The 72,089-nt window shown below is 43.6% G+C and overlaps 2 protein-coding genes and 1 long non-coding RNA gene across 7 annotated transcripts; 2 read left to right on the top strand and 1 right to left on the bottom strand.

The window, feature by feature from the left end:
- Positions 1–45,255: 45,255 nt before the first annotated feature.
- LOC139354042 (uncharacterized) lies at positions 45,256–46,321 on the top strand. Of its 2 annotated transcripts, none has more exons than XR_011605140.1 (2): positions 45,256–45,541; positions 45,605–46,321. It is a non-coding gene; the product is annotated as an uncharacterized lncRNA (long non-coding RNA). The 2 variants fall into 2 exon arrangements; XR_011605139.1 differs by having other exon boundaries at positions 45,602–46,321.
- Positions 46,322–46,721: 400 nt separating this feature from the next.
- CycK (cyclin K) lies at positions 46,722–48,121 on the bottom strand. Its single transcript, XM_070998282.1, has one exon. It carries the CDS (start codon positions 48,119–48,121, stop codon positions 46,943–46,945), a length of 1,179 nt encoding a protein of 392 aa, XP_070854383.1. The 3' UTR covers positions 46,722–46,942.
- An 8,021-nt stretch (positions 48,122–56,142) lies between these two features.
- Positions 56,143–61,032, top strand: LOC139354491 (uncharacterized). Of its 4 annotated transcripts, none has more exons than XR_011605451.1 (7): positions 56,143–56,464; positions 56,514–56,682; positions 56,754–57,576; positions 57,675–60,103; positions 60,158–60,383; positions 60,445–60,502; positions 60,565–61,032. XR_011605451.1 is itself a non-coding variant. In XM_070998729.1 (4 exons), exons 1-4 carry the CDS (start codon positions 60,101–60,103, stop codon positions 60,608–60,610), a joined length of 333 nt encoding a protein of 110 aa, XP_070854830.1. In that variant the 5' UTR covers positions 59,927–60,100; the 3' UTR covers positions 60,611–61,032. The 4 variants fall into 4 exon arrangements, 1 of the variants encoding a protein (XP_070854830.1); XR_011605452.1 differs by having other exon boundaries at positions 56,514–56,700; positions 56,758–57,576; XR_011605450.1 differs by having other exon boundaries at positions 56,514–56,700.
- Positions 61,033–72,089: the final 11,057 nt, after the last annotated feature.

Here is a 72,089-nt window from a genome sequence, read left to right as displayed (position 1 = left end):
CTGGATAGTCCGATCTAACGGAGAGTTAGAACAGCTTCCCGCAAACTCAACAGATATTTTTGAGCGAAATTTACTTGATCGATACGTGCAAAGACATGAACAACTAGAATCGTTATGTCTTGTGGAATTTGCGGCTTGGTTCAAATTCTCCAAGCTAAATGCACGGTCAGAACAGTCAAACGAAGAATATGACGAACCAATCGACTTTGATGCAGATGAAGAAAATAACGTTGCTGCACAAAGTTACCAAATGCTGGATGGGACTGGTAGGGTAAAAAGACGTAATCATGCCCCAATTCTTAGGTGGGTTCGCTTCAGTTTAAGCTCTTCTCCATCAGATTATTTTAGAGAGCACGTTATGCTCTTTTTCCCATGGAGAAGTGAAGAGACGGAACTCATTTCAAACGACAATGAAAGCACATTTAGAAATAATTTTGAAATTATTAAACGCAATAAAAGCAGTATGATGTGTTTGACGACATGGAGTTAGAGAGAGTTCTTCAAGATCTGCAAAATGTGGATGGAGAAGAAAACGGCCCCCTTCCCGGAGGGCTAGCCTCTCAATACCTTGAGGAAGAGTTCAGAGCTTTGGCAGTCCCCGACGTCGGCCAAAACGTAAATGTACTCCAAGATGAAAATGATTCAAATGGCGAACTTCCTCTTATAAGACTTCCTCCGATCGTATCTGACGATAACCTTTGCTCGCTTACCTGGTCTCTCAACTTTAAGCAACGCCAGTATTACGCCCACGTAATGTATAATGATGCAGCCAAAAAAACATTTTATGAATATGTTGGTGGAGGGGCCGGAGTGGGAAAAAGCAGATTGATTTCTACAATATTTCAGTCTATAACTTCCTGGGGCAACAGATTCCGCAAAGGTTTTACTTTGTGCTCCTACTGGAAAAGCAGCTTTTGGGATTGGGGGACTAACGCTTCATTCAGTTTTCTCCCTTCCTGTTAATCAAACATCTGGTCCTTTAAGACCCCTAAGCAATGACACTTTAAATACAATGATATTCGCAGAAAATACATCTAATTTCTATAATATTCTGGCAGGAGCTAACCTTTGGAATAACTTTAAGTTCTTCAAGCTAACGGAAATAATGCGGCAACGTGACGACCACGCTTTTGCTTTGGCTTTGAATAATATGTCTGAAGCCAACATGACAAATGCAGATATTGAGCTTTTCAGGACAAGAGTTCTTCCAGTAACCGATGTTCCTGACGATGCAATTCACTTATTCTGTTCTAATGCTGACGTAAACCATTACAACTCCCTAAAATTTGCCCAAATTAGAACTGAAGAATTTATGTCAACTGCAGTAGATACAGTTAAGTCAGCTAATATGTCTGAAAGAAGTCGAGAATCAACTCTTAGGCATGCCCAAAACATGAAGACCTCTGAAACTCAGGGTCTACTATATATTTTACACCTGAAGACTACTGCAAAATATATGGTTACCGTCAATATTAACACAAATGATGGACTTGTAAATGGGGCAACTGGTCAATTAATGCGACTTGACAACTGTATGGTTAACGGCTCATTATTAGTTACTGGACTGTGGATTAAGTTTATAGATGCCACTGTCGGTACTACAGCTAGGTCAAAAGTTCGAGGAAATGATCACACAGACTGGACTCCAATTTATAAAACAGCCCGAGTATTCCAATGCGGAAATTCGGGACATTCTTCTATTGATCGAAAACAATTTCCAGTTGTTCCTGCTGAGGCTATTACCATCCATAAGAGCCAAGGAGCAACCTACAGCAAAGTCGCAGTGCATCTTAAAAGAGGCATTAAGCGAGCTTCGTTGTACGTAGGTTGCAGCAGAGCAACTAGCGCATCGGGCCTTTTCCTTTTAGGAGACTTTGTCCCTCCAACTAGATTGGGAGCTACAAATGTCCAAGTAGAACTTGAACGTTTAAGAGGGGAAAATGCTTTGACTAAGCATTATGAATTTTTGGTCAATGAAAATGAGGATATCTCTTTATATTACCACAACGTGGAATCTCTTCGCGCTCATCGCGAAGATGTTGCCAACGAAAACATTATTTGTTCTGCCAACTTTTTATGTTTGTTGAAACCTGGACTCTTCCACAAGAAGAGTGCACTTTAAGGGATTTCGACATTATAAGAAGAATAGATTGCAATCGTTTGAATGGTATTGGGAAGAACGGAGTACTTATTTATGCTAAACAAAACATTTCGCAAAATGTATTATTTCTTTTTGAGACAAAGAAGTCCACAAACACAAGGGCAACGTATCAATCGATTGCATTTAAATATCTTGACACGTCATTTATAATTGTTTATAGGAGTCCCGGATTTCCAATTGCAAGATTTCGAAATGAAATTAAAGCTGATGTGGAAAAAGTGCGTAGAATGGATAATACTAAAGTAGTAATATTAGGAGATTTTAATATTTGCAGATCCACAGGGACTGATATTCTGGAGGAACACTTGAATGCCTATAACCTCTTTTCAATCAAATCAAATCAATCGCAAATTCGCTTTTACGACCGTCGTTGCGCAGTAGTGCCCAAAGTCCTTTATATGTACAAATTTTATGAAATGCAACGAATTCAAAGTTCTATTTCCATTGCCCTACGAAAAAAATCAGGTGCAGTAACTGCTGCAAATGTGAGGGATAATTCATTTGTTGACAGTCTTGTACAACATGACGATGGATTTCACATTCTAAAAGGCCTCCGTTCAGATCCAGCACACTTTATTGATCGTTTCATTACTACCAGCGGGGACGATCCTGAAATTCATGAAGTAATTCAATATCAGCGCCATAAGCACAGCGCTTCATGTTTAAGGGAACTGCGAGGACAACTATTCTGCCGTTTTAATATGCCATACCCACCAATGCCTGAAACTCTGGTTTTGTATCCATTTGAAGAAAACGAATCCAACGTTGAAGAATATAAAGAAATATTTAAAAAAGTTAAAGGGCTCTTAAAGTCTGTTTCCGAAGAAGAATCGGCCATGTTTAATAATTTTGAATATTTTCTCAGCCATTGTTGAGGCCAGCGCCACCCTGTCCTCGACTTTACGTAGCACGTCCCGGTTCTAATAAAACTCGCAGGTTAACATATATCCAATTTATTATTCAATATATAACTGCTGGCTGTATGGCGTTACATATAGCCGTGAGACAAAGAAGTAAGGAAACCGCTTTAAAATAATCGTAGCAGACGGTGGCTAGTGCTGTACTGAATAAGCGCGGGCGAAGTAAGTGCTCGCGTACCCCACAAGTGCGCTTAAAGCTTGTGTTGAACGGTACAATTCCAGCCACTCATCTGCTGATTGGAACATTACAGCGGGCTCATTATATCTGTCTATTGTAACAGATTTCGGCGGCGACATTCTCCCCCCGGCAAACTTGGCTCTCCTGCGTCTGGGTTACCCTCAATCTTGCCGACGTTCAATACAGTCAGCTTCGTTACGGGTCGTCGTAAGATGCCGTGGGCAGTCTTGATTGTAGCGCTTCTTACTTGCTGGTCCTTAGCTAAGACCACATCGGTGACTATTCCTTTCGGCCACGTGTTTCGTGGTAAGTTCTCGTCCACTATGAGGACGACGCTGCCAATCGTTAGAGGTGGCTGCTTGGCGTACCATTTTCCTCGGCGAGCTAAGTCGGTAACATATTCCCTGACCCATCGTTTCCAGAAATGGTCGGCGAATAGTTGAGTCGATGGCCACATGCATCGAACCGAGAGGTTGTTGTCGAAGATGGGCTTATATCCGCTTACTGACCCCAGTAGCAAATGATTGGGTGTGATGGCTTCGTCGTCGTTGGTGTCCAGCGATACGAATGTGAGCGGCCTTGAGTTTATTATAAATTCGATCTCCCAAAGTGCGCTTTGTAGACTCTCGCTAGTAAACTTCATCGCTGGGCAGATGGCGGACAGGACCCTTTTTATGGAGCCTATAAGGCGCTCCCATGCTTCCCCCATATGAGGCGCTGCTGGTGGGTTAAAGCTCCACTTAATTGTGTCGAACGATCTGTACACTTCGTCGAAGTCAACCCTTTGAAGCTCCTCGCAGATCACCTTCTCGGAAGCTTTAAAATTAGTGCCGTTGTCCGTGAATATTTCTCTAGGTGTCCCGCGGCGATTGAAGAAGTTGCGGATACACATAATGCATGACGAGGCGTCGAGGGAGTGAGCTATTTCTAGATGCACTGCCCTGACCGTGAGACAGGTAAAGATTACTCCCCATCGTTTCTCCTTCCTCCTGCCAACGGTCACGAGAATTGGTCCAAAGTAATCGATTCCAACGTAGGTAAATGGGCGTTGATAAGCGGCGACTCTAGCAATGGGAAGTTGGGCCATTAGCGGCGGTTTTGGGGAGGCATTATCGTTTCTGCAGCGCTGACATGCTCGTCGGGCTGACTTATATAAAACTCTTAAGCGTGGTATATAATAAATGCCACGAATCCTATTGATGCAGGCCTCGTGCATGGTGTGGTGCATCTGACGGTGATACCAGTTAACAATTAGGCGTGTTACGTAATGCCCGTAAGGGAGTACTATTTGCTGCTGGGGGCATAAGTTTTCAGCTCTCCCTCGGATCCGTAGCAACTGGTCATCGTCTAGAAACACATTTAGGGTATTCAATTGCGTTGCAATCGTTTGAAAAGTGTAAAAGTGTAAGTAGTTCCAACAACAATTTCCATACAAAATAGTTTTCAAGGCCTACAACACCCCAGCCTATGTATACAAATCTGTTGTACTTGTGTAGAAATAGGGGGTTAATAATGGGTAGGAATTTTATCTAAAATACTAAAAATATACTGAAAAGTTGGGTTTTAATGACAGAAAATATCATAGCCTTCTTTTCACAAAAATTAAAAAGTTGGCGTTATTTTGTACGTCAATTTCCTGCAACGATATTTTAAAATAGAGGGCGTTCACAATTCTCGTCTGGCAAACTTACAAAGTTTACACTTTTGCAACGCAATTGAATACCCTAATTAAGACAAATTAGTTTTGAATTTGCGTTTAGAGATTTACCTTTGGAGAGTAAACATATTTCTTTTCGGAACTCTGATACTTGCGCGTAGCGTATCAGTGTTGTTTGAGCGCGGCGTATCATCTCGGCGTTAATGCTCGTAATCGGAGGCGTTTTCCGCGCTGTTGCTTTCAGCTTTTCGATGTATAATATGAACGTTGCTACCGCTCGATATAGCCTCCGCCAGTCGGAAAAGTGTTCTACGTTCACGATGGGGTCCAGTGGCGTAGTAGCGACGAAAAACACCTGCTTCACTTCGATGTTGGTTGGGGCTCCTAGGTCGGTACAGGTGGGCCAACGAGAGCGTTCCTGGAGAAGATACTCCGGGCCATCAAACCACTTATGCATGGAAGTGAAACTCGAAGTCTTAGTGGCGATGTCAGCAGGGTTTAAGTCTGATGGCACCCAGTGCCATTGGTCGACATTGGTGAGCTCCAACACTTCTCCTACGCGATGCATTACGTACTGCTGGAACTTGCGTGGGTCCATTCGCAGCCATTTGAGGACTGTTTTGGAGTCCGTCCAGTAGTGATGGGAGTTAACTGATAGCCGAGAATTTGTTTGAATTGACTGGCTAAGCTTGGCGCCAGTGACTGCTGCCTGTAATTCCATACGGGGGATGGACAGCGGGCTTAGCGGGGCAACTTTAGTTTTGGCTGCTAGCAGGCTAAGATAAACGGAGTTGCCTTGTTGGATGCGAAGATACGAGACTGCTGCATATGCAAGTTCACTTGCGTCTACGAAGGTATGGAGCTGCACGTCATGGATGTCCTCGTTGGTTCTGAAGAAGCATCGCGGAATCTTAACCGTGGCGATTAGGGTTAATGCCTGCTTCCATCGATTCCATCTTGGGAGCAGGCTTTCTGGAATGCAGTCGTCCCAGTCGGTGGGGGTCCGCCACACTTCTTGTAATAATATTTTCAGCTCTATAGTGTAGCAGGCGATGAGGCCAAGGGGGTCGTACATTGACATAAGTACTTGGAGGAGTTCCCGCTTCGACGGTGCATCGTTTTCAGTCCATATGTCGCGTTTCAGACGGGAGAATTTGAAGATAAACGTTAGGTCGTCCGTTTCCGGGATCCAGTATAGGCCGAGGACTTTCTCGGCGGTGGTGATTTCGACCTCGGTTGACGATGATTCTCCGCCTAGTTTGCCAAGCACAGTCTTCGAGTTCGATGCCCAGTTGCGAATATAGAACCCTCCTGCGGCGTGAATATGGCGAACTTGTGTGGCGATTTCTATCACCTCCTTATTGTCGTTGCCGCTGTAGATAAAGTCGTCGACGTAGTGGTAATTTTTCACGGCTTGTGCGGCGGCGGGATATTGCTGTTGGAACCTGTCAGCGTTTCTGTCCCGTATGAAGTGTGCGATACATGGTGCGCAGTTTATGCCGAATGTGAGCGCTTCCATCGTGTAGACGCTTGGATGGTGTAGTTCGTCATCTTGGTCGTACCAAAGGAAGCGCTGAACATGGGCATCTTCCGGCTTGACTCGAATTTGGTGAAACATCTCCGCGATGTCACCGATGATCGCCACCTTTCCGGCGCGAAATGAGATCAGCAGATCCACCAATGGTTTCAAGAGGTCGGGACCGGCGTGTATGAAGTCGTTCAGGGATTGTCCCCCTGACTGCGCCGCTGCATCCCAAACTAGACGAACCCTATTAGGTTTGTTCGGGTTTGTAATTATAAAGGTTGGTAGATACCATACCCTCGCGTGTTCTTCCAATATCTCGGCTGCACTTAGCTTACGGGCATACTTCTTTTGCACGAGATTGTCGATCTCCTTTTGGGTTTGAATCGTTAGTGCTGGTTCCTTGATGAATTTCCGTTGTATGCACTTCAGTCGTCTAAGGGCGTTTGGGTAACTATCTGGTAGAGCTGCGTTCTCGCTCTTCCACAGCAGTCCAATTTCAAATCTGCCGTCCTCAAATTTGGCTGTCGAGTTCATGATGGCTAGGGCACGGGAGTCAGCTTCAGAATATAGGTGGGCACATCGAGGAGTCTCTACTGCGAAGGTTTGCTTAATGGCCTCGTGTAAGGCGGTGTCGGCTTCGTAGCATCTACACTCATGAATGTTAACGTGTCCCTCTGCGTTAGATCTTTTGCTCGGAGGGATTTGCAACGTCCATCCCAGTCGAGTTTTGGAAGCAATTGGCTGGCGCCACGCTCCCTCCCGGATTCTAAGAGGTACGGCTAGATTCCAGTTATCCGCTCCGACGATTATAGTTGGTCGCACGTTGGCATATGAGGTAATTGGTAGTCTTTTAAGGTACGGGAACTTCATGGCGAGCTCCTCCATGTTGGCGGACTGTATTGGTAAGTTTAGGCTTCTGACGCTGCGAACGTCTCTCAGTTTAAATTTGGCTCCGTTCTGCGTGTTGATGACACGTAAAGTCGCTGTTTTAGAAGTTTCTTCGACACGGGTTGTATTGTCGGTCCATTTCAGGCAGAGTGGGTGTGGTACGCCTGTCACCCCCAGCTGCTGGAAGATAGTTTCCTCGATCAGCGTTACTGATGATCCTTCGTCTAGAAAGGCAAAGGTGTTAATTTGTTGAGTCTTATAATCGATTTTAATTGGTACGATACGGAAATTAGTTTGATCCGCATGTCTATGGGCGAGAATGTGACCGCTCTCCAGCTCGGGTGCTGTTGGCTGGCGCGGGTGTTCGGAGCGGTAGAGTTGTTCTGCATGCAGTAGGGGATGGTGACGTTCGCGACAGTTGTTTATGTTGCATGTCTTCCTTGAAAGGCACTGGCTGCGGTGCTTGTTGAGGCAATTGAGGCACAAGTGATGGGTGCGGGACACGTCCCATCTTTCTGTCGTGTTCATAGCGGAGAAGTTAGGGCAGGTTTGGATCTTGTAGTCTCAGGCATCGCATATCACGCATTTTCCTCTAAAACGAAGTGGCTCCTCACTCGCCGAATAGTAATTAAGGCGTTCGCTGCGCCCGAAGTAAAGTGGGGATGATACTTGACTAGCTGCTTCGGCGATTGTGTACATCCATTCGCTGAATACTTTCACCACCGGCACAGCGGTTTCTTTTGGGTGCATGGCCCATTGCAATTTTAGCTGCGAAGGAAGCTTTTCCACTAGTTCCTGCACAAGGAGTGGGTTGCTCATGTGGGCGACTAGCTCGCAGGCTTCCATCGTTGAATATATGTTTCTTACGCAGAGTGCGTACTCGATCAGAGGTTCTAGTTTGTCCTTTGGAGGCGGCATTTTCCGTGCTTTATCAAGCATTGTCTGAAGTACATGCTCTGGCCGACCGAAACACATTTGAAGTGTCTGTATGATTTCGGGGACCATCGCTGGTAATAGTAACTTACTTTGCACTAGTTCTCGGGCCCTACCTCTTAGGCTTGACTGTAGGCGCATGAGGTTCTCCGCGTTGGTGTAGCCGGCGATCTCTGTGCTAGTTTGAAAACTGCTATAAAATAATGGCCAAGCTTGGGGGTTGCCATCGAATGCTGGCAACTCCCTTGGGATCGCTTGACGAGCGGCAATCTGCGAAGGTGTTGGTATGCCAGAGGTTAGTATTATTTTGTTGGCTGCGTCTGGTCCCACTAATAAGCTCCCTGCGGCTTCGGCTTCCTTTGGTCTGATCAGCTGTTGCTTAACCGGGGACGGACCATGTGAGGTTAGGTTCGATAAACCGCATGGCGTTTGAGCGGGCTTTTCGCCTAAAGCTGATATACCACCCACTGCCATGCTAGTGGTCGTGACCGTCGTCGACGCGGATTGTGTATTTTTGTTAATGTGTTCCAGAAAGGAAGCTTGATATGACGGGTTGTATGGAAGTTTAGCCAATCCGTTTCCTTGCGTCGGTGATGAGGAGGCCTGAGGTTTGTGGAATGACATCGGCATCGTTGGCACCACCTCTGTGACGACGTCGCGTATTATATTCTCGCAGTCACATTGCCAGCTGTGATCATCATCAACGCCCACGCACTCGCTGTGGTACCAGGAGTGGCATTTGCTGCACTGGACCATTCGATCACAATCCTCATGTGCACATCGCTTGCAATGGTACACTCCACTTGATAGGTTGTTGTTATCCATGTTGGGAATTGATGTAGGGCAGTTCCCCGAATACTGTTATTTTCACTTGGACGGGGCTAATGGACTATTAAGTCGGGCACCACGTGATCCGCGTGATTAGTTACGTAATTTATTACGATTATTTTAAAGATTGTTGAGGCCAGCGCCACCCTGTCCTCGACTTTACGTAGCACGTCCCGGTTCTAATAAAACTCGCAGGTTAACATATATCCAATTTATTATTCAATATATAACTGCTGGCTGTATGGCGTTACATATAGCCGTGAGACAAAGAAGTAAGGAAACCGCTTTAAAATAATCGTAGCAGACGGTGGCTAGTGCTGTACTGAATAAGCGCGGGCGAAGTAAGTGCTCGCGTACCCCACAAGTGCGCTTAAAGCTTGTGTTGAACGGTACAATTCCAGCCACTCATCTGCTGATTGGAACATTACAGCGGGCTCATTATATCTGTCTATTGTAACAGATTTCGGCGGCGACAGCCATCTTGAAATTTCATATGAGGAGTACAAGTTCGCCATTCGGTCTAGCTTAAAAAGCCCCAAGTATTTCTTCGTCGCCAATTTTCTGATAGGTTGCTAAATGCTTACAATAGAAATATTTTAGGCTTGCATAGAGCAAACATGGATATTCAATTCATTCAAGATGCTTACGCCTGTTGTGTTATATAATTAACTAAATAAATAAATCCAACCGTGGCGTGTCGCAACTGCTTCGAGAAGCAATGACAGAAATAAGCCATGGAAGTGTTTCCGTCAAAAGAAAATTGCAGCATTTAGGGAGCAAGTTTATTAACGCTACAGAAATATCTGCCCAAGAAGCTGCATACAACATTTTAGGTTAACACTTGTCTGAGCCTAGTGAAGGGAATATTTTATTAACACTTGCCATCCAGATAAAAGGGTCTGGATAGTCCGATCTAACGGAGAATTAGAACAGCTTCCCGCAAACTCAACAGATATTTTTGAGCGAAATTTACTCGATCGATACGTGCAAAGACATGAACAACTAGAATCGTTATGTCTTGTGGAATTTGCGGCTTGGTTCAAATTCTCCAAGCTAAATGCACGGTCAGAACAGTCAAACGAAGAATATGACGAACCAATCGACTTTGATGCAGATGAAGAAAATAACGTTGCTGCACAAAGTTACCAAATGCTGGATTGGACTGGTAGGGTAAAAAGACGTAATCATGCCCTAATTCTTAGGTGGGTTCGCTTCAGTTTAAGCTCTTCTCCATCAGATTTTAGAGAGCACGTTATGCTCTTTTTCCCATGGAGAAGTGAAGAGACGGAACTCATTTCAAACGACAATGAAAGCACATTTAGAAATAATTTTGATATTATTAAACGCAATAAAAGCAGTATGATGTGTTTGACGACATGGAGTTAGAGAGAGTTCTTCAAGATCTGCAAAATGTGGATAGAGAAGAAAACGGCCCCCTTCCCGGAGGGCTAGCCTCTCAATACCTTGAGGAAGAGTTCAGAGCTTTGGCAGTCCCCGACGTCGGCCAAAACGTAAATGTACTCCAAGATGAAAATGATTCAAATGGCGAACTTCCTCTTATAAGACTTCCTCCGATCGTATCTGACGATAACCTTTGCTCGCTTACCTGGTCTCTCAACTTTAAGCAACGCCAGTATTACGCCCACGTAATGTATAATGTTGCAGCCAAAAAAACATTTTATGAATATGTTGGTGGAGGGGCCGGAGTGGGAAAAAGCAGATTGAGTAGCTATTAAAAGCGGTTGCGGAGGTTTTTTAGGCGGTTTTAAATGTATTTTGTATGAGTTGTTTTTAATTGCAAGCGTATACTCATCCCATAATCAGTGTGTTTGGTATTCCACGGAACCCTCCCGTTTTATTGCATTTCAAATAATGTTACCCCTCGTTATCTTCTGAGAATGAGCAGGAGAAAGTGAACGTGCGTACCCACGAACCCGAATCTCACCCCCTACCCTCGAGTCCTTGCTCATGACTGCTTGTGCGCGAAGGTGTGAAATTTTAATTTTGTGAGTTTTGTTCAAAATGTACAGTTTTTATTTTAGAACAGAGAAAATTATACCATTGGAAAGGGCTTGAAAAATGCTTTCCAATGATACCAAATTTTTTTTTTTTTTTTTTTTTTTACGGGAGCGGCGGTTTTCGCAGCGGAGGTTTGGACGCTGCCGAGACTGCCGCTGCGATGACTGTCGCTGCGGTCTTATACTCTAGTTTTTCTTATATGTTATACGATTCCTTTTGAGGAGTGTGTCTAGGAAAAATGAGCTGAATAATCACTTTAATGTTCAAGTTGTATAAGACTTATATGATCACTTTTCAGGGCTGAGGATATCGAAATTGTTTGTGTCTACGATAAAGTTAGAAGTTAGTGTATAGAACAATTAGCTGAGGATATCGAAATTGTTTGTGTCTACGATAAAGTTAGACGGGTGTGTATAGAAAAATTAGCTAGTGGTACCACTTTAAGGTTTATGTTTTAAATTTCTTATTGGGAACACCTTTCAGGGTTTATATCTAGAGGCCACCTAATAATATTTATGTGTAGGATAAGAAGTTCAGTTTTAAGAATTTCTTAAAACGGTGCACTGAAGCGGAAAATTGTACCGAATTTCAAATTCTGCCTCCTCCCGTATATTCCCACTACTCGACTGAAAAAGGCAAAAAACGACGATGACCTCCGATACCCTAAATAGTATACTCCCTCACTAAAAAAAAAAAAAAAAAAAATTTGGTATCATTGGAAAGCATTTTTCAAGCCCTTTCCAATGGTATAATTTTCTCTGTTCTAAAATAAAAACTGTACATTTTGAACAAAACTCACAAAATTAAAATTTCACACCTTCGCGCACAAGCAGTCATGAGCAAGGACTCGAGGGTAGGGGGTGAGATTCGGGTTCGTGGGTACGCACGTTCACTTTCTCCTGCTCATTCTCAGAAGATAACGAGGGATCACAATATTTGAAATGCAATAAAACGGGAGGGTTCCGTGGAATACCAAACACACTGATTATGGGATGAGTATACGCTTGCAATTAAAAACAACTCATACAAAATACATTTAAAACCGCCTAAAAAACCTCCGCAACCGCTTTTAATAGCTACTCTTAGCTTAAGGCTTAGGAAATTCGAATGGTTGCATCGCGACATCTTATGCCAGTGCTGGCCCGACCTTAACTGACCATTTATTCATATCTTGCTTACACAGAGATTGCCTTTCCTTAACCTATGTCGAAGTTGCACACCTTCGATATTTACCTACATCCAGACCCCTCCTACACCACGTTCACCCCCGGTAACTTGTTATCAATCCTTGTGTTCGTTTTCCTTCTAATAACCATTCTACTGGGGTATTGGGCTGCTCCTTATGTTCGAGAACCAATCGGATTGGTTCTAGGAGTACAACATGCCTGTATGCAGTCCCTGTAGATGTCAACCTGTTAAGTGAACATTCTGGACTATAAAAATGACACCACTCAAATTGCTCAGGATCAGTTCTTCAAATGCCTCAGTACTGTATTCTAATAAAATAATTAGATCCACATCGGTCCTTGCAATCGCGCCTAACAATTCTAATCGTGCTTTTTACCTTTTAAACGAGTGGGTGAAAATTGTTAACAACCTTATCGTGCTTTTTACCTTAATAACGAGTGGGTGAAAATTATTAACAACATTACAACATATAACAATATATTTTTTGCATAAAAATATTAAAACCAAAACCCTAAAAATGGAGTCATTCGTTGCTTGTGATTTGTGCACCAAAAATGTGGAGATGAGTGAGTTTGAAGCTCATTATGCTCAGTGCTCAAAGCCTCGGAATGCCTTCGAGGTTTTAATGTGTAAATCAAAAATAAGGTGTGACTTATGCTGTGAGGAGTTGAATAACTCCCCACAAATAGAAGCAGCAGCAGATGGCCGGCCGCTTACCAGATACGCGGCGAATTCGCGTAGTAACGGCGCGGCGAGGAGAACGAGAGAGTTTGGAGACCAAGGGTGGAGATCGAGAGAGTTTGGAGACCAACGAAGGAGAGCGAGAGAGTTTGGAGACCAATGAAGGAGAGCGAGAGAGTTTGGAGACCAAGGATGGAGATCGAGAGAGAATGGAGACTTCGCGGGCAGAGCAAGAGTGCCGTATGCAAAAGGGGATAACGGAACTCCACCGGACTTTGGACTCTCCCGTGAACTTTGGACCGGGAGAGGAAGTGCCACATCTCGGCAGTGGAGCGGCACACAGGCGTGCCACAAGCGGCCCGGGAATCAGCGGGACTGCAGCAGTGGGCGGAGCATCGATTGAAAGCGGTACGTGAAGGAGAAGTGGGTCATCCAGGAGGCACGGACTTTGGACCCAGAGTGGAGAGATCCAGCGGGCCGTGCGCAAAAGGGAAATAACGGTGCTTGGAGGCCCTATATAAGGCCGCAGAGCGCTGGCAGCTGGATCAGTCGATCACGAGGAGTCAAACCTTCAAGATCAATTAAAGTACCAAATAAACAGTCAGTCAAGCAAATAATCTACGAGGGAGCTACAACCAAGCGAGTCGTCGGAAGCAGCGCCGTGGGAAGCATACAAGGAGCAAGATCGCCACGTCGAGACGTTCGGGATTAGGACATCAGGAATCTCCGAATTGAGACACAGGTGGCTGAGTTCTGAAAGGCATCACGCGGCTAAGTCAAGGCGTTTGTTTTCTAACTTTGTCACGACCACACCCTGGCGAGTCGCCCGGCGGGTCTGTCAGAGACAAGCAAAAGAGTCCGACGACGAAGAGCCGTCAGCTTGGGGAGGAAAGTTGTCTGCGACCCAGCGTACCTTGCCCGACCAAGCAGGACCTGGCGTGACGGACGAGCGGTAGATCGATTTGCGGTTTCAAGAGGCGGCAGCCTGGAGAGCCCTGCGATTACCGGCGAAGTTCCCGAGCAGCGACCGCCCAGCTCCCCGAGCGCCAGAACAACGAGATACTGGTCAGAAGACAGCGCAGAGGACATCGACAGCGACGCCAGCAGACATTTCCGGCAGCCACGTTACCATCGCCGCGCGGAGCTCATTGGGGAGCGCAGGAGCGTCGCGGACGTCACGCATTAGGGTGAAGCCGGGTGGAACGTTCGTCTGCGCTAGGCGTAAAGCGAAGTGAGCCGCTAGACAGCCTCCGGGCGGCAGCCTTGACTGTCAGCGCGAACTGAGCAAGAACCTAGCGGGACCGTCCGGGACAAAGCAAGGGACAGGTATTGCCTCGAAAGGCGTCAGCCTGGAGAGCAAGGCTTGTTCACCCTAGTCTGAGAACGGTGACGCTTCCCTAAGCCCACAAGGCCGAACTCTCTGCGGGTCTAAGGCGCTGCAAGCGACCCCGAGGCAACGCGTCGGCAAGCAAGCAGAGGCGGCCACTACGAGCGTCCCGAGACCCAGGATCCAGAGGAGGACGAGTCAACGCGTCGAGGAGCCAGAAAGAGGAGCGCCAGCAGCCGGCGGAACCAGAGCCAAGAGATACCGAAGCCAGCCCAGCCACACACCCGCTGTACTAATACCACAAGAATAAATCCCACTGTTACCATTTGAACACTTTGTTTTCTCACTGATCTACGGGCAATCACGTCGTATAAATTTGGTGGGACGAACGCACAATCTTCTGAGCTAGCCGCACGAATCTCGTAGCGAGCAGACACACAAAATCAGTTCGTTACATCTGGCGCCCAACGTGATTGTCGCAACAGTGAGAACAGCACAGTAAAAATGGGAAAGAAGTGGATTTACCGCCTCAAGAAGGAAGACTTCGCCCATGTCGCACAGAGGCTCAACGTCGCCCTGGAGGGCAGGCTAGACGACATGAGGAAGGCACTATCGGAATACTACTCCAAAACAGAGAACGATCCACAACTCGTCGACATCTGGGCCGAGCTGGAGGCGACATACTACGACAGAGCCGGCCCAAGCATTACGTTAACGAACGCTGAAGGGGACAACCTGGTGGCAAGCCTGAGCGTTGACAACATGCAGAAAGAGGCCCACAGGAGAGAATCAAGCCAAGAAAAGAAAGCAGCAGCGCTGATCCCGAGACCAAGCCAGTCGGACTATGCAAAGGTCGCTAAACAAGTCCGTGAATGGTCGTTCAGGTTCGACGGGGCGGAAAAACCATTCGAGTTCCTGGAGCAAGTAGAATGGTCCGCCAACACGTACGGTTTGGAGCTCGATATGATCCCTCGAGCGATGCCGGAGTTGCTAAAAGGAAGGGCTTTGAAATGGTTCATCGCCAACAATAAGCAGTGGAGAACTTGGGCAGAATTCATTGAAAGTTTCCACACATATTTCCTGCCAAGAGATTTATTCACCAGGCTGGCGGACCAGGTCCGGCAAAGGAAGCAAGGCTTCAGCGAGTCGTTCAAGGACTACATGATCGACATGCAGACGATGGTGAGGCCACTTAACTATTCTACGAAAGAGACGTTAAGGGTCATTAAAGAGAACTGCACCCCAAGCCTACGAATGTTCTTAAGAGCATACAAAGTGTCGGACCTGGACACGCTAATGATCCTAGCCGATGAGTACGAAGAACTTGAAAAGGAACGGGAAGTCTTCGCACAGGAGAACAAGTTCTCAAAGACAAAGTCGGCGTCACCAACACAGGTGACATGCAGGAGATGCGAGGAGGAAGATAACCAGGACACACGAGGAAACGACCAATGGTCACCACCACACCAAGCCAGACGACAGCAGGCAACAGACGCACCACGCGGAGGCCATTAAGCACCACCCCCACAGCAACAGAGACAGCCAAACAATACCTTGTGGAGGCCGCCAAGCAACACACAGAGGCCACAAGAGGCCACCCATATCACAGACCCGCAGGAGGCCTGTCGGAAATGCGGTGGGAACGGACACTGGGCTAGAGGATGTCGAAACCAGCGGCTGCTGTTATGCTTGATATGCGGCAAGGTGGGTGTCAGGAGCGTCGATTGCTGCCAACGATCGGGAAATGGCCAGCGATCTCAGCCGCAGAGAGGCGAGCGGGGATCGCACAGTGCCACCTCTCCAAACTAACGGGCAAGCTAATCGAGGAGGAGCAGCAGTTGTCCGCAGCTGTGATGATTGGTGGGAACAGCTACAAAGCCACAATCGACACCGGAGCAACGGCAAGCTTCGTGAGCGAAGAATTGGCGGACAATATTGCTGCTCTAGGAAAGATTACAAAGACGAGACGGCAAGCTAGGTTGGCAGATGGAAGGTGCGGCGGAATTGATGCGCAGCTCGAGGTGGAGGTCAAATTCGGCAACAAACAAGTGACCATGAGCCTGTTGATTTTACCCGGAGTAGTGGATCCACTAGTGTTGGGATGGAACTTCCTGAAACAAGTCGGAACCGAGATAAGGTGTGCTGGACACGAGATAATAATACCAGCCAGGAACCGACACAATGGATGGCTTGAGGAGAAGCTATCAGTAGCAGTCGTTCAACAAGTAAACGAGTTGGACGATACTACAGCGTTCCTTGAAGCAGAGCTGGCAGACTTCAGCACAATGAAGGGAACATCGAATATGGCAGAACACCAGATCAAAATGAAGGATGACAAGCCAATCAAGCAGAGATACTACCCCAAGAAATCAACGTAAAGGTGGACGAGCTTCTCCAAATGGGGTTCATAGAGCATTCAAAAAGCCCAAACAGCTCCCCCATCGTGATGGTGAAAAAGAAGACAGGCAAGTGGAGACTGTGTGTCGACTTCAGGCAGATCAACGCGAAGTCAGTGAAGGATGCCTACCCTATGCCCCGCATAAACTACATCCTAGATCAACTAAGGGAAGCGCGGTACATCAGCAGTTTGGACCTGAAGGATGGATACTGGCAGATCCCACTGGAAGAGAGTAGCAGGCAATATACGGCGTTTACGGTACCAGGCAAAGGTCTGTTTCAGTGGAGGGTAATGCCGTTCGGACTTCACTCGGCGTCGGAAACGTTTCAGCGAGTCTTGGACCAAGTAATTGGCCCCGAGATGTCACCTCACGCATTCGCTTACCAGGATGACATAATAGTGATCGGTCGCACGCTGGAAGAACATAAAAGAAACCTGAGGGAAGTGTTCCGGCGTCTAAAGGAGGCAAACCTGAGGCTGAATCCAGAAAAATGCCAATTTTTCAAAAAGGAGCTGCTATACCTGGGACATCGAGTGACTAGCGAGGGAATAGGAACAGATCCAGAAAAGGTAGCCGCCATCGCCGAACTAGAACCGCCATCGTCTGTCAAAGAGCTCCGCCAGTACCTAGGAGTAGCGTCGTGGTACCGCCGGTTTGTACCCGATTTTTCCAGAATCGTCAAACCCCTGAACGACCTGCTGCGCAAAGGCAGTAAGTGGGAGTGGAAACCAGAGCACCAGATGGCGTTTGAGGAGGTTAAGGCAAGACTTGTGGCAGATCCAGTGCTAGCATGCCCGGACTTCAGTAGAACTTTCATCCTGCAAACAGACGCCAGCGACTACGGCATCGGAGCGATACTGACCCAGGACACCGAAAAGGGCGAAAGAGTAATCTCCTACTCAAGCCGAACACTGAACGGCGCGGAAAAGAACTACTCGACAACGGAGAAGGAGTGCTTGGCGATCGTCTGGGCGATCCGGAAGCTCAGGCCATATCTGGAAGGTTACCACTTTAAGGTAGTAACCGACCACATGGCCCTGAAGTGGCTCAACAGCATCGAAAGCCCTTCAGGAAGGATCGCCAGATGGGCGATGGAGTTACAACAGTACGACTTTGAGATAGCGTACAGAAAGGGCCAGCTAAACGTGGTGGCCGACGCATTATCAAGACAACCACTACCAGAGACGCTACGAGGAGTAAAAAAGGCATCGGCAACAATAACCTCAGGAGAGTGCAGCTGGATCAAGGACATGGGCGAAAAGATAAGGACCCAACCGCAGAAGTACCCGGACTATGTTATGGATGGTGAGACACTGTACAGAAACATACCTCACCGAGCAGGCAGTGAAGACGTCGCGTCATGGAAGATGTGCGCCCCGAAGTCGCTACGAGAAACAGTGTTGAGGGAAAACCACGACGCACCGTCCGCGGGACACGTAGGAAGCCGAAGGACAATTGCACGGTTGGCAGCCCGATACTACTGGCCAGGCATGCATAGAGACGCCCGAGCCCACGTACGAAAATGCGAGATTTGCATGCGGTTTAAGCCCAATCAGATGCAGGCGGCTGGGAAGATGTTGACCCAAGTGCCGGAGGAACCATGGGCCACGGTATGTGCAGACTTCGTTGGACCCCTACCAAGATCTAAGCACGGAAACCAAATGCTGCTGGTCATGATAGACAGGTTTTCGAAATGGACGGAACTGGTGCCCCTACGCAGTGCGACGGCAGAGTCGCTTAAGAAGGCGTTTAGGGAGCGCATAATCGGAAGGTACGTGGTCCCGAAGGTGGTCATAACGGACAATGGAGTACAGTTTGCAAGCCGCATATTTAAAAATTTCCTGGCTGAGATGGGTATCAGTCAACAATTCACCGCGCCATACACACCACAAGAGAATCCAACCGAACGAGCAAACAGAACGGTCAAGACCATGATTGCGCAGTTCGCAGGGCAGGACCAGAGAAACTGGGACGAGAAGTGGCCGGAGATTATGCTAGCAGTGAACACGAGCACATCGGAATCCACTGGCCATACACCGGCGTTTCTTACCCAGGGAAGGGAACCACGTCTACCCAGCAGCCTATATGATAAGGAAACACTAGGCACTGGACGAGCTACGGAGACCCCTGAGGAAAATGCCAACAAACTAAAAGAGGTATTCGAGATCGTGCGGCGAAATATGGAAAAGGCGTCCCAGAACCAAGCCAGACACTACAATCTGAGAAGGAGGCAATGGTCACCAGCGGGGGGCGACATAGTGTGGGCCAAGGAACATCACCTGTCCAAAGCGGCCGAAGGATTCGCTGCAAAACTAGCCCCGAGGTACGATGGCCCTTACCAGGTTGTAGATTTCGTCTCTCCAGTGATCTGCAAAATTCGCCACACACAGTCGAAGAAAGAAAAGACAGTTCACGTTGGCGAGCTCAAGCAACAAGTGAACGAGCAGACAGCAGAAACATCAGATGTCTAACAACGGGTACGAGGCGGCAGGATTAGGCGTCAGGCCGAAGCGAGAGTCATCCATACGCCACACGGAAAGGACAATCAGGATAGAACAAGGACATGGATAAGGATCACACGTTGATCCAGACTGCGAGGCCACAGGATTAGGCGTAAGGCCGAAGCGAGAGTCATGCACACGCCACGCAGAAAGGTCAACCATAAGGGTAGGGCACAAGGAAATGGATAGGGATGGATGGTGATCCCGACCGCAAGGCAACAGGATTCAGCGTCGGGCAGTTGCCAGAGTCATCCGCGATAACGCCAGGCGGAAGGGACACTTACAAAACGGCACAAGGATACGGGTAACGTAGAAGAGAGTATGCGCGGAAGGAGACAAGCAACACAAGACGCGCAGTCCAGACATACACCGCAGCATCCGGAGATTCTATACGGAATGCGCCGGACGAGCTCGTCTAGTTGTTACCCGAGGAAAAGGGGAGGACGGTGCAGAATCAGATCTACACGGTAGCCAGCTGGTCACAAAAAAAAAACAGAAACACGCACCACACCAACAGTTGACTAAAAACAAGAAAAGGAACGGGGCATGCATGGGCCGCACCAGCAACCTGAAATTTAAAGGGGGCTTAATTCAGGAAGCAGAAAGACATCATAAATACTTACCGGCTGTCCTGGTTGCGAAGCGAATGCGAAGTCCTCTCCGCAACCGCTCTCAAAAGCTGCCAATGTGGAGTCAGATGCTGCCAACAGAGGACGAGTGAAGGGCGAGAGAGGACGAAAGGATGAGATGAAAAGGAGTGAAGGAAATGCAAAAGAAACTTACCTATGAATTTCATAGTATGAAAGTTGCAAAATCACCACGAGCCAGGGAAGGGGGCGCCTCGATAGGCGATCGATTGGCACTGGACGATAGTGCGATCGATGGGCACACGACAATGGAAATATCGGCCAAGGTGGAAATATCGCAAACGAGCAGGTGGCAACGCAGCACCGTCGGTATCGATATGCGAATAAATATCGATCACGCACGAATGGTGTGACCAGGCGGAGGAAACATGGAGAGGAGTGAGACGCAGCAATGAGCAGCGAGCTGGGGATCGATAGCCCAGGAGTATCGATGTCCCAGTGGGAACACAGGAAATATCGGCGCGGGAGATTTAAAGTTGCTACGAGGAGGATGACCCCCGCTGTAGAAACTCAAGAGAGTTAAGAGCGTCGAGGGAGCATCGAGGGAGCAACGAGGGAGCGCCGCGGGAATCACAAGGACTCAAAGGCTAGGATAAGCAAGGAAACGCCGGAGAGTAGGAACCAGTCTTAAATGTTTCCCGAAGTAAGGGGGGAATGTGAGGAGTTGAATAACTCCCCACAAATAGAAGCAGCAGCAGATGGCCGGCCGCTTACCAGATACGCGGCGAATTCGCGTAGTAACGACGCGGCGAGGAGAACAAGAGAGTTTGGAGACCAAGGGTGGAGATCGAGAGAGTTTGGAGACCAACGAAGGAGAGCGAGAGAGTTTGGAGACCAATGAAGGAGAGCGAGAGAGTTTGGAGACCAAGGATGGAGAGAGAGAGAGAATGGAGACTTCGCGGGCAGAGCAAGAGTGCCGTATGCAAAAGGGGATAACGGAACTCCACCGGACTTTGGACTCTCCCGTGAACTTTGTACCGGGAGAGGAAGTGCCACATCTCGGCAGTGGAGCGGCACACAGGCGTGCCACAAGCGGCCCGGGAATCAGCGGGACTGCAGCAGTGGGCGGAGCATCGATTGAAAGCGGTACGTGAAGGAGAAGTGGGTCATCCAGGAGGCACGGACTTTGGACCCAGAGTGGAGAGATCCAGCGGGCCGTGCGCAAAAGGGAAATAACGGTGCTTGGAGGCCCTATATAAGGCCGCAGAGCGCTGGCAGCTGGATCAGTCGATCACGAGGAGTCAAACCTTCAAGATCAATTAAAGTACCAAATAAACAGTCAGTCAAGCAAATAATCTACGAGGGAGCTACAACCAAGCGAGTCGTCGGAAGCAGCGCCGTGGGAAGCATACAAGGAGCAAGATCGCCACGTCGAGACGTTCGGGATTAGGACATCAGGAATCTCCGAATTGAGACACAGGTGGCTGAGTTCTGAAAGGCATCACGCGTCTAAGTCAAGGCGTTTGTTTTCTAACTTTGTCACGACCACACCCTGGCGAGTCGCCCGGCGGGTCTGTCAGAGACAAGCAAAAGAGTCCTACGACGAAGAGCCGTCAGCTTGGGGAGGAAAGTTGTCTGCGACCCAGCGTACCTTGCCCGACCAAGCAGGACCTGGCGTGACGGACGAGCGGTAGATCGATTTGCGGTTTCAAGAGGCGGCAGCCTGGAGAGCCCTGCGATTACCGGCGAAGTTCCCGAGCAGCGACCGCCCAGCTCCCCGAGCGCCAGAACAACGAGATACTGGTCAGAAGACAGCGCAGAGGACATCGACAGCGACGCCAGCAGACATTTCCGGCAGCCACGTTACCATCGCCGCGCGGAGCTCATTGGGGAGCGCAGGAGCGTCGCGGACGTCACGCATTAGGGTGAAGCCGGGTGGAACGTTCGTCTGCGCTAGGCGTAAAGCGAAGTGAGCCGCTAGACAGCCTCCGGGCGGCAGCCTTGACTGTCAGCGCGAACTGAGCAAGAACCTAGCGGGACCGTCCGGGACAAAGCAAGGGACAGGTATTGCCTCGAAAGGCGTCAGCCTGGAGAGCAAGGCTTGTTCACCCTAGTCTGAGAACGGTGACGCTTCCCTAAGCCCACAAGGCCGAACTCTCTGCGGGTCTAAGGCGCTGCAAGCGACCCCGAGGCAACGCGTCGGCAAGCAAGCAGAGGCGGCCACTACGAGCGTCCCGAGACCCAGGATCCAGAGGAGGACGAGTCAACGCGTCGAGGAGCCAGAAAGAGGAGCGCCAGCAGCCGGCGGAACCAGAGCCAAGAGATACCGAAGCCAGCCCAGCCACACACCCGCTGTACTAATACCACAAGAATAAATCCCACTGTTACCATTTGAACACTTTGTTTTCTCACTGATCTACGGGCAATCACGTCGTATAAATTTGGTGGGACGAACGCACAATCTTCTGAGCTAGCCGCACGAATCTCGTAGCGAGCAGACACACAAAATCAGTTCGTTACAATGCTCTACCTTAGTTCATAATTATGAATTTGACGAGCACTATCAAAATTGTAATGGACCTATAAATGCATTCAATGTTTTAATGAATGTTGAAAAACGGCAACCACAAAACAGAAGGCAAAATCATTTGGACGATCATCCCACAACATCATCAAATGCTCTCAAACGGATGAGAATGGAGGGTAAGGAAGTACTCAAACAAGGAAAAATAGCTAAGATTAGCGAAAATAAAAATGATTTAAAATTAGAACTTTTATGTCCTACTTGTGGTGATAAATATCTTGCATCAAGGGAACGTCAACATATATTGACCGATAAGCATAAAAATGCATCAGCCAGAGAAGTAAAAAATAATGAAAACATAATTCTTCTTAACTCTCAAACTGTTTTTCCTGTTAAATCATATCGAATCAATAGTACAGTCCAAAACACTATTAATTTAAAAGATATTTATCAGCATTGCCAAAAAAATATAATTGAAATTATAAAGCATTGCATGATAGAATATAGAGCCATTAAATTCAACCTAAGAGTTTATGGTACCTATATTAAACAAACAGACGAAGGAGTTACTGTTGAAACAACAAAACATTTTGGGACATCATATAAATCTGTATTGGTATACAGATGAAAGCATTATCGATGAACTGAATATGGCAGTAGATAGCTTACTAGCATCGAGTAGTGAGTTTCAAGAAAAAGACTCTGGTTGGGCAATAAAAAATTTCAATTATTTTGAAATTACTATAATAAAGCTAGAAAACATTCCTGCTAGCGGATACATTCAGACCCCGAAGAATATAAGAGCCCGAAATGCACTTATAAACGTACAGAATACTGACGTATTTTGTTTCAAATGGTGCATACTGGCATTCATAGCTAACAAAACTCATGAGAGTGCTACCTTTGCAACAGCAAAGCAAAAAAATTATTCACGAGAGAAAATGACAAAGCCCACAACTTACCACATTAATGTTAATAATGAAATAATTGTATATGACGGAATAAGATTGGATTTTTCAGGAATCGAGTTTCCAATAACGAATAAAGGGATTATCCATTTCGAGAAAAACAATAAAGACTTTAGTATAAATGTTTATGAGATCGATGCTGATGGTGACAAAATTATCGGTCCAACGTTTAGAACCAAATGTATTCAACCTAACCACATCAATATATTGGGAATAAATAACGTAAACCAAGACAGTATGCATTACGCTTACATTACAAGTGTAAAAAGATTATGCTACTCACAGCATTCCAAGGTCAAATCAGGAGGATATTTTTGTGATAACTGTCTACAGTTTTTCACAGTTAATAATACTACCCACAACAAGCTTGAATGCGGAAAAGTGGCCTCGTTTTATCCTGAACCAAACACTACAACTTCATTCAAGGGCTTTCATAAAAAATTATCTCCTCCAGTGGTGAAATATGCCGATATTGAGGCTGTTCTTGAAAACTATAGAACATGCCTAAATTCGTCTTCAACGTCGTCAACAACAAAAGTGCAGAAGCATACTGCATGTGCCGTATCATTTTATATAGCACATAAATATAATCCGGATCTTAACGAATTGTGGACATATGAAGGTATGTAAAAAACAACAAATAATTATTTTCTTAGTATTTTAAAAACTAATTCAAATTTTGTATAATTTTATAGGCGCTGACTGCATACAAAAATTCTGCAAATCACTAAAGGAAAAAACTACGAGCTTGTTTTACATGTACTGGTCGACCCCCAAAAACCCGATTGCTAGCACAATCCATGAACAGGAAGGAAATTGCTGTGCCTGTGAAAAGGAAATAAACGCTGACGACCTGGACAAATATTTTGATCAATTTTCTGGAAAATACATGGGATCCATTCATAAAAATTGTAAGCCAAAGTACAAATTCAGTGATCCCTTCTTTCCTGTAGTATTTCATAACTTATCTAAATATGACATACATTTATTCATTACTGAATTAGAAGGAGACTTAAGCCCCATACCCTGTAATAAAGAGCTTTATATAGCGCTAACGCAGACAATTAAAATAAATGGATCAAATAGATATAAAATAAGATATATCGATTCGATTAGATTTTTAAATTCTAGTTTAGAAAAACTATCGAGCTACATGGAGGACAAAGATTTTAAAATTCTAAGTACTAAATTTCAGGGAGAAAAATTTAAGCAAATGCGTAGGAAGGGTGTTTTCCCTTACGACTATTTAGATAGTTTTGAAAAATTTGAGGATACCCAGCTTCCTGACATTGATAGTTTTTACAATTCTCTCAGCGAAGAAAATTGTAGTATAGATGAAGACAATTTTGCACAAAAGGTTTGGAAAACTTTCAACTGTAATACTATAAAAGATTATATAAAACTTTATTTAGAAAGTGATGTTTTAATTTTGACCGATGTTTTCGAAAATTTTAGAAAAATTTGTCAGAAAATTTATAAGCTTGACCCTATTAACTATGTTACAGCACCGTCAATATCTTGGGATGCTATGCTCAAGTATACTAATGTAAATTTAGAACTTATTTGCGACGGAGACATGTACAACTTTTTAAAAAGAGCGATAAGGGGTGGGTTATCTCAATGTACCCAGAGAATTTCTAAAGCTAATAATAAATATATAACTAACTTTGATTCAAGTAAACCAAATAACTACCTCAGCTATATTGATGCAAATAATTTATATGGTTGGGCAATGAGTCAACCCTTACCGCTTTCAGGACTTAAATTTTTAAGTAATGATCAATTAGAATCGTTCGATTATAAAAATATTTCTGCTGAGGGAAATGTAGGATATATATTAGAAGTGGATTTAGAATATCCTACTGATCGGCATGACTCACATAACTACTTGCCTTTCTGTCCAGAAAACAAAGTTCCTCCAGGAGGTAAGCAGAAAAAACTTATAGCTGATTTATCGAATAAAAGCGACTTAAAACAGCTTCAACTTTGTATACAGCATGGTTTAATTGTAAAAAAATTCATAGGGTTTTGTCTTTTACACAATCATGCTGGTTAAAGCCTTATATTGATTTAAACACTGATCAAAGAAAACTAGCGGAAAATGATTTTGAAAAAAATTTTTTTAAGTTAATGAATAATGCAGTATACGGGAAAACAATGGAAAATGTCGCCAGGCGTAGAAATATAGTATTAGTAAAACATTATAAATCAAGACAAAATTCACCAGGCTTCAGGCAACGCATAGCTAGACATGACTTCCATAGCGTTGAGATATTTGGGACAGATCTTGCAGCGATTGAATCAACACCATCAAAAATGTTGCTGTTTTAGAATTATCTAAATGGTTAATGTATGAATTTTATTATAATTTTCTATTACTTAAAAGTCCTTCTTCGAACGTAATTTATATGGATACAGATTCATTTATTTTATCTTCAGAGGAAGACTTTTACGAAACTATAAAAGAAAATCCTGAACGATTCGATACCTCAAATTATAAACTGGAAAACCAATTTAATATAGTTCAAGCTAATAATAGGAAACCTGGAAAAATGAAGGATGAACATGCAGGTAGGGTAATGACTTCTTTAGCTGGACTTAAGGCTAAGGCATACTCTTGTTTAGTTGATAAGGAAGGAAACGAAAACGAATGTATAAAAAAAATTAAAGGAGTTAAGAAATCAGTTATTAAAAAACTGAATCATGAAGATTATATAGAATGTATAAAATATAAAAAAACATTTTATGGATCCCAGCGAGTTATTCGAAGTAGGTCGCACATCTTCTATACTGAAATTATGAATAAAATAAGTCTTAATTATAAGGATGATAAGAGATATATTTTACCAGATAATTGTAATACATTGGCTCATGGTCATTATAATATTGAACATATATTAAGTAGTAGTCAAAATTAAACCCGTTATTAAATAAATGTTTATATGTTTATATTATAAGAATAAAAATTTGTAAATAAATAAATAAAAAATTAAACTTGTTATTGTTGCGTTTTATTACTTTAGCAGGTCATTTACAGATATCCATGAGTTGTGGCTGGAATCGAAACCGCTCCATTTTACAAGCACTTGATTATTTTTCCTTTTTAGTATTTTCTCTACTAGGAAAGCATTTTTGTCTTTCACTTTTTGAAGTTCCTCTTCATAAAATGACCCATTAATAGGGGTACCCATGAAATCTTGTATTTCATATGTTACGGGGTATGTAGACTTGACTTTAAAACTTTAAAAACTTCTGTGGTCCAATTAGGTTCGTATCCCTTCATAAATGCTCCCTTGTATTTACTTATTCTAACAAAATCACCTACTAAAAATTTATGTTTTGGAAATATTTTTGGTATATTATATACTGATTATACCCGTTACTCGTAGAGTAAAAGGGTATACTAGATTCGTCGGAAAGTATGTAACAGGCAGAAGGAAGCGTTTCCGACCCCACAAAGTATATATATTCTTGATCAGGATCACTAGCCGAGTCGATCTAGCCATGTCCGTCTGTCCGTCTGTCCGTCTGTCTGTCCGTCCGGATGAACGCTGAGATCTCGGAAACTATGGGAGCTAGGCTATTGAGATTTGGCGTGCAGATTCCTGAGCTTCTTACGCAGCGCAAGTTTGTTTCGGCGCAGTGCCACGCCCACTCTAACGCCCACAAACCGCCCAAAACTGTGGCTCCTACAGTTTTGATGCTAGAATAAAAATTTTAACTGAAATGTATTGTTCTCATCAATACCTATCGATTGACCCAAAAAAAAGTTTGCCAAGCCCACTTTAACGCCCACAAACCGCGAAAACCTGTGACGCCCACAATTTGCATGCTAGATAAAAAAATTGAAATGTATTGGTCTCGTCAATACCTATCGATTGATCCAAAAAAAAATTTGCCACGCCCACTCTAACTCCCATAACGCTTAAATCTGTATACCGCCGGTAGGTGGCGCATTTTAATCTCGCTTTGCTGCTTGCATATCTCCATATAGCTGAGTAACGGGTATCTGATAGTCGAGGTACTCGACTATAGCGTTCTTCCTTGTTTTAAAATAAACTCTTCATTTTTCGTGCAGACATCAATAGGCTTCATTTTAATTGTTCGGTGATAAGAATTATTGTATTGATTTACGAGATAATTGATGTTATGAATCCACTTATATTTACCCTGCATACTAAACATTTTCCACATACGATTTTTTAATGTTCGATTAAAGCGTTCACATATAGAAGCCTTGAGATGCGTATAAGTATGATAATGATTTATATCAAATTTATCCATTAATTTCCTAAAAGTGGTATTAAAAAATTCTTTCCATTGATCTGACTGAATATTCTTGGGTGTATTTTTACTCTTTTTAAAAACAGATTTCATTGCCTCTGCTACATCCAGGGCAGACTTTGACTTAACTGCCTCGGCGTATGCATACTTTGAGAACGTGTCAATAACGGTCAGTAAATATCTAAAACCCTTATTTTCTTTCCAAAACGGTATCATTTCAACTAAATCAATTTGCCATGTGTCATTGATCCCCTTTTGAACAAAGTTTTTTCGCGCTGCCTTATGAATGCTTGCTTATATACAAGAACATCCCTTTTTATTTCTGTACTCATCTTTTTTGAAATTTCAAAACATAATTGTGTTAAATCTATTTGCACATCCTTATCATAGGTACCTTCTAAATCAGATAGTTGAATATCAAATTTTTGTAGAGATACACACTTAGGAATAATATGATTATTGTAAAGATATGTTACTTGCTGTCTTAATATGGAGTTCCAACATAAAAATGTAGTAAAAAATATGCCTAATCTTAGTAATGATCTCCAGGACTCAGAATCAAACTCAATTTTGTTACCATACTGATTAATCACAAAAACGTACTGATTATCTGATTTCCTAAATCTAAAGTTACATTTTATGGAGTGCAAGCACGGATGATCAATAATTGTATCAGGCATCTAGAAGTCATACTGGTCCAGTTTCAACGTCTTTGTCAAATCCAATGAAATTATTTTTACTTTGCTGCATCCAAACCATCGGAAAAAATTTTCGAGTAGTTGACAGACCACATTTCAATTTTAAGTTATGAACAACATAATACTCGAATCCAAAAATGACTTCGTGGTCCTGTTTCTTTCGAGACGTTTTATTTCTTTTAGTTACACACATGTCCATCAGGTAAGACTACTTTAAATAAACTGTAAATATGTTCTAGTCTTACCGGTATATAAAGGAGAAAGCCCTAGCAAGCACACCCTCAGTTGATTAAAAAATCTCAACCAATGATGAACACAGTCGATCGTAATTCAAGCATTATAGTAGATTCTCAATATGTTCTTGGTAACAACAAACAAGTTATAGTTAAGGAGCTGGCGTTCATGCCTGCTGAAACTGTTATACCAATTTTTTTGCATTTCAAACCGCCATATAACATAAAAGAATTGGATAATGGAGCTCTTAAGCAGCAGCACCTTAACCGGCAGAACGTAAACGGATTGGATTGGTCAGCTGGAGATACTCCATACACAAGTCTTGAAGAAATACTAACACCAATCAATAGGTATCACACAGTTCTTGTTCGTGATGAAATTAAATAGAATTTTTTAATCAACAAACATTATCAATATAGATATTGGAAGACGTTTAACTCAACAACCCAATACGAATTGCAGAATACACAAGATAAAACTTCCACTTCGATGTTCATTAAATAATTTATTTAAGCTGTTTGTATTTGTCGGGTCACGCAGCCGCAGCAGCCAACTAACTTCTTAATTCGATCTCTTATATTAATGGCATCGCGAAAGGTAGCTCTCTTTATCTAGCTCTCTCGTCTTTTGTGTACTTGCATTTTTCGGCCCAGCTTTCGGCTGGCTGTCCCTTTGTAAATCAGTACGAATTCTGATCTCGACATAAAACGCATTCTCGTCTCGCCTGCTGTACTCTCTCTCGCTAATAAATTGTTAACAAGCCTAAAGCAACCTGAAATTCGTATTTTAATTTAGCAACAACTAATAAAAAAGCTTATTAGTTCAACATTGGTGACCCCGACGTGATTTGTGCATAAATAATACTAAGTGCAAATCATATAAGTCTATTTATTGACTTTTTTCATTCTTGTTTCTGCGGTGCATTGGCGTAACAGCCATCATAAGGCCTTAAATGCAGTGAGCGCTATAAATAAATAGCAGTTGGTGATTGCGGAAATTTACACATAAGGCGCAAAATCAGCTATACATAGAAGCGTACATAGCCAAGTAACGGGCTGTTATTCCCTCGTTTGCTTTGCGCTCATCTTCCCGCTGGAGCCGAATTTCGGGCATTCCGTCTGCTGTTGTTGTTGTAGCCATGCCTACGGGAGCTTTTGGAGATGTTACCGCTGATGCAAACAGGGCAATATTTTTAAAGCGCAAGGCAACGGCTTTATTTAATAGAGTGGAGCGCTTAGTGGATTCCCTATCAAGTGCGGCGTTAACTTCATGCGACGAATCCGGTCTTCATGTGAGGTTAGAGTTGATTGATGAGCTTCAAGAGTCATTTAAAAAGGTGCTCGGTGAGCTCGAAGAGTTGGATTTAGAGGAAATTGAAAGTGATTTAAGTGAGAAATTTGATGACATTCTCGTAACTCTGAAGTCATCGGTTCGATCCGAAATTTCAAAGCGCACCTCACAGCGTCTTTCGCATTCAACTTTTGCTGACGGCATCACTTCGGGAGTTTTCGGCCCCCAGCAGCGTCAGCCTCGACATAGGGCAGCATTGCTGCCCCCACTGGAGCTTCCAAAATTCGCTGGAGGTTATGTAAATTGGTCTGACTTTTATTCTATGTTTACCACGATCATAGATAGTCATCCCGACCTCACAAACGTAGAAAAGCTGCAGCATCTACGATCATGCCTGAGGGACGCAGCGTTGGAAACTATTAGCTCATTGGAAATTTCGGATGGCAACTACGCAATTGCTTTAGATTTGCTGAAAAATAGATTTGATAATCGACGTTTGGTTTTTCAGGCACACATTATTGAGATCCTGGGACTAAAGGCGGTGCAGAGTGGTTCCGTCTCGACACTTCGGGATCTGTCCGATAAATTCAATGCTCATATTCGTGCTCTCAAGGGACTGGGCACGACAGAACAAATCGCAGGATGCATCATCGTCCAAGTTCTGTTCCAAAGGTTGGATCCGACAAGTCAGGCAAAGTGGGAAGAGCGTTTAGAGGACCCTGCCTTCGTCAATTTAATTCCTACGTGGGAGTCAATGGCATCATTTCTGGAGCAGCGATGCAGGACGTTGGAGACTATGGATTTTGCCATGGCAAACTATACGCCGGGCAATCAGGTGGGAAGTAACAGAATACCAAATGCGCGTAGATCAGCATTTGTTGCCTCGAACGCTAACCCCTGGATTTGTATATTCTGTAATGATACAGGGCATTCCATTTCTTATTGTCAGAATTTTAAAATCCTGTCTCCTGCGAATAGGCTTCAAGAAGCGAAGCGGCTCGGTCTTTGCATAAATTGTCTTAAGGTTGGTCATCAAGTTCGGCAATGCAACTCTAGTAGTTGTCGTTCATGCGGATCTAAGCACCACACCCTGCTTCACCTGGGAAACTCACCTTCTTTTCCTTCACAAGAAGGAGCACAGCTTCAAGAAGCACTTCCTTCTGCTTCACCCTCTGCACTGCCTTCCACTTCGACTGCTCTTATTGCACAGGAATTTAGTAATGATATTGTGCTCTTAGCAACGGCTAGCATTTTAGTAAAAAACCGTTCTGGGGTTTTCGTTCCCTGTCGAGCTCTACTCGATTCGGGCTCCCAACTGCATCTAATAACGTCCCGATTCGCAAATCAGCTTCAAGTAAAGAAAGTAAAATCCTCAGCATCTGTAACTGGAGTTGGAGATTCCAGTTTTGTGACGGACGGTCACTCGGTCAATATTACGATTCAGTCCCGAACTTCCGAATACTCGGCCAACATTACCGCGGTGATTGCTCCGAACATAACAGAGCGACAGCCTAGCTTCAACGTCGACATTGGCAGCTGGAACATACCCAAAAATATACAGTTAGCTGACCCAAGGTTTTATGCTCCCCAGCGGGTGGATCTTTTAATCGGAGCCAGCCTCTTTTTCGAGATGTTGTGCGTTGGCCAAATCAAGCTCCCACCTGGATTACCCCTAATTCAAAAGACGCGTCTGGGTTGGGTTGTTTCTGGAGGCTATGGCCTTTCCAATGGCTCGGTTTTAATGTCGTCTCAAGATGAACTTCTCGCTAGTAGAGAGAATAGTTTCGATAGGTTAGATGATCTTCTTCGACGATTTTGGGAAGTGGAAAGCTGCGCCGAGCCAATTATACGCGCTACTAAGGAAGAATTGGACTGTGAAGCACATTTCGTAAGACACGTCAATCGTTTGCAAGCTGGTGATTATTCTGTTCGGCTGCCTGCCAAGTTTAATCTAGATCTTTTGGGAGAGTCCTACCAGCAAGCTTATCGAAGATTATTGTCCCTAGAGAGAAAGTTGAATCGTCAGCCATCTTTGAAGGCTCAATATGCAGCATTCATAAAAGAATATCTCGATCTAGGACATATGTCATCAGTTTCTGCCGCTGACATCGGGTTGTGCCGATATTTCTTGTCTCATCATTGCGTCATAAAGAAAGATAGCTCCACTACAAAGCTTCGCGTAGTTTTTGATGGATCGGCGGCCAGTTCCTCAGGCTATTCTCTCAACGATGTTCTTATGGCAGGCCCTGTTATTCAGCCTAAGCTGTTCCAGATTCTTCTACGGTTTCGTTCACACCCATTAGCAATCACAGGAGACATTTGCAAAATGTACCGTTGTGTTAGGGTTCAGCCTGAGGACAGCCATTTGCAATGCATTTTGTGGAGGGACTCCCCCCAGGATCAATTGCGGGTGTTTAAGCTAGACACCGTTACTTATGGCACGAAGCCAGCATCATTTCTGGCTGTGCGAGCTATGCATCAGTTGGCAGCAGACGAGCATACAGCGTTTCCGCTTGGGGCTGAGGTCATTCGTCGCGATTTTTATGTGGATGATTTGATATCTGGAGCCAAGTCCAAGGAAGAGGCAGTCATCATTATGGATCAGGCATCAAAACTTCTAGCCAAGGGAAAATTTAAGCTTAGAAAGTGGTGCTCCAATGTGTCGGCTGTTTTGGATGGAGTTGTTGTTCTGTTGCTGTTGCTTCGTCTTGTCCAGCGCTCACATTTATGGGATGACATCAAATCATTGCAGTCAAAGGGAATGGTGCACTCCTCCAGCTCGCTCGCATTTCATTGACCAATTTGGGCTTCTTAGAGTGGAAGGCCGGCTGAAGAATTCTTCTCTGGATTTTAATGGGCGTCATCCAATTATATTACCACGGAGTCATTCGGTCACTATTGCCATTATTACTCACTTTCATGAACGCAATCTGCACACTGGGCCACGGGCATTACTTGGCATAATTCGATCCCAACATTGGCCTGTTGGGGGGAGAAAGACGGTAATGAAGGCGGTAAACAAATGCATTAGATGCTTTCGAATGAAGCCTCGAGTAGTGGAGCATATAATGGCGGATCTTCCAAAGGAACGACTTGATGGATCTCATGCATTCGAAGTCACTGGCATTGACTTTTGCGGGCCATTTCTCTACAAGTCAGAGGTGCGAAGCAAGCCTCCAGTAAAATGCTACGTTTGTGTCTTCATTTGCTTCGCCACGAAGGCTATTCATCTAAAGTTGGTCAAGGATCTCTCTACGGTATCGTTTCTACATGGCCTCAAACGATTTATATGCACTAGAAGAAGGCCGCGGCAGATTTGGTCTGATAATGCAACCAACTTTGTTGGAGCTCGCAATGAGCTGCTCGAACTAAGGCGTCTTTTCCTCAGCAGTGATCATCAGAGAGCTACATTGGACTTTTGCCTAGCTGAGGCTATTGATTGGTGTTTCATTCCTCCTAGGTCGCCTCACTTTGGCGGTCTTTGGGAAGCGGCTGTAAAGATCGCTAAGCATCATTTCTACCGCGCTGTTGGCACTGCTGTTTTAGCCTTTGAGGAGTTGCGGAACCTGGTGTGTCACATTTCGGCGGTTGTTAATTCTCGACCATTAGTCTCGATTTCAGAAAACCCAGCTGATCTGGATGTATTAACCCCAGCACATTTTTTGAATGGTGGTCCGCCTTCTTCTTTCGTCGAGCCGGATGTGACCAGTCTTAACTTCAATCGCTTGGATGGATGGCAACGCGTGGCTTACTTGCAGCAGATCTTTTGGTCCCGATGGAAGGAAGAATACCTAACACTGCTACAACAGCGCTCCAAGTGGCGCACCCCAAAACCTTGCCTGGTTGTCGATGACTTAGTTTTGGTTAAGGACGAAAACTTGCCTCCCATGAAGTGGCCCCTCGCCAGAGTGATCGGGCTTCTCTTCGGTGGAGATGGGGTTGCTCGAGTTGCCGTTCTGAAGACAGCATCAGGAGTGACAAAGCGAGCAGTAAACAAGCTGTGTCTGCTACCCCTTAAGGATAATGTTGAAGCCCAGGCTTCCAACGGGGGGAGTATGTCGGGTCACGCAGCCGCAGCAGCCAACTAACTTCTTAATTCGATCTCTTATATTAATGGCATCGCGAAAGGTAGCTCTCTTTATCTAGCTCTCTCGTCTTTTGTGTACTTGCATTTTTCGGCCCAGCTTTCGGCTGGCTGTCCCTTTGTAAATCAGTACGAATTCTGATCTCGACATAAAACGCATTCTCGTCTCGCCTGCTGTACTCTCTCTCGCTAATAAATTGTTAACAAGCCTAAAGCAACCTGAAATTCGTATTTTAATTTAGCAACAACTAATAAAAAAGCTTATTAGTTCAACAGTATTCTTAGAAAACACCAATTATAAAATATATAGCAATGGTAACACATGTGTTTAAAATTTAGTAAAAATATATTCATGGTCCTATCAGGTTGTTTCAGATTTTTTGGAAATGATCCCCGCAAAAATGGATACACGCAACTTAATTATTTATTGTAATTATTGCGGATCTAATACTCATTTCGAAAAGAACTGCTAAACCTAGTGTAACTTAAAAACATTATATAAGCAATTAGTAATAATATAATATATTAAAACTCATTCCGAATAAAATTAATTTTTTTAATAAAAAAATGTTAACACAATTTATACATCCTTTTACAATGCTTATTTGTGGACCCTCAGGATCAGGAAAAACCACCTTTTTAGAAAATCGAATCACCAAAAAGAATGATCTTTTTAATATTCCAATAGATCGAATTATTTGGTGTTATGCAGAGGAGAGTGCCAAGCCCAATTTCGAAAAGATTGAATATTTTAAAGGAGTCCCTGAAACAGTTGAAAATGAAACGAATGAACCAATTCTTTTAATATTGGATGACTTGATGATGGGAGCCTTTAATAAAAATGTGTGTGAGCTGTTTACAAAAGGATCACACCATAGGAATTTATCAGTAATAGTGGTAACTCAGAACATATTTCAAAAATCTTCGCACACCAAAAATCCTCGTGATAAGCTTCAATTTCAATGTTTAGCAAGACAAATTTACCCAGAAAACCCCACGGAGCTATTTAGAATATATAAAGAAGTAACGGAGCAACCTCACGGATATTTACTTATTGATCTCACTCAGGGCATTGACGATCTCTTAAGATTTATATCTGACATTTTTAATTCAGAATATTCTGTGAGCTATTCAAATGAAAATGGTTTACAAAAAGAGCCTAAATCGCTTGATTTATTGTATGCGCTCAAAAAGGCCGACAATAGACTACGTAGGGTAATTGTAAGCAATAGTAACAGTGACCTTGTAAAAACAATAGTAGAGATTGCATTGAACACATTACAGGGAAACCATAAAGTTACTAAACCCCATATTAATGCTCTAAAAAAGTATAAAAATGCATTGCACTACCTTTCGTGCCCAAACATTAAACTCTAAGAGAAAAGTCCTTATTCAAAAAGGGGGAATTCTACCGATTCTAATAACTTCATTGCTTTCTGGAATTTTTGGAAAACTATTAAAAAATGATTAAGAATAAACATAATTTAAGCAAAGTAATTTTAATGCATCCTAACAGCTATCAGAAATTGATAAACAATGATAGAGGAAATGAATTAATAAATATAAAATTTTTACCAATATTAAATAATAACAAAATAAGTGACTTCGATAAATGGATCAAAATTCGTCAAGAATTAAGTTACTATCAAAATAAAAAACGTAATAAATCATGGAATTTTCAAAATGAACAAAAAGCGAATCCTATTACAACCAGAACAATTGAATCCCAAACCACTGATTGGATTGATATAAAACCCAGCACATCAAAATCAACATCAAAGTACGATCACTCACGTCCGGAAAAATTTGAGTTTCCCGATTTACCACCTGAAAGTGATAATGAGGATTTTAGTTCAAGTAAAAAAGAAAATGTTGTATCAGATAAACGAAAAATGAGTGATACCTCTTTTTTAGATACTGAAACAGATAAAAAGAAAATAGGATTAGAGAAACCAGTGCTCAAAGTGAAGCTTAATGAACGACAACGCAAATTCAAAGCAAAACTACAAAAATTGAAAACGGAAACTTAACCATATCAAAATTTTAAAAATGTAACAGGACGTGAAAGGTTAATGCGATCGGTTAGAACAAAAAATCCAATACAAACTGGTAAAAATAAATTAAATTGGATTTCGTATCATTTACTTCCATAAAAATCAAATATGGGTTATTTAAATGAGATTTTTATCACATTGTTAAGTAATGACTCAATGAATGTATTTCCTGACAACGTAAAGTGTGCATTTACAAACATTGTTAACATTCCAGAAGACATGAACGATGATTGGGAAGTCGGTATTTCAGACATATATTTGAATAATTACATTAAATATACACCTAACCAAGATAAAAATGTCGTTGAAGAAACCGAGTTTGTTAGTCTTGTAAATGCTGAAACATTTAGGTATAAAAATGTATCCGTTCAAACGAATATTCCTGAAAATGGATTGATTTTTATTTACACTGACATAATAAAACCAAGGTCAGTAGGTAGTAAAAGACCGCGATGTCTTCGTGTAATGCATTATAATGGAAAGGAAAAAAATATTCAATTTAAAAATATTGAATATTACCCTTTGGACATATGGTCACCAAATGAAATCTCAATACTAATTACTGATTCCAATGGATATAAGGTACCATTTGAAACTTCAGCTGTTCCGATCTTCGTTACTCTTCACTTTAGAAGAAGGAGAAGGTCAGGACTATAAATAATGCATACCCAAATATTATTTATTTAGAACCAAAATAGTCATCATGGTGAAATCTTATCAGGATTATTATGTAAATCAGTGTGGTGGGGGCTTAAGCAACATCGGAAGTCTTTACATATCTCCGCATATAGTGCAACAAGGACGAGGAATCGGACATTTTTTTAGCGGTCTTTTTAATTACATAAAACCACTTTTTCTTTTGGGCATAACTGCTATAAAAAATCAGGCTGCTGAGACTGGTAAGGCTGTAATCAATGAATTTGGGAGAAAGCCTTTAAGAAATATAATTCAAGATCAAAGTAAAATTGCTTTACAAAATCTTTCAAATAAAGCAATTGATAAAATTACCCGTTTTCAAAGTGGAAGTGGAAAAAGAAATAAAAGGCTAGGTAATAGGAAAAAACGACTTCATTATACATCTAAACGACAACGTAAACATACCCAAACGCAACATAAAAAAAAAAATCAACAAGAAAATTAAATATTAAAGATATTTTTTCTAAAGCAAAATGAGTACGCATATCGAATGTATGAAAAGTGAATTAGATTTGTTTGCGGCACACCCCACGCAAAGTTCTATTCTAAGAACTGAAGAAGTCTCATACAACCCAATTGCTTCTTTGGACGGTGCCTCTTCAACCGAATTTGTTTGCTTGGGAAATGGTGAAACGTATCGAGATTTATCAAGTGTTTATTTACGACTTGTTGTGCAACTTAAAAAAAATGATAACAACAGCATTGAAGGAAATGCTGTTGGTGTTGTAAACAATATTCTACATTCAATATTTAGAAGTTCGTCAGTTTATTTAAATAATATACTGGTATCGCAAAGTGATAATAATTATCACTATAGAGCGTACTTGCAAACAATTTTAAACTATGGGAGTGACGCTTCTGAAAGTCACTTGGCCTCCCAAGGTTATTTTCCCAATTTTGGAAGAATAACAGCAGGGAAATATGTTTATCCGGACTCGAATGAAACCCTTAAAAATATGTTTCAAAATAGTAACAAGGTTGAGTTATTCGGAAAAGTTCATGGAGATATTTTCAATCAAACCAAACTGCTTGTTAACAATGTTGATTTAAGAATCAATTTCAATATTGAAAAAACAGCGTTTTTTTTAATGGAAACTGGTACTGAATCAAATTTAAAGATACTTGAAGCACAACTTTTCATGAACCACATAACAGTTAACCCAAGCATTTTATTGGCTCATCACCATTTTTACAAACAAAAAATGCTCTGTACCCATTTAACGAGGTTGAAGTCAAATCATTTACAATATATCCGGGCAACAATACACTGTCGATAGACAACGCAGTTATTGCTCAAATACCAAATTTTCTGGCCTTTTGTATGGTTAAAAACTGCTCATACTCAGGAAACCGAGCCTTAGACCCATTTCAATTTGAACATTTTAAAATTCAACGCTTTAACCTATTGGTTAATGGAGTTCAAGTTCCTTCGCAGGCTCTGGAGTTCGATTACTCGAACGCTGAAAAGGTTCAAAGCTCAAGAGGTTATAATATGCTTTTTAGATCATGTGGAATTAAACATTACGATCGTGGACTACAAATTACTAAGGAAATGTTTGATTCAAACAGTTTTATATTAGCCTTTGACTTAACTGCTGATCAATCAAATTCAACTATATGTTCAAATTTAATCTCTCAAGGTACTATAAGAATCGAAGGAAGATTTTCGGAATCACTTGCTGAAGCAGTTACTTGCTTGGTATACTGTGAATACGATTCAATGATTGATATTGATAAGCATAGAAATATTCGTACGCTCTTTTAAAATGAATACTTTACAAATTGAACATTTTCTTTCTAAGCATTCAAAGACAAAATCTATTTTTAAAGGAGTTTTTCCTTCGGATAGGTTACCAAAATCTATTTTAAAGTATCCCGCACTAATAATTGCGAATACCGACACTTCAGATCAACCTGGAACTCATTAGATTGCATTTTATTTTGATAGTCGTAGGTCACCAGAATTTTTCGATTCATATGGTCAATATCCCCAGAAAAAAGAATTTTTAAAATTTTTAAAATCTAACGCTTATAAATTTTTTTTTAATAAGCAACAACTGCAGGGATACTTTTCTAACACTTGCGGACATTATTGTATGCTGTTCGGTCTTTTTAAAAGTAAAAAGAAAACACTAAATTTTTTTTAAAGAAAATTCAAGAAAAACGACTATTCATTTAATGATAAATTAATAATAAAAATGTTTAAGAACCATTTTAAAAAATAAAAACATATTAATTCGTTTTATTTATGGTTTTGGAGCAATACGTTTGTTTAACTTATAATATTTAATCATTAGACTAAGGGCTTCCTCTTTCAGTGCAGGCAGCATATGACACTGACACGTGTCTGGTCCAGATGAGGCATCATCGTCGCTCCAGGGACAAAGTTAATAATGGAATCCAAACTTCGAATGGATCAACTCTTTTTCCTCTAAATCCTCCAAAGTAGCTTTTAGGAACTCCATCCTTTGTAGGTGTTGCTCGAAAAACATGCCTTCAAATTGCATAAAGAATAGTTCTATCTGTTGAGCGTACATTTTTAAGGAAAACTATTTCTTTTTGAGACTGATTTAAGACTGTTGTTGGATTTAAAAACTCAGCTCTTTATATTGAAGAATCTTATTTACTTTACTTATTTACTGATAACAATTCAATTTGAGCACAACTATATCTGTTCAGATCTTTTCCTTTATATACCATATGAGTTATTCCATTCTCATTTAATTTCCTAAATGGTGTCTTTGTAGAAAATTTGTTCACATAACTTTTAGTATTATCCAAACATCTTTATCGTCCTTCTCAGTTAAATACAGAGCTATTTTAGTTCCATATGGTGTCTTTTTCAGCTTACATCCAGTGATCTTATACTCAAATCCAATACATAGATTTTCAATTTTTGTGTAGCCAATCACAGGCTTCACGTCATTTAAGGTCTCAAAGAAGTCCTATCAAATTCAACAAATTTAGGTGATAAAGTATTTACTTTTAATTTATATGCATACCATTTTTGATCAGCGTAAGATTGGATTCGTCGTGCACTAGTACCTAACTGTTGTATACTAATTCTTTAACCAGAAATTACATGGTCTTTTATACTTGTCAAAAACTATACATTTCTATCAATTCATGTGGAGTAAATGAGATAACAATATGTCTTCATTATATGTACCAAAATACTTATTCAAACTATGTAATACTTGAGAATAAAGTCAGAAATACATATCAGTATGTCTATCTCTTTTTATATTTATATAAATCTTTTAATAGCGTTAAAATAAAGTTAGTATATATAACGTAAGAATTGTCCCTCAAATACTATATAAGATACATTTTTTATAGAAAAGTCAGTTTATTTTTAAAAACATCGAAATGGTGAAGTACCATTGCGAGTTGTGTTCAGAAACAAAATCCTTTACTACTCGCAGCGGCCTAAAAGCGCACACCTTAAAAATACACAACTTCGCCTATCAGAAATCTAAATCCTCCTTTTATTATTGTTATTTCTGTCCTAAAGTACGGAAAATTTGGTTGCGATACGATTTTAATATGCATCGTCTATTGGTTCACAACGCAGAGCTAAAAAGTATTTGTAAGGCAAAGAAAAATTGTTCAATAAATAAAAAACAATTATAAGCCCTCAATTTTAAAATAGTTTTTACTTTATTTTTTCTTTATGCATCGTGTATTTATAATTAAAAAATTAAGAATCTAGGTCAAATAAAACATCTAGTAAGCGTCGTCATCTCCATCATCCAGCAAAGTTAAATAATGGTTAGTCGGTGGCGGTTGAGGTCCCATAAGTTCTTCAAAGATGTGGTCGTCGTTAGGAAAAACCTCATCTTCTGGCCTGGATAGGTCGTCGTCCAATTGAAATTCCTGTGCACACTGAAATACATCTTCACCTTCTTCGTGTGTGATAAGGGATTCCAAGAAAGCCTGCGTAGTAGTCCCCAATGGAAACTGGCTCCACTCAAGAGACTCCAATCCTGGGTCCCTATTTTGGGTCGACGATGCAGCCGGTTGAAATACGCTTTGTAGAAGGCGATCAACCGAATCTTCTGCTTCGGAAACCTGCACAAGGTCCAGATCCGAGTTTTCGATTATTTCAAGATCAGAATCTTGCGTGGGTGGTAATTCCAGGTTGTCAATCTCAACCTCGTTTTCCGAATCGATAAATTCTACGGTTAGATCCATAGGTATGCAGTACTGAGGCATTTGAAGAACTGATCCTGAGCGATTTGAGTGGTGTCATTTTTATAGTCCAGAATGTTCACTTAACAGGTTGACATCTACAGGGAGTGCATACAGGCATGTTGTACTCCTAGAACCAATCCGATTGGTTCTCGAACATAAGGAGCAGCCCAATACCCCAGTAGAATGGTTATTAGAAGGAAAACGAACACAAGGATTGATAACAAGTTACCGGGGGTGAACGTGGTGTAGGAGGGGTCTGGATGTAGGTAAATATCGAAGGTGTGCAACTTCGACATAGGTTAGGGAAAGGCAATCTCTGTGTAAGCAAGATATGAATAAATGGTCAGTGAAGGTCGGGCCAGCATTGGCATAAGATGTCCCGATGCAACCATTCGAATTTCCTAAGCCTTAAGCTAAGAGTAGCTATTAAAAGCGGTTGCGGAGGTTTTTTAGGCGGTTTTAAATGTATTTTGTATGAGTTGTTTTTAATTGCAAGCGTATACTCATCCCATAATCAGTGTGTTTGGTATTCCACGGAACCCTCCCGTTTTATTGCATTTCAAATATTGTGACCCCTCGTTATCTTCTGAGAATGAGCAGGAGAAAGTGAACGTGCGTACCCACGAACCCGAATCTCACCCCCTACCCTCGAGTCCTTGCTCATGACTGCTTGTGCGCGAAGGTGTGAAATTTTAATTTTGTGAGTTTTGTTCAAAATGTACAGTTTTTATTTTAGAACAGAGAAAATTATACCATTGGAAAGGGCTTGAAAAATGCTTTCCAATGATAGCAAATTTTTTTTTTTTTTTTTAGTGAGGGGGTATACTATTTAGGGTATCGGAGGTCATCGTCGTTTTTTGCCTTTTTCAGTCGAGTAGTGGGAATATACGAGAGAGGCAGAATTTGAAATTCGGTACAATTTTCCGCTTCAGTGCACCGTTTTAAGAAATTCTTAAAACTAAACTTCTTATCCTAAACATAAATATTATTGGGTGGCCTTTAGATAAAAACCCTGAAAAGTGTTCCCAATAAGAAATTTAAAACATAAACCTTAAAGTGATCCCACTAGCTAAGTTTTCTATACACACCCGTCTAACTTTATCGTACACACAAACAATTTCGATATCCTCAGCTAATTTTTCTATACACTAACTTCTAACTTTATCGTAGACACAAACAATTTCGATATCCTCAGCCCTGAAAAGTGATCCTATAAGTCTTATACAACTTGAACATTAAAGTGATTCTTCAGCTCATTTTTCCTAGACACACTCCTCAAAAGGAATCGTATAACATATAAGAAAAACTAGAGTATAAGACCGCAGCGGCGGTCATCGCAGCGGCAGTCTCAGCAGCGTCCAAACCTCCGCTGCGAAAACCGCCGCTCCCGTATATTCCCACTACTCGACTGAAAAAGGCAAAAAACGACGATGACCTCCGATACCCTAAATAGTATACCCCCTCACTAAAAAAAAAAAAAAAATTTGGTATCATTGGATAGCATTTTTCAAGCCCTTTCCAATGGTATAATTTTCTCTGTTCTAAAATAAAAACTGCACATTTTTAACAAAACTCACAAAATTAAAATTTCACACCTTCGCGCACAAGCAGTCATGAGCAAGGACTCGAGGGTAGGGGGTGAGATTCGGGTTCGTGGGTACGCACGTTCACTTTCTCCTGTTCATTCTCAGAAGATAACGAGGGGTCACAATATTTGGAATGCAATAAAACGGGAGGGTTCCGTGGAATACCAAACACACTTATTATGGGATGAGTATACGCTTGCAATTAAAAACAACTCATACAAAATACATTTAAAACCGCCTAAAAAACCTCCGCAACCGCTTTTAATAGCTACTAGATTGATTTCTACAATATTTCAGTCTATAACTTCCTGGGGCAACAGATTCCGCAAAGGTTTTACTTTGTGCTCCTACTGGAAAAGCAGCTTTTGGGATTGGGGGACTAACGCTTCATTCAGTTTTCTCCCTTCCTGTTAATCAAACATCTGGTCCTTTAAGACCCCTAAGCAATGACACTTTAAATACAATGCATTGCAAGTTGATTGATATCCAATTAATTATTATAGATGAGATCTCGATGGTCGGAACAAAAATGCTTGGATACTTAGATCAAGGACTTTGTCAAATTTTTAGAAGTCAAGATGTAAGTTTTGGGGGCAAGTCTATAATAGTGTTTGGAGATCTGAAGCAGCTTAGCCCAGTTGGAGATCGTTGGATATTCGCAGAAAATACATCTAATCCCTCTAATATTCTGGCAGGAGCTAACCTTTGGAATAACTTTAAGTTCTTCAAGCTAACGGAAATAATGCGGCAACGTGACGACCACGCTTTTGCTTTGGCTTTGAATAATATGTCTGAAGCCAACATGACAAATGCAGATATTGAGCTTTTCAGGACAAGAGTTCTTCCAGTAACCGATGTTCCTGACGATGCAATTCACTTATTCTGTTCTAATGCTGACGTAAACCATTACAACTCCCTAAGACTTGCCCAAATTAGAACTGAAGAATTTGTGTCAACTGCAGTAGATACAGTTAAGTCAGCTAATATGTCTGAAAGAAGTCGAGAATCAACTCTTAGGCATGCCCAAAACATGAAGACCTCTGAAACTCAGGGTCTACTATATATTTTACACCTGAAGACTACTGCAAAATATATGGTTACCGTCAATATTGACACAAATGATGGACTTGTAAATGGGGCAACTGGTCAATTAATGCGAATTGACAACTGTATGGTTAACGGCTCGTTATTAGTTACTGGACTGTGGATTAAGTTTATAGATGCCACTGTCGGTACTACAGCTAGGTCAAAAGTTCGAGGAAATGATCACACAGACTGGACTCCAATTTATAAAACAGCCCGAGTATTCCAATGCGGAAATTCGGGACATTCTTCTATTGATCGAAAACAATTTCCAGTTGTTCCTGCTGAGGCTATTACCATCCATAAGAGCCAAGGAGCAACCTACAGCAAAGTCGCAGTGCATCTTAAAAGAGGCATTAAGCGAGCTTCGTTGTACGTAGGTTGCAGCAGAGCAACTAGCGCATCGGGCCTTTTCCTTTTAGAAGACTTTGTCCCTCCAACTAGATTTGGAGCTACAAATGTCCAAGTAGAACTTGAACGTTTAAGAGGGGAAAACGCTTTGAATAAGCATTATGAATTTTTGGTCAATGAAAATGAGGATATCTCTTTATATTACCACAACGTGGAATCTCTTCGCGCTCATCGCGAAGATGTTGCCAACGACAACATTATTTGTTCTGCCAACTTTTTATGTTTGTTGAAACCTGGACTCTTCCACAAGAAGAGTGCACTTTAAGGGATTTCGACATTATAAGAAGAATAGATTGCAATCGTTTGAATGGTATTGGGAAGAACGGAGTACTTATTTATGCTAAACAAAACATTTCGCAAAATGTATTATTTCTGTTTGAGACAAAGAAGTCCACAAACACAAGGGCAACGTATCAATCGATTGCATTTAAATATCTTGACACGTCATTTATAATTGTTTATAGGAGTCCCGGATTTCCAATTGCAAGATTTCGAAATGAAATTAAAGCTGATGTGGAAAAAGTGCGTATAATGGATAATACTAAAGTAGTAATATTAGGAGATTTTAATATTTGCAGATCCACAGGGACTGATATTCTGGAGGAACACTTGAATGCCTATAACCTCTTTTCAATCAATCATTCTCCCACAAAAAACAAATAACACAAATTGATTGGATATTTTCAGATTCTCGAATTCCACAAGCTCTTGCCATTACTTATGAGACACCATATAGCCACCACGATGAAATTTTTTTTAAGTATAGCTTGTAGTAGGTAATATAATTAAATATATAAATTGTAAAAATTGTAATAGGTTAGAAAAAATAATTAATTGTATCTAGCATATTGTATATATGTATTTTCATGGTATTATTAATTTATTTATTTCTATTTATCAACGTAGTTTTCAAAATTGTATATATTTATATAAATGATACTATTTTCCCACTCGTGGATTGTGACCTTGACGTGGTGTGGGGGCTGAGTACGTGAAATTGTTTTAATATCACTGAAGCTAGCAACAATCCTTAAATTGTAACACAGTGTTACTAACATTGATTATTTCTTATAACTGCAAGGGTATTCAAACTTCGAAGTTAACTTCCTTTCTCGTTTTTATTTGACTTTCTTGGTGTACCAGCAGACTCGTCCTTTTTAAATTTCTCCAATTGATTTGTTTTTCGTTTGTCAACAAACCCAGCTGCTTGACATAAGACCATGCAACATGCATTGCGGGTCAACTTTATAAACTTCGGTCACACAACAAAGAATACGATTTTCCGACTTTTAGCGAAAACCGCGAGCTAACCATAGGAGTGAGCGAGAGGCAAATACGCGGCTAACGCTTTTCGTCGGGTCTATTTTCAGCGCGGTACTCAGATGAGCTAAGGAAATACCAGAAAAAATACCAGATTTCGCGAGTCAGTTTTCGATGAACGCCGTTAGCCGCGGTCCAAAGAATAAGAAATTTAATCTTTGGCGGTGTTCATGCAAGGGCGATGTGGAAACTAAAAGTTAAAAATGGATTGAAAACCCCAAAATCGAATCCAGAAGGTCAGAGCAGATGAAATAGGACGCCAAATCCAAGCTAATGCCTTTTCGATCTCTACATGGACATCCTGCCGGGCGCGTCCTCGCAAAGTAAGTAATATCTGGCCAAAAGAATTTGGTCGCGTTGTACTAAAAGAAGTATCTTTTTAGCAGAACCACCAGTAATACGATCTCCGACGACCTCTCCATTAGGACTCCGGACACCACCACCACCAGCTACTTGGCAGCTTAAGCGGAGCTGGAGGACCCGCTGGCTTCTATACGGAGGAGGAAAATAGGGTGCCCGCTAAGGAACAGTTGGAGAAGCCATAGCCAGCCACTGCCAGGATGCTGGGCGACTTCCTGCAGCATCAGCTTATCAACCCCGTTCCCAATCCGGCTCCCACTTCCTCAACGTCCAATATGCCTATTGAGACTCGGAGTTGGACTGCGGTGGAGCGGGAAAGATGGCGAAGCATCCGTGGGACGAGAAGGAAACTTTAAACTACTAATGTACATAAATAAAAACATTCGATGAACATTCCATTTATTTTTATTTTAATTTTTTTGTGTACCAGCAGACTCTTCCTATTTAAATTTAAATTTCAAACCTAACTGCTTGATAGTAGAACCATGCTACATGCATTGCGGGTGAACTTTGAAAACTTCGGTCACACTACAAAGAATAAGATTTTTCGAATAGTGAAACTCTTAGCCGATCTGAGTACTAGGCTTTACTTATAATAGCTCTAGAATTAAATGATTGACATACACCGAAATCATCCTCTTTTCTTAATCTGTACATTCCCGCCATGATTTTTAAATTTATGATTTTTACCTTTAAATTAAAATCTTTATTTTTAAGGAACATAATAAAAACTAAGAGCCCAATCATTGTTTTTGATTACAAAATAAACTCAAAGATAGTGAATTATTTATTCTTGTTCAAAAAAAAAGTCATTAGAATTTTGGGACTTTTCGCAAATCTTATAGATAACATTGAACAAAATAATTAATTTTTATGGATAACTTATATTGATTACTGTCCCTGCATTTTACAAACACATAACATACAGCTATCGCGAAGTCATTTCTAGACGCATTTTACAAAAACAAAATGAGTCCGGATCGGTAAGAAGTATCTTCTGAGACACTTCTGGATTGTGTGACTTCCAGAAGTAATGCAGATGTGACTTCTAGAAGTGTCGCCAAGGTGATTCATTTTTTCCCCGAACGGCAGTCACTTCCGCGATCCGAAAGCGATAGTTGCAGCAAAAACCTTAGCAAAATCTTTTAATGGGAAAACTGAGTCTGTATTTGGAGCATGGCTTTTAAAAAAATGTTTATGCAACATATTGAAGATAGTCTCAATGACAGTCCTCTTTTCTATAATCTGGTTCACATTTAAAACAACAGTCTTCTTATAGACATTTTTTTGTCGCTTACTTAACCTCTACTTTTATTTAAAAAAAAAATCGGTTTATTTTTTTTTATGATTGGGCCAATAGAAAACTATTGGTACCGCTGATGTGGTTGCCTTCCACCAGCGTTGTAGTAGCTACTTGTCCCAGGCGGTAGGCTGGGCGGCATTGGTGGTGGGGGTAGTGCCTGCTGCACGCCCCACGCGGCGCAGGAGTAGGGAGTCATAGGCACGACAGGTGGGGGCGGTGGTGGAGGAGCATGATAGAGGTAGCCTTGGGAATGGCCAGAAGGCAGCGGGCCCTGTGAAAGCGACTGAGCGTCGCCGGAAGCCATGACGGGCGCTCCACTCGCCAGCGTGTTAATGCACTGGATATTGTTAACTTCTAGCAAGCTACCGTTGCCACATAATGACTGAGACGGCGGCTGTTGTTGTTGAACGACTGATTTAATGATTGTCGAATTTGTGGGCTTGACAGGTGTTGGGCTGTCTGCTCGGCTGGGCGGATTTTGGGGCGGACTGGTCGGGTGGTGCGCTTCTTTTTGGGTGGACTGGTATAGATCCAGAACCTGGTGGCATATGTCCTCGAGGATCTCCATCGTAACGTCCGACACAAACATGTCCCACCATCGCTGGTGCTGCGGCTGGCGGCCCTCCCAGTCCTGCACAGTGAACTTGCTCAACTTGCTGGCCAAGTGGATTAGGGCAACAGCGATGATCTCCGGTTCCCACTGAAGACAGACCACTGTGCTAAGAGAGTCGTTGACGAAGTTCCACGCCATTTGAACCATTTTTTGAAGCTTCTGCTGGTCGCCCTTAAAGCACTTAGCGTATTTTAGAAGAAAAGTGTACGGATGTTCGACCTGTAGATCAAACTTAATGGTCTGCAGCAGGATGCGCTCCAGCGTCATCACCTCCTCCTTGGGGTCCTCGCCAAACGAGTAGAAGTAGTTGTCGTTGAGAATACCACGGGCTGTTTTGATAATATCGCGACACTTCTTGGGCGTCTCCTCCACCTTGCCAGCAAAGAACAGGCAGCAACAAGCAGTAACGTAGCGGGGGAAGCTACGGAAAGAGTGAAACATGTAGAAGCGGTGGTAGTACACTACGCCAGTGGCCATTGTGTTGTGGCCCAAGCCCATCTTGGTGCCACATTCCATGATAAAGCGAGCCCCCTCCTTCCGGTATCGCCGCTCCGTATCAAAGCTTATTCCATCCAGAATCGAGGGAGCCTCCCGCAGCTCCTTCTTATCGTAGTACCAGCACGGCATCGTAGCAATTTTGGTTAAAGATGAGTGTCTGTGTTAATCATTGGCATGGACGAACGTGCCAGACAGCGGTCAAGAGATCTGCTTGACCAAGACGTTTCAAGTCAGCTCTTAGATACGACTGTAAAAACAACCGATAATTATAATTATAAGGCAACTTTGTCAGCTAGAGCTGCAAAACAATCGGTGCTACTATCGATATATCGTATATTTTTATACGGCTCGTACCATCGATGGCTTGTGATTCTTGCGTGGAATTTTTCTTTGTTTTTTGGGGCGGCTTAAATGGATACATTTTGTGAAGCTTTGGAGTGCCGAAGGTAAAGCCTAGTACTCAGATCGGCTAAGAGTTTCACTAGTCGAAAAATCTTATTCTTTGTAGTGTGACCGAAGTTTTCAAAGTTCACCCGCAATGCATGTAGCATGGTTCTACTATCAAGCAGTTAGGTTTGAAATTTAAATTTAAAAAGGAGGAGTCTGCTGGTACACAAAGAAATTAAAAAAAAATAAATGGAATGTTCAACGAATGTTTTTATTTATGTATATTAGTAGTTTAAAGCTTCCTTTTCGTCCCACGGATGCTTCGCCATCTTTCCCGCTCCACCGCAGTCCAGCTCCGAGTCTCAATGGGCATATTGGACCTTGAGGAAGTGGGAGCCGGATTGGGAACGGGGTTGATCCGCTGATGCTGCAGAAAGTCGCCCAGCATCCTGGCAGTGGCTGGCTAAGGCTTCTCCAACTGTTCCTTAGCGGGCGCCCTATTTTCCTCCTCCCTATAGAAGCCAGCGGGTCCTCCAGCTCCGCTTAAGCTGCCAATTAGCTGGTGATGGTGGTGTCCGAAGTTCTAATGGAGAGGTCGTCGGAGATCGTATTACTGGTGGTTCTGCTAAAAAGATACTTCTATTGGTACAACGCGACCAAATTCTTTTGGCCAGATCCTTCTTTCTTTGCGAGGACACGCCCGGCAGGATGTCCATGTAGAGATCGAAGTCCCACTCGGCATGTTCCTTCCCACTGGGATTCTCTAGTGGATCTCCTCCAGCACTTCAACTATTCCGCGAATTTGCGCCTTTTGTGGAATTGCTTCCTGTCGGTAAAATCCCGCAATAAAGGGCATAAGCTTGGATTTGGCGTCCTATTTCATCTGCTCTGACCTTCTGGATTCGATTTTGGGGTTTTCCTTCCATTTTTAATTTTTAGTTTCCACATCGCCTTTGCACGAATACCGCCAAAGATTAAATTTCCTATTCTTTGGGCCGCGGCTAACGGTGTTCATCGAAAATTCACTCGCAAAATCTGGTATTTTTTCTGGTATTTCCTTAGCTCACCTGAGTACCGCGCTGAAAAACAGACCCGACGAAAAACTTTAGCCGCGTATTTGCCTCTCGCTCACTCCTATGGCTAGTTCGCGGTTTTCGTCGATGTAAGTACTACAATAAATTGGAAAAATCAATTTACCTCGTTAACCAAAATCATCATGGAAAAGTTAAGCCCCCAAAATCTCCTGTCCTGGGTCCTCCTGACATATTTTGTATGTTATGTTCTGTGCCAGAACAACCATTTTGTTATTTTATTTGAGCAAAAGTACTCAAAAATACTTAAAAATGCCAAACACCAGACAAAGAGCCCGCTTTTTCACACCTCTAATTACTTATGCAAGACCCACGTAATAAACAGGTTTAAGCCAATAACCTCATAACTCCATCTTAGTGTAAACACGCTTTTATTTATGAATCCTGGCTAGTTATTTTAGTCTAAAGCCTAGTACTGAGATCGGATAAGAGTTTCACTAGTCGATACATCTTATTCTTTGTAGTGTGACCGATGTTTTCATAGTTCACCCACAACGCAGGTAGCAAGGTCTCACCGTCAAGCAACTGTATTTGTTTTTTTGACGATTTAAAAAGGCGAATCCGCTGGTGCGCAAAGAAATAAATACACATGGAATGTTCAAAGTATGTTTTTCTTAATGTTAATAAATAGGTTAAGGCTTCCTTCTCGTGACGCGGATGCTTCGCCATCTTCTCCGCGCCATCTGCAAACCAGTTCATATTCGCAATATGCCGACATCTGCTGATGCAGCAGGAAGTCGCCGTCATCCTGGCAATGGCCAGCGGCTTCTCCAACTGTATCTTAGCGGGCGGCCTTTTTGCTTCCTCCCTATAGAAGCCAGTGCGTCTTCCAGCTCCGCGTTAGCTGCCAAGATGCTCTGTTTTTGTATTGCTTCCTGTGGGTCAAGTCTTACAATAGTGAGCAACTACCCTTCAGTTCTGCAGTAGGGACGCGGTGACATGGTTCAAGGCAAAGAGCTTTTTATACCCGTTACTCGTAGAGTAAAAGGGTATACTAGATTCGTCGGAAAGTATGTAACAGGCAGAAGGAAGCATTTCCGACCCCATAAAGTATATATATTCTTGATCAGGATCACTAGCCGAGTCGATCTAGCCATGTCCGTCTGTCCGTCTGTCTGTCCGGATGAACGCTGAGATCTCGGCAACTATGAGAGCTAGGCTATTGAGATTTGGCGTGCAGATTCCTGAGCTTCTTACGCAGCGCAAGTTTGTTTCAGTAGAGTGCCACGCCCACTCTAACGCCCACAAGCCGCACAAAACTGTGGCTTCTACAGTTTTGATGCTAGAATAAAATTTTAACTGAAATGTAATGTTCTCATCAATACCTATCGATTGATCCAAAAAAAAGTTTTCCACGCCCACCCTAACGCCCATAAACCGCCCACAAACTTAAAAAAATCGTAAATATGAACGTGGATATCTCGGAAACTATCAAAGATAGAGAATTCGAATTTCAGATTTAGATTCCGTAGCCTTATACGCAGCGCAAATTTGTTACGCGAATATGCCACGCCCACTCTAACGCCCACAAACCGCGAAAACATTTGACGCCCACAATTTTTATGCTAGATAAAAAATTTTAACTGAAATGTATTAGCCTCGTCAATACCTATCGATTGGTCAAAAAAAAATTTGCCACGCCCACTCTAACGCCCATAACGCTTAAATCTGTATACCGCCGGTAGGTGGCGCATTTTAATCTCGCTTTGCTACTTGCATATCTCTATTTAGCTGAGTAAAGGGTATCTGATAGTCGAGATACACGACTATAGCGTTCTTCCTTGTTTGTTTTTTTTTTTCCCTAAAACGCTGTGCCGCTGTTGACGTCAGCAGAGCAGTCGGCGCAGCGTAGAAGACTGCCTACGAAAACGGTCGTGCAATAAAGAGAGCGTATTCCGAAATTTCCCTCTCTTTCTTGTCTTATAATCTGCCTGCACTCCTCGCTCACAGCGACAAATTTCGGCCGGTCCGTTTTTTTTTGCGTCTCTCCGTTATGTTCGGCTAGCGACCTACATTTCGGCGGAAAAATTTTCGTGGAGCATGTGAATCCTGTAATATTTCAGGAGCATTATTGTATATTAAAAAACAACTAACATTGTTTTATGAAAGTAAATTATTTGATTATTGTAAAATTAAGTAAATTGAATTTACTTATAATGTTATGTTTACTTATTATACATTTTTATTGCAATATAATTTTTTAGTTTAGTTATAGAAATTTAGTCCGTTAAAATTGATTTCAATACTAAAAAAATTTTATTCATATTGTATTTTTTACTCAAGTAAAAATTATATAGTCGGATATTTTTCGCTTTAGAAAGGTGCAGTGGTGTATTCTGTTTGAGTGATTCAAAGGGAAGCATCCATTTGAATTGTGCGCAGCAGAGTTACTTTAATCGTTTTTTTAAGTTAATATAATAATAATGGGTTTTGTCATCCATTTTAAATTTGTCTTTAAAAAACCGATTCTGCAAGAACATACCGGAAGTTAAAATTTTGTATTGTTTGCGCGGCGTCTAATGGCGTTGAACGAAACTCCCTCGCGAAATCTGGTATTTCCTTAGCTCATCTGAGTACCGCTCTGAAAAACAGACCCTATGTTACGAACTGCTTTTTTCGGTGGCAGTGCCGCTAGCTCAGTCGTCTTCAGGGCAGAGTACCCCTAATGCCACAGCTCGCAACATAAGTATCGATAACTTCGCGGTCTCACTTAACTAATCTATCGGTCATCACTAAGGGCAAAAACGTAAACAAAGCAAAAAATACAATTATTGTCGGGAAAATGGATTACATTTGGTGGCTATCGATGTCCTAGCCAAGCGCTCCCACCCAACCATGGATGCCCTTAAGATGCTGCAGGGCACCACCCATTCGCAGTCGGCAGGAGCCCCTTCCTCGCGACTGCGGCTACGGTTCCATCTCCCCCACTGGGAAAGCTTATTCACACATAGTGGTTTTACAAAGGTTTAATAAATATGGTAAGTACAATCATTTATACACATGCTTCTCTTGACAGATTTATCCTTCCTCAGCCTCTAAGACCGAAACCTGGCCGCCGTCTCGGATATTTACGCGGTCAAAGCAGAGGATTCGCTTTGCTGGGAAAGGTTACAGGCGCCGCGGAAACTATGCTCTACCAGCCATGTATTGGTAGAGCTCGCATGGAAACGCGGGCCTCAAGGGAACATGCGCGATGCGCGTGTGTATGGTCACCTAATCCTGAGGAGCTCCAAGGGAAAAGAAGGGACAGGCCGAAAAGGTACGTAAATGCACTGTAAGCTAAGCCATTTAACTAATGCTCGCGACCTTTTTAATTTTAGGCAAACAACGTGGACAAATAAGGCTCTCGGGTCTAACTCCGGATAAACTCACGAACAGGTAAGTAGATATCAATATATATAATCGATGTACACGTGTATTTAATTTCTGCTAATTTTTAGCCACTGTTGGGCCGGGCCTGGAGGCGATGATAGCCCGGGCGGATGACTTCCCCGTCGGAGGCCAGCAGCGATACGGATCTCCACACGGGAAAACGGCGCTCTCCGGTGAGTGGTGCACGGGCAGTCCGAGATTCGGCTGCCAGACAAAATGGCGATACTTCTCAGCGCCGCAATGCGACCGCTGGAAGTTCCCGAGAGGAGGAGGAGGACGCGGTACGCCGGAACGGACTCACCGGGAAGTGTTGACGTCGTCGGCGTCGATTGTAGAAGGCTTTCCTGGTTGGTCGCTGGCACGGGTCGAACTGACACCGGTTGCTGGTCAGCCAAGTCGGGCTGGTAGGTATGTCGAAGTATGGCGATGTCAGTAGAGTCCAAATAAATTCTTCCGGGGCCCTTTGTATTGGGACCCCGGCTGCCTTTATAAATGATAAATATTAAATCCCGAACTACAATAGAACTTTCACATAACTCACTTTTTAATTTAAGGCACAAAGAAAATTTTTACTAGCACTCCTAGCTGCATCTGCCTTGATTGCTGGACAGTATGGCCGCGACTATCACGCTATCTGCTGATCATCGCCCCCCGCCATATTACATGGCCTCTCTCGACATTGGGTCATTGGATACATGGGCCATTTGAAGTAATCCCAGAGCGAACCGGGATTAATCTTCAAATGGCCAGATCGCCCGCCAGACTCATCCCGCTGCTGCAGCTATCGCCCTATCGACCTAAACTATCGATAACGTCGCTCCCACTCGACTCCAATTGCAACATCAACCAAAGATTTCGAGGGGCGCTGCCCGGAGTTTCAGCAGAACGATGAAATAATTGGTAGCTTTGGAGATACCACCCTGCAGTTCGATCGGCGCCTAACGCGGGGCCCACGCATGACGGGAAGTATTGCAGATGTGATCGCGATGCTCGTATACTTTGTTTTGTCCTTCTTTCAGGTCACAACCGGATGTCTTTGGCGTGATACACTCCCAGACTGCGGCCTTGGAGATCTTCCAGCAGGTATGCATTGCTGCCGACGGATTTGACCACCCTGGCTTTAAGGAACTTGCGAGCAAACTTGGCGTTAAAAGATTTGCTGAAATCACTCAGCACGAAGTTGCGGCGGAAGACTTCTTGGCCTGGCTAGGCGAGCAGAGTACGGGCTCGCTTATCGTAGCGCTGCCGGCTAGTCTGGTATGCACCCTCCAGTTGCTTCTGCACCTTGGCGTGGATAACCCGAAGCTTGTCCTTGGTCTGCATTCCGGCCATTTCATGGTCGACCAGAGACCTGAGTCGTCTGGCTAGTTTGTATCTGGAACCGTTGAGGAACATGTGATGGCCGAATACAGTGAAGAACGGCGCTTCCCCTGTGGCTGAGTGGACAGTGTTTCGGATGGCCACCTCAATCTCCGGCAAATGTGCATCCCATTCCCGGTGATCTTCGTCCAAGAAGCTGCGAATTGCGGCCAAGACGTTTCGGTTTACCCTCTCCGCGGCATTGCTCTGTGGTGTGTATACGGGAGTCCTCATGTGGTGTACACCGAAGCCATCGATCATCTCCTCAAACGCCTTGGATACGAACTGTTTGCCGTTGTCCGAATGTATCGTCTCAGGCACCCCGAACTTGTAAAATACCTCGTTTACCAGGAAATTTACAACGTTCGACGCCGTCGCCTCCTTCATCGCCTTTAAGAAGATGTACTTCGAGAAGTGGTCCACCACGATAAATATCCAGGCGTGTCCACTCTTGGACCTCGGATACTTGCCCAGGAAGTCGATGTACAGTTTCTGGAATGGCCTCTCCGTCTCTACCCTTCTTCCGATTCCGACCTGCATCCGGAAGTTTGGCGCTTTGGATTCCTTGCACACCTCGCAACTCCGGACGTATTCCCGTACCTGGATGGTCATCCCTGGCCAATAGAACTGGCGTCGCAGGATCTCTAAGGTCTTCGTCATCCCACCATGGCCAGCCTTGGGGTCCGAATGAGCACGCTCTACCAAGCTGTGCGTCAGGCTTTGCGGGATCCACAGCTTCCATTCGGATCCTTCCAATTCCTCGTCCATTTTGGGGTTACTCATGCGCTTGAAGATGAGTCCGCCATCCACCTTGAGGTCCGGTAAGTGCTCCCTGTTGGACTCCACGTCTTGCACTAATTCCTTATAGTCCTGCGCAGCAAATTCGGTCGTCTCGAATCCCAGTAACTCCGTTGGATCTATCCGGACTTCCTCGATGATGCGGGATAGGGTGTCGGCGACTACGTTCTCGCTGCCTTTGCGATGTTCGATGCTGAAATCGTAGCCCTGCAGCTGGAGAGACCACCTTGCGAGTCGTCCGGAAAGATCCTTCATTGTCATCAACCACTTGAGGCTGGCGTGATCGGTAATGCATGTGAAGGGCATCCCTTCCACATACGGTCTGAACTTCCGAATAGCTAGGATGGCCGCCAGACATTCCTTTTCCGTGACCGAGTAGTTAACCTGGTGTTTGTTCATCTTGGCCGAGAAGAACGCGATGGGCTGCTCGTCTCCGTCCTGGTTCCGCTGAAACAATACCGCGCCGACGCCAACGTGGGATGCGTCGCACTGGATGAAGAAATGCTTCTTGAAATCCGCATGAACCAGGACCGGCGCGCTCGTCAAGGCCAACTTCAGGTCATCCACTGCCTGGGTGGCGCTGGGACTTAGGGAAAACTTCGTGTTTCCAGCCTTCTTCAAGGACTCGGAGAGTGGTGCGGCTAGCGTAGCGAAGTTCTTGACGAACCGTCGATACCATCCCGCTGTGCCGAGGAAGGCACGTACTTCCTTCATGGATTTCGGGTAAGGCATCTTCTGGATTGCCGTAACACGTCCAGGATCCATCTGCAGCAGTCCACCTCCGACTATAAACCCTAGGTAAGTCAAAGATTTGAAGCAAAACTTCGACTTCTTTAACCCTATGGTCAATCCGGCTGATTTCAGACTGTGGGCTACCCGACGCAAGTATTTCAGGTGCGTCTGAAAGTCTGGAGCCAGGATTAGCAGGTCGTCCAAGTAGACGAAGACGTTGGATCTGAGCTCCGCTGGTATCACCCGATCCATGAGTCGCACCAAGCGTTGTGCCGCGTTGCACAGTCCGAACGGCATCATTCGGAATTGGTACAACGGCCTGCCTGGAACCGTGAACGCAGTGTACTCCTTGCTCTTCTCATCCAGTTCGATCTGCCAAAACGCAAACTTCAGGTCAACGCTGGAGATGTAATGCGTCTGGTCTATTCTGGAGAGGATTCCTTCTATACTGGGCAGAGGGTATGCATCTTTGATAGTCAAGGCGTTCAACTTCCGGGCATCCAGGCAGAACCGGTCTTTCCCTGGCTTCGACACCACTGTTGTGCGATTGCTCCACGGGCTTTTGCTCTCCTCGATGACACCCAGCTACAACATCTTGTCGATTTCGTCTTCGACCACCTTCTGCTTCGCCGGAGACATCGGATACGGACGATCCTTAAAGACCCGAGCTCCTTCCATCAGCTCGATGGAATGCCTCTCCATGCTGGTGACTCCGAGGCCGTCCCTCTCAAAGGTAAGGAACTCCTCCTTGACTTTGCGTAACGCCAGCTTTTCCTCCGCAGAAAGGCTCCAGGATTCGGGTTCCTCCCTTACCTCGTCCTCATCTTCCTGGTCGGCATAGTGCTCCATCTGGCTGGCATGGATTTCCTCCGCTGCCTTGACGCCTCTCGTCGCCGGCTTCCCCACGACGGCTGGAGCTAGTCCGAAGGCTCGCCAGAAGTCGACTCCGAAGTACGCCGTTTGTTCCAGGTATGGGCACAGGTAGAACGTGACCGGCTTACTTACGCCTTTGTACCTCACAGGCAGCTCCAAGCGTCCGATGATGGATCGATCTTCGCCAGAAGCCGTACGGACTACCGAAAAATACGGTTGGACGGTAACTCCCAGCGCTTCCACGAGCTCTCGACAGCCTTTGCCCAGCACACTTACGCTGGCGCCTGTATCCAACAAGCCGGTGAGCTGCTTGCCCAAGGTCTCCACGTCGGCGAAGGGTCGAGGATCAGCGGAATCAATGCGCTTAACGGCCGCCACCACCTCTCGTCGTCTGGATCTCCTCATCCTGAAGCGCTCCCTTGCCTTCTGGACTCTCCGTGACACTAGACGCATGCCGCTCAGCTGATGCTCCGCAAAGATCCGGTTCCGTGCCTCCATATAACGGCGAAGCCTCTCATCCTCCGGCAGGTATCTTAACAAGTACTTATGACTATCAGATGGACTATGTATATTCTTGTTTTCGTCTTCTTTCTTCGGAACTACTTCGCGGGATTCCAACCTGGGCGAGTCCCTCCCGCTTTCGGACTGCCCAGCCGACCGTTTTCCGCGCAATCGGGACATTTTGGAGAAATCACGCCCAGCTTGCCGCACCGGAAACAAAATCTCCTCCACTCCGTGGCTTCGCAATCTTGGAATCCGTGCTCCGCAGCCCCGCAATTCCAGCAACCTGGCCTAAATGGATTTCGGACTCGCCCACGTAGCTCGTCCACCTCCGGGTGTCGCTGCTCGTCGACTTCATCCTGTACGTGCGCCTCGCTGACCCGTATCTTGTTCTGCTGCAGGTAAGCAGCACGCCTTCGACGACCGAAACTCCTCTCCACTTCGACGCACTCTTCCCGAAGTTCGTCCACCGTGAGTACGTCCATCGCGTAAACATATCTAGCGATGCCATCCCTCAAGCCCTTTTTCACCACCTTAACCAACTGCCGCTCTGGCATTGGTTTTTTCAGGCGTGAGGCGAGTTGCTGCATGGAATGGATGTAGTCATCCGCGCTCTCTCCCGGCTGTTGCTCACGTTGAAGAAGCTCGTGCATCCTTTCGTGTTCCGTCTGGTGGCCACGGAACCGATCCATCAGAGCCCTGCGCAGCTGGGCCCAAGTGTCCACTCTGGACTGGCGTACATGCACCCAGTACCACTCCTTCGCTCTGCCCGATAAGAGAACATGGAAGTTGCGCAGAACTTCACTCCACGGACATTGATGCTGCCGCTGCAGGAACTCCAGACGGAACACGAAGTCGTCCACGGAATGGCCATCGTCTTCGCCGCCGAATGAGAGGTTCCATCGGTCCACTCGGATGTAGCGGTTTCCGTTGCCGGCTCCCGCGTTGGCGTATAACCGCGGCTCGTCCCGAAAATCCGCCGTCCTTCGGTCCTCGATGCGCCATGGCCGTGCGTGGCGATCGCTCCTGCCTGTCCGATGATACTCGGGTTCCTGGCTCAGGCTGCTGTCGATCCCTGGAGAGTCATCTACCGGCAGTCGAGGTCGCTGCCTGGGCGGCAATTCCGGCGGCCTTCGGTCGCATCCTCCTATATCCTGCCGCTGCTGAATCCCCGCTGGGCCATTTGCGCCGCCTTCTGGACACGACGGGGTGGGCACCATCGACACTTGGCGACTCGCGCCCTCCTGAAGCGGCTGCGGTTTGCTCTCGGCTGGCCTCAGGACGTCGTTCAACAACTTCATCATGTCGATGAATCCGCTGCTGATTTCTTCCCGCAACGCCTGGCTCACTCCTACCTCCTGTGACGCGCGATAGGTTTGGGCAGCCTGTGCCAGAGCTGCGTTCATCGCCGACTCCGCCGCTGTATCCCGTTCCTTGTTCAGCTTTTGTGGTGCCGTCTGCTCCGGAACCAGAAGTCGATCCTGCGCCTCGACGATAGCTTTGAAATCCAGGACCCTGGGCGACCGATGGTGCTCCAGCTCCGCCGGTTGATCCCGAATCCGATCCACCGCACCACCGCCTACCGGCGTTCTGGGTAACCCCCCAGCCAGCGATATCCGCGGCAACCCAGCAGCACCCTGTACGTCCGTGGACCAGACATCGTCCTTGTCGTCGCCAGGAGGACCCATCGACATGAGCTGGTGGCCGTGCCTATCCCTGGCGTCCTTACCCTCGGACATACTTCCCAAGAATTTTGAAATTAATACTTAAGAACTACTAATACGCTAATAAATGTGATAAATAAATAAATAAATAAGACAACAAATAAATACAATAATAAATAATCAATATCAAAATAAATACGAAAATAACTAACAGCAAAAATAAATAACAATAACCAAATATTCCTCACTTTCTACCACCTTTCAAAATCTAAATTTTTTATTATATTTTTCTTCCTCTACTCTTGATTTGGGGAGATGGAACAGACCCTCGCCGGTGGGCTTCCGACCTAACTGTCTTGCGCTTTTTCCAAAAATCCGATTTTCCCGTCTCCGCCTAGCCGTTCGTCAACTGGACTAGCTATCACCCGTGGTGATAGCCGCCAGTTAAGGACATCGGCTCGGTTTGGCTCCTGTTGGCTTTTCTTTCCCGCCCTCTTTTTCTATTTTAAATCGAGGTAACCGTGCAGCGCGTAGGGTTGCTACGGGTCACGATTACGCTATTAAGTTCACAACCGACATAAAATTAGAAGTCCAGGACGGGGAGAAAAACCCAGGAACACCACATCCTAACAAAAAAACATTTCAAATAAACAAATAACAAAATACAAGCCTTAAAACTACTCTATCACAGAAATTATCACAGATTCTCTTCAGTGCATCCCGTGACGCAAATCTTGGTTTGCCCCAAGATGCCATCACCGGTTCACTGGTAAACCTGTGACCAGGAGCAAATCGTCGGCAATGTCGACGTGCCTCCCGTTCTACTTCCAACTTCCCTACTCAGCTGACTTCCCCGTCACCACTCCCTAGCAATTGCAATCCATGTTACAAGCCATAGGTCGTGATGGCGGGGGCGTCAGGGTCATAAATGGGCGAGACGTCGTCGCCTCGACAATTTATTTTGTTTAATTTGGGCGCCAATATGTTACGAACTGCTTTTTTCGGTGGCAGTGCCGCTAGCTCAGTCGTCTTCAGGGCAGAGTACCCCTAATGCCACAGCTCGCAACTAACTAATCTATCGGTCATCACTAAGGGCAAAAACGTAAACAAAGCAAAAAATACAATTATTGTCGGGAAAATGGATTACATTTGGTGGCTATCGATGTCCTAGCCAAGCGCTCCCACCCAACCATGGATGCCCTTAAGATGCTGCAGGGCACCACCCATTCGCAGTCGGCAGGAGCCCCTTCCTCGCGACTGCGGCTACGGTTCCATCTCCCCCACTGGGAAAGCTTATTCACACATAGTGGTTTTACAAAGGTTTAATAAATATGGTAAGTACAATCATTTATACACATGCTTCTCTTGACAGATTTATCCTTCCTCAGCCTCTAAGACCGAAACCTGGCCGCCGTCTCGGACATTTACGCGGTCAAAGCAGAGGATTCGCTTTGCTGGGAAAGGTTACAGGCGCCGCGGAAACTATGCTCTACCAGCCATGTATTGGTAGAGCTCGCATGGAAACGCGGGCCTCAAGGAACATGCGCGATGCGCGTGTGTATGGTCACCTAATCCTGAGGAGCTCCAAGGGAAAAGAAGGGACAGGCCGAAAAGGTACGTAAATGCACTGTAAGCTAAACCATTTAACTAATGCTCGCGACCTTTTTAATTTTAGGCAAACAACGAGGACAAATAAGGCTCTCGGGTCTAACTCCGGATAAACTCACGAACAGGTAAGTAGATATCAATATATATAATCGATGTACACGTGTATTTAATTTCTGCTAATTTTTAGCCACTGTTGGGCCGGGCCTGGAGGCGATGATAGCCCGGGCGGATGACTTCCCCGTCGGAGGCCAGCAGCGATACGGATCTCCACACGGGAAAACGGCGCCCTCCGGTGAGTGGTGCACGGGCAGTCCGAGATTCGGCTGCCAGACAAAATGGCGATACTTCTCAGCGCCGCAATGCGACCGCTGGAAGTTCCCGAGAGGAGGAGGAGGACGCGGTACGCCGGAACGGACTCACCGGGAAGTGTTGACGTCGTCGGCGTCGATTGTAGAAGGCTTTCCTGGTTGGTCGCTGGCACGGGTCGAACTGACACCGGTTGCTGGTCAGCCAAGTCGGGCTGGTAGGTATGTCGAAGTATGGCGATGTCAGTAGAGTCCAAATAAATTCTTCCGGGGCCCTTTGTATTGGGACCCCGGCTGCCTTTATAAATGATAAATATTAAATCCCGAACTACAATAGAACTTTCACATAACTCACTTTTTAATTTAAGGCACAAAGAAAATTTTTACTAGCACTCCTAGCTGCATCTGCCTTGATTGCTGGACAGTATGGCCGCGACTATCACGCTATCTGCTGATCATCGCCCCCCGCCATATTACATGGCCTCTCTCGACATTGGGTCATTGGATACATGGGCCATTTGAAGTAATCCCAGAGCGAACCGGGATTAATCTTCAAATGGCCAGATCGCCCGCCAGACTCATCCCGCTGCTGCAGCTATCGCCCTATCGTCCTAAACTATCGATAACGTCGCTCCCACTCGACTCCAATTGCAACACCTACGAAATGGGTTAGGCGACTTTATTCCTCTCGCTCACTCTTAGCATCGACGAAAATTCGATGTGATTACTAGGCTAAATAGCCTATAGCCCGCATCAACGGTCGCATTCCCCATCAACGACTTTTTCTTGCAGGGGTAAAGCACGTGCCAGAAAAAGTCGGGCGAATGTCACTACAACTCGCTTCAGTGGAAAATGAGACCGCACACGCAAATCAATTCTGAATTTCAGTGTTATTATTTAGTGTTATTTCCGACTTAAGGAGATTTGTATACTTGGCTTTTCAGATTTTTTGAAAAAAAATGCATTTGCTCTTGGTTTTTCAGCTTGTTTTGAAATGAAAATGCATTTGCACGGCAATAAATAAATGATTTTTTTTATGTAAGCTGTGTAATTCCAGTGCATAATGTTATTTAGTATATTTAGTGCAATCTAGTATTAATCGATTTAGTTTTAAGATATATTGTTCATAATAATGAACGGGCACACTACAAATAAGCGACGCCGATGAAGAAGAGCAAAAAAGCGCAACCAAATTTGAAAATTTTAAATAAAAACTGATAAGTTTACAAATCAGGTGTGGGGTTTGCCCAAATGTTGCGCAATGTTATCATACAGTGAGGTTGTTAAGATGTCCAAAGACGAGCTGCTGGAGCTCCTTTCCGAGAAGGGCATCATGTTCGGGGCTGATGCAACAATTTACCAACTCCGTGCTGCGTTAAACGGTGCAAGGAATCTGGAGGCTAACATTGAGGACGCCGAGGACACAGAGATCCAGGGTCAAGATGAGGAGCAGGATTCCCCGAGCACACCGAAGCTTGCAAACCGCATGCTAACGCTGATCGAAGACCGTGAGAAATTGCAAATGGCCGACGCTGTGGCGCCGTTATTGGAACCTTCTGGAAGTTCGCAGCAAACCGTTATGAACATGTCGAGGCAAGAACCGATTGAGCAGAACATTCGCTCAATGGCTCGCGAAACGTCGGAAATCAATCAGATGATGGAACTGTACACCGCTAGAAAGAAGCTAGCCGAACTCAAATTGATAGTCGCCGAATTGGAAGGCATGACTACAGCGAATGCTTCCATACATCAAGTCGATCTGAAGGATGTGGAGGCCATGATCCCGGAGTTTTCAGGAGACGACAACCTGTCGGTCCAGGTTTGGATCCGTGAATTGGATAAAGCTGCCGAGGTTCATAAACTAAGCGTTACACAATGCCTATCTATTGGCACCCGTCTTCTCCGAGGATCAGCTAGGCAATACATGCTGTACGAAAAGGTGTCTTCCTGGCCAGAAATGAGCGCCACGCTCACCCAAGTTTTTGGAAACAGAATGTCAAACCAGGAAATTGCGAAACAACTGCAAAAACGCACAATTGGGAAGTCCGAGACCTTGATGCAGTATTTCACAACAATGCGTAATATCGCCCAGCAAGGCAAATTTGATGACCTAGACGTCGTGAAGTACATCGTCGATGGACTAGAGGACCACAGTGGACGCTCTGCTCCACTCTACTATTGTATCACGTTGGATGATCAAAAGTTAATGCGATTCCAGTCTGTACGTCTGGAGTCCAATCGTAAAGCCGTCACCATGATCCCTCGCCCAGGAGCCGTAATTCCGAAAGACACTAGATGCTACAACTGCCGACAAATGGGGTACACCGCCAAAGATTGCAAGAAGCCGAAAAGACCGGACAACGGATGCTTCATCTGTTTCGAAGTGGGCCATATGCACCGTCAGTGTCCCAAGCGCACCGTGGGCTTTACTTTGCCAGAAGCTGAAGAAACCATGGATGAAAAGCCGTTTATTCAGTTAGTAAGTTTAAGATTAAGTAGTTTAGCAGGATGCACCGATATTAAAGATGTTTTTGCTTTGTTGGATACCGGGAGCCCAATAAGCTTTTTGGGAAAGTCATACTATCCATATTTAAATGAAGATCATCAGCTAAAGAAAAGTCCCTTTCGCGGAATTGGTGGCACATCAATACCAACGTACGGAAAAGTACCCTGTTCAATTTTGTTCGAGAAAAAGTATCACGATTTAGAAGTATACGTTATTCCCGATCTCATCTTACCTACAGCGCTTCTCTTTGGCAGAGACGCCCTTAAGTTACTCAATATTAAACTTTTTGTGAAAAGAAATCATGAAAGAAATGAATCAAATTTAATTTCAATAAATAATCGTATTGCTTTCGTTAATGAATCATTCTGTGCATCCTTGCTTAGCGATATAAATAATAGATTAATTTTAGACAAAACGCAACCCTTTAAACTAAGTATTGATTCTGTAAACCCGAATGCACCCTTGGTTCCTGATGATTCTCTCGCGGATTGGCTTTCTGATATGAAAAGCATTTGTGGAGCTATGTCTATTGACCTTGATAATGTAGATATAGGCCGCGATTTTGGTGTTTCTTCAGCTAAGGAATGTAGTAGTATCATAAAGCATTACTCGGATAATATAACTAACGCGTACGGGTCGCCTAAATGTTTAATGAGCATACGATTAACTGATTCTACACCGTTTCATAGTGCACCGAGAAGATTATCATACTTAGAGAGAGACGTTGTTAATAAAACAGTTGCCGAGTTGTTAGCCAGTAATATTATTAGACCTAGTCAGTCCCCTTATGCATCTCCCATAGTCCTTGTCAAGAAAAAGAATGGAGAAATCCGCATGTGCATCGATTACCGAGCGTTAAATAAATTAACAATTAGAGATAACTTTCCGTCCCCATTGATCGAAGATTGCTTAGAATATCTCGAAAGTTAAAAGGTTTTTTCAGTTGTAGATTTAAAGAGTGGATTCCACCAAATCGGTATGGACCCCGAGTCCGTGAAATACACCCCATTTATAACACCTGACGGACACTATGAATACCTGCGTATGCCTTTCGGTCTAAAAAATGGCCCTGCCGTTTTTCAACGATTTATTTCCAACGTACTCCATGAAATGATACGTAATCGTCAGGTTTATGTTTATATGGATGACATCATCCTGGCGACTTGTACGGTAGAAGGACATCTTGTTTTACTTTCCAAATTACTAGACCGTCTTAATGAAAACCGTCTTGAAATTAATTACAAGAAAAGTGTATTCCTAAAAAACCGCATTGATTATTTAGGATACAATGTCTGTACGAATGATATTCTTCCAAACGAGACACACCTAAAGGCCATTCGTGAATACCCTGAACCTCTGAATTGTAAGTCCCTTCATTCTTGTTTAGGCTTATTCTCATACTTCCGTAAGTTTGTTCCGTCATTTTCACGTATTGCTAAACCGTTGTCTGATCTGCTTAAAAATGGAGGTCCGTTCCCGATGGGAAAACTGGAAATGGAAGCTTTTACTAGCTTAAAGAAAGCATTGTCAAGTCCGCCCGTTCTTTCCTTATTTAACCCTAATAGCGAAACCGAACTGCATACCGATGCGAGCTCCCACAGGTTTGGAGCTGTGCTGATGCAGCGCCAAGATGATGGCAAGTTACATCCGGTCTTTTTCTATTCCCGTAAAGCGACTGCCGCCGAATCGCGTTATCATAGTTTTGAGCTTGAGACCCTCGCGATAATATATTCTCTCCGTCGTTTCCGTGTGCATTTAGAACACAAGCCGTTCCGGATCGTTACCGATTGTAATTCCCTTGTTCAGACGTTAAGTAAGAAATCCATAAATCCCCGTATTGCACGATGGTCCTTAGAATTGGAAAATTATAACTACTCTATTGTACATAGACCCGGTGCTAGTATGACGCACGTTGATGCCTTGAGTCGACAAACCGAATTGATAGATACCGTGATAGATGAAATTTGCGATCCGTGTGTGCTTCCGACTAAGCCGAAATCCCTTCATGATAGTGTTTTAGAACCGATATACCCGTACGATCCTTTGAAACCGATAGATCCGTGTGAATCCGTTAGCCGTATGAATCCGATAGATCCGTGTGAATCCGTTAGCCATATGAATCCGATAGATCCGCGTAAGACCGTTAGATCCTCGAGCCCGTACGATAATGAAAAACCGTTAGGTCCGTGTGACTCCGTAAACCAGTTAGATCTCGTTAATCGTCTCGCGATAGCTATTCCCGAAAGTTCCGTAAATCTGTGCGAAGCGTATAAACCGTCTCTTCCGTGCGATGTAAATATGGATACCGTAGTAAATGTAGTTGGAGCTACCCCTGGGGATATAGATTTACTCTTACAGACCGAGCAGATTAGGGATCCGGAAATTGTCAAACTCCGTGATAAATTAGAAAGAGAAGCCGTTGATTCTTTTGAACTTATTGATGGAATAATTTATAGAAAGAATGATGCCGGAAGGTTATGTTTGTATGCTCCAACTCAAATACAAGAACAGTTGATCAGATTGTGTCATGAAAAGTTGGGTCATCTTGGTGTTGATAAGTGTGTTGATGACCTGAAAGATAAGTACTGGTTTCCGTTGTTGAGAAGCAAAGTTGAATCCTTTATCCGCAATTGTTTGCCGTGTATCCTGCATTCAGTACCTAAAAGTGTCCATGGCCGTACCCTTCATAGCATTCCGAAAGCCCCAATTCCGTTTGATACCGTTCACATTGACCATTTGGGTCCGTTGCCGTGCATCAATTCGAAAAGAAAACACCTGTTAGTTGCTATCGATGCTTTTACCAAGTTCGTGAAATTGCACCCGGTTAATTCTACCAGTACCAAAGAAGTTAATTCCAGTCTTTTGAAATATTTTGAGTATTATAGCCGATCACGACGAATTATTTCGGATCGTGGTACTTGTTTTACATTATTTGAGTTTTCTAGTTTCCTAAGTGAGCGAAATATAGAGCACATTAAAGTTGCTACCGCTGCCCCCCAGGCGAATGGTCAGGTGGAACGCATAATCCGAGTGTTAACCCCGATGTTAGGTAAATTATCCGAACCGTTGAATCAATCCGATTGGTACAAGTTGGTCAACCGAGTTGAATTTGCAATCAATAATTCCGTTCAGAAGAGTACCGGAAAGACTCCTAGCCGAAAGGATAAAAGCTAGTGAAAATATAAAACGGTCACAAGAGCAGAATGAGTTTCGATATGCTTTGAAACATAAGGCACCCCCCGTTATAAGGTTAACGATTTTGTAGCTATACGAAATGTTGATGTTACTCCAGGATCTTGTAAGAAATTCTCGCCGAAATATCGTGGTCCTTATAAAATCAACCGTGTATTCCCGAGTGATAGATATGAAGTCACCGACATAGAAGAGTGCCAGCTCACCCAACTTCCTTACAAGGGCATTCTTGAAGCCGCCAGACTTAAACCTTGGGTGCAAACGTGTACGAAAACCGTTAATTCTTGTAGTTGACTATGTAGTTAGTAAATATGTAAAGATCGAGGTCGATCTAGAGTCAGGATTGGCCGAATGTAAGCTGTGTAATTCCAGTGCATAATGTTATTTAGTATATTTAGTGCAATCTAGTATTAATCGATTTAGTTTTAAGAGATATTGTACATAATAATGAACGGGCACACTACAAATAAGCGACGCCGATGAAGAAGAGCAAAGAAGCGCAACCAAATTTGAAAATTTTAAATAAAAACTGATAAGTTTACATTTATATAAATAAGATATTTTAGAATTTAATTAAAAATTGTATAATAACAGAATACTTATTTTATAGCATCACATTCAATCTTAAGCCTAGTACTCAGATCGAAGAAAACCGCGAGCTAACCATAGGAGTGAGCAGACTCTTCTTTTTTAAATTGTTCCAATTGATTTGTTTTCCGTTTGGCAACAAGCCCGGGTGCTTGAGAGTAAGACCATGCCACATGCATGGGGTGAACTTTGAAAACTTCGGCTTATAAGCTTAGGCTTAAGCCTAGTACTGAGATCGGCTAAATGTTTCACTATTCGAAAAATCGTATTCTTTGTAGTGTGACCGAAGTTTTCAAAGTTCAAGCGCGATGCATGAGGCATGGTCTTACTGTCAAGCAACTGTGTTTGTTGTCCAACGGAAACGAAATCAATTGGAGCAATTTAAAATAGAAGGGTGCTGGTGCACAAAGAAGAGAGGCCAGCTCCGAATCCCAATAGGCATATTTGACCTTGAGGAGTGGGATCCGAATCAAGAACGGGGTTGATTCGCCTGATGGTGCAGGAAGTTGCCCATCATCCTGGCAATGGCTGGTAATGTATCCTCCAGCTGTCCCTTAACGGGCGGCCTTATTTTCTCCTCCCTATAGAAGCCGGCGCGTCCTCCATCTCCGCTTTAGCTGCCAAGTAGCTGGAGTCTCCCATGGAGAGCTCGAGCGAAGTCCCATGTTCCTTCTCACTGGGATTCTCTAGTGGATCATCTCCAGCACTTTAACTATTCTGCGGATTTGCCCTGTTTTGGTATTGCTTCCTGTCGGTCAAGTCACTATATAATGGGCAACAGCTTCGATTAGGTGTCCTCTTTCATTTGCACTGATCTCCTTTTGCCGTTTTTGGTGTCTTCCTTCCATTTTTTATTTTTAAATTCCCCACCGCTTCTGCACGAACACCGCCAACGATTAAATTTCTTATTCTTTGGGCTGCGGCTAACGGCGTTCATCGAAAATTCACTCGCAAAATCTGGTATTTTTTCTGGTATTTCCTTAGCTCACCTGAGTACCGCGCTGAAAAACAGACCCGACGAAAAACTTTAGCCGCGTATTTGCCTACGGCTCACTCCTATGGCTAGTTCGCGGTTTTCGTCGATGTAAGTACTACAATAAATTGGAAAAATCAATTTACCTCGTTAACCAAAATCATCATGGAAAAGTTAAGCCCCCAAAATCTCCTGTCCTGGGTCCTCCTGACATATTTTGTATGTTATGTTCTGTGCCAGAACAACCATTTTGTTATTTTATTTGAGCAAAAGTACTCAAAAATACTTAAAAATGCCAAACACCAGACAAAGAGCCCGCTTTTTCACACCTCTAATTACTTATGCAAGACCCACGTAATAAACAGGTTTAAGCCAATAACCTCATAACTCCATCTTAGTGTAAACACGCTTTTATTTATGAATCCTGGCTAGTTATTTTAGTCTAAAGCCTAGTACTGAGATCGGATAAGAGTTTCACTAGTCGATACATCTTATTCTTTGTAGTGTGACCGATGTTTTCATAGTTCACCCACAACGCAGGTAGCAAGGTCTCACCGTCAAGCAACTGTATTTGTTTTTTTGACGATTTAAAAAGGCGAATCCGCTGGTGCGCAAAGAAATAAATACACATGGAATGTTCAAAGAATGTTTTTCTTAATGTTAATAAATAGGTTAAGGCTTCCTTCTCGTGACGCGGATGCTTCGCCATCTTCTCCGCGCCATCTGCAAACCAGTTCATATTCGCAATATGCCGACATCTGCTGATGCAGCAGGAAGTCGCCGTCATCCTGGCAATGGCCAGCGGCTTCTCCAACTGTATCTTAGCGGGCGGCCTTTTTGCTTCCTCCCTATAGAAGCCAGTGCGTCTTCCAGCTCCGCGTTAGCTGCCAAGATGCTCTGTTTTTGTATTGCTTCCTGTGGGTCAAGTCTTACAATAGTGAGCAACTACCCTTCAGTTCTGCAGTAGGGACGCGGTGACATGGTTCAAGGCAAAGAGCTTTTTATACCCGTTACTCGTAGAGTAAAAGGGTATACTAGATTCGTCGGAAAGTATGTTACAGGCAGAAGGAAGCGTTTCCGACCCCATAGAGTATATATATTCTTGATCAGGATCACTAACCGAGTCGATCTAGCCATGTCCGTCTGTCCGTCTGTCTGTCCGGATGAACGCTGAGATCTCGGCAACTATGAGAGCTAGGCTATTGAGATTTGGCGTGCAGAGTCCTGAGCTTCTTACGCAGCGCAAGTTTGTTTCAGTAGAGTGCCACACCCACTCTAACGCTCTAACGCTAACTGTGGCTTCTACAGTTTTGATGCTAGAATAAAATTTAAACTGAAATGTAATGTTCTCATCAATACCTATCGATTGATCCAAAAAAAAGTTTTCCACGCCCACCCTAACGCCCATAAACCGCCCACAAACTTAAAAAAATCGTAAATATGAACGTGGATATCTCGGAAACTATCAAAGATAGAGAATTCGAATTTCAGATTTAGATTCCGTAGCCTTATACGCAGCGCAAGTTTGTTACGCGAATATGCCACGCCCACTCTAACGCCCACAAACCGCGAAAACCTTTGACGCCCACAATTTTTATGCTAGATGCTACAACTGCCGACAAATGGGGCACACCGCCAAAGATTGCAAGAAGCCGAAAAGACCGGACAACGGATGCTTCATCTGTTTCGAAGTGGGCCATCAGTGTCCCAAGCGCACCGTGGGCTTTACCTTGCCAGAAGCTGAAGAAACCATGGATGAAAAGCCGTTTATTCAGTTAGTAAGTTTAAGATTAAGTAGTTTAGCAGGATGCACCGACATTAAAGATGTTTTTGCTTTGTTGGATACCGGGAGCCCAATAAGCTTTTTGGGAAAGTCATACTATCCATATTTAAATGAAGATCATCAGCTAAAGAAAAGTCCCTTTCGCGGAATTGGTGGCACATCAATACCAACGTACGGAAAAGTACCCTGTTCAATTTTGTTCGAGAAAAAGTATCACGATTTAGAAGTATACGTTATTCCCGATCTCATCTTACCTACAGCGCTTCTCCTTGGCAGAGACGCCCTTAAGTTACTCAATATTAAACTTTTTGTGAAAAGAAATCATGAAAGAAATGAATCAAATTTAATTTCAATAAATAATCGTATTGCTTTCGTTAATGAATCATTCTGTGCATCCTTGCTTAGCGATATAAATAATAGATTAATTTTAGACAAAACGCAACCCTTTAAACTAAGTATTGATTCTGTAAACCCGAATGCACCCTTGGTTCCTGATGAATCTCTCGCGGATTGGCTTTCTGATATGAAAAGCATTTGTGGAGCTATGTCTATTGACCTTGATAATGTAGATATAGGCCGCGATTTTGGTGTTTCTTCAGCTGAGGAATGTAGTAGTATCATAAAGCATTACTCGGATAATATAACTAACGCGTACGGGTCGCCTAAATGTTTAATGAGCATACGATTAACTGATTTTACACCGTTTCATAGTGCACCGAGAAGATTATCATACTTAGAGAGAGACGTTGTTAATAAAACAGTTGCCGAGTTGTTAGCCAGTAATATTATTAGACCTAGTCAGTCCCCTTATGCATCTCCCATAGTCCTTGTCAAGAAAAAGAATGGAGAAATCCGCATGTGCATCGATTACCGAGCGTTAAATAAATTAACAATTAGAGATAACTTTCCGTCCCCATTGATCGAAGATTGCTTAGAATATCTCGAAAGTAAAAAGGTTTTTTCAGTTGTAGATTTAAAGAGTGGATTCCACCAAATCGGTATGGACCCCGAGTCCGTGAAATACACCGCATTTATAACACCTGACGGACACTATGAATACCTGCGTATGCCTTTCGGTCTAAAAAATGGCCCTGCCGTTTTTCAACGATTTATTTCCAACGTACTCCATGAAATGATACGTAATCGTCAGGTTTATGTTTATATGGATGACATCATCCTGGCGACTTGTACGGTAGAAGAACATCTTGTTTTACTTTCCAAATTACTAGACCGTCTTAATGAAAACCGTCTTGAAATTAATTACAAGAAAAGTGTATTCCTAAAAAACCGCATTGATTATTTAGGATACAATGTCTGTACGAATGTTATTCTTCCAAACGAGACACACCTAAAGGCCATTCGTGAATACCCTGAACCTCTGAATTGTAAGTCCCTTCATTCTTGTTTAGGCTTATTCTCATACTTCCGTAAGTTTGTTCCGTCATTTTCACGTATTGCTAAACCGTTGTCTGATCTGCTTAAAAATGGAGGTCCGTTCCCGATGGGAAAACTGGAAATGGAAGCTTTTACTAGCTTAAAGAAAGCTTGACAATGCTCCGCCCGTTCTTTCCTTATTTAACCCTAATAGCGAAACCGAACTGCATACCGATGCGAGCTCCCACAGGTTTGGAGCTGTGCTGATGCAGCGCCAAGATGATGGCAAGTTACATCCGGTCTTTTTCTATTCCCGTAAAGCGACTGCCGCCGAATCGCGTTATCATAGTTTTGAGCTTGAGACCCTCGCGATAATATATTCTCTCCGTCGTTTCCGTGTGCATTTAGAACACAAGCCGTTCCGGATCGTTACCGATTGTAATTCCCTTGTTCAGACGTTAAGTAAGAAATCCATAAATCCCCGTATTGCACGATGGTCCTTAGAATTGGAAAATTATAAGTACTCTATTGTACATAGACCCGGTGCTAGTATGACGCACGTTGATGCCTTGAGTCGACAAACCGAATTGATAGATACCGTGATAGATGAAATTTGCGATCCGTGTGTGCTTCCGACTAAGCCGAAATCCCTTCATGATAGTGTTTTAGAACCGATATACCCGTACGATCCTTTGAAACCGATAGATCCGTGTGAATCCGTTAGCCGTATGAATCCGATAGATCCGTGTAAATCCGTTAGCCATATGAATCCGATAGATCCGCGTAAGACCGTTAGATCCTCGAGCCCGTACGATAATGAAAAACCGTTAGGTCCGTGTGACTCCGTAAACCAGTTAGATCTCGTTAATCGTCTCGCGATAGCTATTCCCGAAAGTTCCGTAAATCTGTGCGAAGCGTATAAACCGTCTCTTCCGTGCGATGTAAATATGGATACCGTAGTAAATGTAGTTGGAGCTACCCCTGGGGATAT

The sequence above is a fragment of the Drosophila suzukii genome, assembly GCF_043229965.1.
Source record: "Drosophila suzukii chromosome 2 unlocalized genomic scaffold, CBGP_Dsuzu_IsoJpt1.0 scf_2c, whole genome shotgun sequence".
In the NCBI taxonomy this organism is placed as follows: domain Eukaryota; kingdom Metazoa; phylum Arthropoda; class Insecta; order Diptera; family Drosophilidae; genus Drosophila; species Drosophila suzukii.
Note: the sequence above shows the minus strand (reverse complement) of the source record. Positions and strands in the feature narration are given on the sequence as shown.

Coding starts and splice junctions, on each gene's coding strand:
- CycK (XM_070998282.1), bottom strand. CDS start 48,121: ATGCCGTGCTGGTACTACGATAAGAAGGAGCTGCGGGAGGCTCCCTCG.
- LOC139354491 (XM_070998729.1), top strand. Junction 60,384..60,444: donor AGAAGGGACAGGCCGAAAAG/GTACGTAAATGC, acceptor TTTTAATTTTAG/GCAAACAACGAGGACAAATA. Junction 60,503..60,564: donor CCGGATAAACTCACGAACAG/GTAAGTAGATAT, acceptor GCTAATTTTTAG/CCACTGTTGGGCCGGGCCTG.